The sequence below is a fragment of the Macrobrachium rosenbergii genome, chromosome 11 (assembly GCF_040412425.1).
Source record: "Macrobrachium rosenbergii isolate ZJJX-2024 chromosome 11, ASM4041242v1, whole genome shotgun sequence".
Classification (NCBI taxonomy): Eukaryota; Metazoa; Arthropoda; class Malacostraca; order Decapoda; family Palaemonidae; genus Macrobrachium; species Macrobrachium rosenbergii.
In genome coordinates this window covers 28,279,077-28,351,165 of record NC_089751.1, presented here as the reverse complement: position 1 = coordinate 28,351,165, position 72,089 = coordinate 28,279,077, and the positions used below count along the sequence as shown (strand labels likewise).

At 41.2% G+C, this 72,089-nt stretch overlaps 3 protein-coding genes across 14 annotated transcripts in view; 2 read left to right on the top strand and 1 right to left on the bottom strand.

The window, feature by feature from the left end:
* The first annotated feature begins 1,554 nt into the window (after nucleotides 1–1,554).
* On the top strand, nucleotides 1,555–2,055 carry LOC136843502 (uncharacterized). The gene has a single exon (XM_067112038.1). The coding sequence runs from the start codon at nucleotides 1,555–1,557 to the stop codon at nucleotides 2,053–2,055; it is 501 nt and encodes a 166-aa protein (XP_066968139.1).
* Nucleotides 2,056–17,833: 15,778 nt separating this feature from the next.
* Nucleotides 17,834–60,879, bottom strand: LOC136843265 (V-type proton ATPase subunit D-like). The gene is made up of 5 exons (XM_067111392.1): nucleotides 60,751–60,879; nucleotides 48,087–48,204; nucleotides 36,506–36,653; nucleotides 20,727–20,942; nucleotides 17,834–18,630 (listed from the first exon to the last, which is right to left on the bottom strand). Exons 1-5 carry the CDS (start codon nucleotides 60,789–60,791, stop codon nucleotides 18,404–18,406), a joined length of 750 nt encoding a protein of 249 aa, XP_066967493.1. The 5' UTR covers nucleotides 60,792–60,879; the 3' UTR covers nucleotides 17,834–18,403.
* Nucleotides 60,880–67,418: 6,539 nt separating this feature from the next.
* The window catches only part of mmy (UDP-N-acetylglucosamine pyrophosphorylase mmy), a 148,140-nt gene continuing 143,469 nt past the window's right edge, over nucleotides 67,419–72,089 (top strand). For 5 of the 12 annotated variants that reach the window (XM_067111401.1, XM_067111413.1, XM_067111402.1 and 2 more), the window contains exon 1: nucleotides 67,611–67,749. The gene's annotated coding sequence lies outside the window, so the exon portion shown is untranslated. Of the gene's footprint in view, nucleotides 67,886–72,089 lie in introns of all 12 variants that reach the window. The other 7 variants (XM_067111407.1, XM_067111409.1, XM_067111411.1 and 4 more) reach the window with 5 other exon arrangements.

Genomic DNA, 72,089 nt, shown 5'->3' with positions numbered 1-72,089 from the left:
TCCGATGGTTCATGGAGGTCCTGCGGGAACTATCAGCGGCTGGATTTGGTAACAACACCAGATCACTACCCCCTCCCTAACATGCAAGACCTGACAGGCGCCCTCCACGGGGCCAAATTTTCTCCAAGATGGATCTACTGAAGTCGTACTTCCAAGTCCCTGTGCATGCCGACAACGTCCCAAAGAACGCCATCATCACGCCCTTCAGGAGGTACACATTTTCTTATTCCACTTTCGGTCTTAGGAACGCAGGCGCCACCTTCCAGCGCCTGATAGATACCATCTTGGGAAATCTGCCCTTCTGCATCTGCTATGTCGACGACATCCTCATTTTTTCCAGGTCCCCAGAGAAACACCTTCGCCACGTCCACGCCGTCGTGAAACGCCTGTAGGACAGCGGATTAGTTGTCAGGTTCGACAAGTGCCTCTTTGGGAAAGAAAAAGTAGACTTCCTGGGCCACAAGATTTCCCCAGCAGGAGTGCGCCCCATGGCCTCTAAAGTAAAAGATATAGAAAATTTCCCGGAACCCCAAACCATCAAGGCCCTTCAGGAGTTCCTTGGGATAATAAATTACTACTGGCGCTTCATCCCAGATGTTGCCCACATCATGTACCCCCTGACGTCAATCCTGAAGGGGAAACTGAAAACACTAACGTGGGCAGCTCCACAGCAGCAGGCATTCATCCAAACGAAAAGGGCCCTCTCCAGTGCCACCACCTTATTCACCACAACCCTGCCGCTGCCCTCAGGTTGACAACGGACACCAGCAACATCGCCGGTGGTGCAGCACTAGAGCAACTGGTGAACGGCCCTTGGCCTTCTTCAGCCTCAAGTTTTTATAGCGCCTTTGACAGAGAGCTGCTGGCTATCTACCAGGCCGTGAGGCACTTCAAGTGCCTGCTGGAGGGAACCGAATTCACAATCCTAACAGACCACAAACCCTTGGTTCACGCATTTGCAAAACAGGGGGATACCTGGTCTGCAAGGCAGCAGCAGCACCTAACCGCCATCTCCAAGTTTGGTTGCACCATCAACTACGTCCCTGGCAAGAAAAACCCAGTGGCTGATGCTCTGTCAAGAATAGAGACCAATTCCCTTCACCTCGGCATCAACTACAAAGACCTCGCAAGGGAACAAGGAGCAGATCTGGAGACAGCAGACTACAGGACAGCAGTGACAGCTCTCAAATGGGAAGACGTGCCCTTAGCAAACTCGGACACAACTCTCCTCTGCGACACCAGCACAGGCTGCCCACGCCCCTGGTACCCGCATCGAGGAGGAAACAAGTGTTCCACATCGTCCACGGCCTCTCCCATCCATCGTCTGGCACGGCATCAACAAGGACGTCTGCCAGTGGGCAAGGAGCTGCATCCCGTGCCAGATGAGCAAAACATCCCGGCACACTGAATCCGGGATCAGCGATTTTCTTCAGCCTCGTCGGCGATTCGGCCACATCCATATCGACGTCATCGGGCCCCCTTCCGTAGTCGGGGGGAGCCAGATACCTCCTGACGATCATAGACTGCTCCACCCGCTGGCTGGAAGCAACCCCCATGGATGAGGCATCAACGACATCATGCGCAGAGGCTCTCCTCTCCAGTTGGATAAGCCGCTTCGGAGTGCCAGACAGCATCACTACGGACAGGGGACCTGCCTTCCTGTCAGAGCTCTGGGTCTCCTTGGCATGCCTGATGGGTATAACTCTACACAGCACAACAGCATACAACCCAGCAGCAAACAGCATGGTCGAGAGGGCACACCGCTCTCTGAAAGCAGCTCTCATGGCACTCTGCACCGATGAGAAGTGGAAGGAACAGCTGCCCTGGGTCCTGCTGAGTCTCCGCACCGCACCAAAAGCAAATGGTGATGCTTCCCATGCTGAGAAAGTCTACAGGGAAACACTGGCCGTACCTGGAGAGTTCTTCCCGCCGTCGGCTGACTGCGCTGACACCCCCCTCCTGAGGTTGAGGGAACTCCCACAAAGGTTCATGCCGTGCCACAAGACCTTCACAGACAGAACCGTCACCTACAGCCCACCCGCCTTACACTCCTGAGCCTACGTCTTTGTCAGGGTGGATACTCACCACCCGCCCTTAACCAGGTCCTACAGGGGGCCCCACCAAGTCATCAGGCGGGCTAGCAAAGCATTCCTCCTCGACATCCACGGGAGGAAGGACCGGATCACCATCGACAGACTGAAACCAGCATTCCTGTTAGACTGAAACTTGCGAAGAAGTAGGCAGGCGCCCCAGAGTTCCCCCGCAATACCGGCCTGAAGGCTCACCCGCTTCCCCACCAAAGCGGGGTCCGGGACAGCCCAGAAGTCAGAACACGCATCCTGCCGTCTCCAGGTGTCAGCTCCACCCGGCGCCCACATTTCTCCAGAAACAGGGGCCCGCTCCGACTGCCTCAGCGCCTCTATGATTAATGTTGATTCATCCAGTAATTGCTCCTCTAATTATTGTCTTGGAGGGGGGGGGACAAATTGCACCTCTCTTTCCTTGTGTTTTTCCTTTCAGATGTACATTAATCACGTCATGTATTTTACCTGTCTTTATTTCAGATTCCTTGTGTACCCCATCTTATGCATCATTGTATGGACTTTCTCCCGATATGTATATCTACCTCGTATATGCCATGTAACAAATGTTGTACGTATTTATATGCTTGCTAAAAAACACAAAGCGTGTATGGACGCAGCGGGGGGCCTCGGGTCACCCGCTACCTTTCCGTCCGCTTTTTGATTTACGAATAAAATCCAACAAATGATATATCATATATAAAGCTGAGAACTTTACACTTACAACAATGCCTTAATATAAAAAATCTCTTTATAAATAAGAAAGTTATTGAGGGTGCTGTGAGTTCCGGGTTTCCGAGATAAATTTCCGGGGAATAAACATGGCCGAATTGGGTTGGTGTCACATTTGGCATCCTATCCAGTCCAGTACTCCAGATTGTACTAGCACTTATTGTCAGGATAACAGAAATTCTCCAGATAAGAGGAAGATATCATTCTTTACTACAGAAATCATTGTAAACTTAAACAATGCCATTTAGTAAGAAAAAAATCTTGGCACAATTTATCAGAAGTTTACGAAGCTTGTATTGAGTTGCGTTGTCATGTATGTCGCAGCAAATACATTAGTTTTTGGCACCATTCAGATACCATTTAATGGTCCTCAAAAAGGTCTCTCAGTATACACAATTAGCTAACTTCATTATTCAGTCAATGTGTGGCTTTTTTGGCCACAAAGTGGTGAGCCACTTCTATTACCATATTTTATTCTCATAGCTATGCAAATTGCATTGAAAGCAAAAGCCTGCAATTCTCAAACCGGGGGTTACTTGGGGAAAGAGTTATTTTTTCCAGTAATCATATCACACCATTCACAGTTAGAGATGGCCGTCATTAAATCTCCAGAGCTCAATATTAGAATTTCATCCTCTTTGGATAGCAGACAAGTATAAATATACACTCATCTTTTCTATGTATAGAAAAATGTACATAACCCCAAAATGTCATAAATGACATGAAATGGAACATATAAGGGTCAGTACACTTTAATTTATGCTGCTGGGTTCGGATTTTCTGGATTTAAATTTGATGTCATATTTTCCAATAAAAAAGTGTTCATTTTACTTACTATTCCTCAGTTTTCATAGCAGAAATGTTTGCAATATTTCTGGTGGCGAAAATTATAAAACATCTGCTGCCACTGGGTTAATTGCTGAAGCCATAAAGAATCATTATTCTAAACAAAATTCATGTCCTGGGGTAACAAATTTATACTCACACTATACATTACTGTGTGTGAACCTGGGACATATGTTGAAATATATGTTCGATCCTTGTTCATGTAGGTATTGAAAGAAATGGTGACTCATGGGCCAACCCAATGATATTTGAGAATTTTAACTTGGAGATTTAAAAAAAGTTCTGAATAGTAAAGGTTACGTACGTTATTAATAATGTTGACTATTTCTGGCTGATTGTCTCATGTACAGTAATGTGCTTGTTTTCTGTTCTTGCATTATGTCATCTACAACACGCAGAGGTGAAAATATTCGGCTGTATAGGAAAGAGGTTGTGAAAACCGAATGTTCTGGTTGTGCATGATGGCCGTGGCTAGCCTAGTTGCTGAGGCACAAGTGTGGTTTTCTTGAAGGTAATCAAGAGGGATCGGTATTTCTAAGGGTAGAACTAAGTAATAGCTCCGCACGGGAATACGAGAGACATTAGGGACCCATATGTTCACAAAGGGATTGGCTATCATACAAGATTACAAGGAACTGTGCGGGTAGGACGTGTTTGTGAAGTGCTCTGTGTAAAAGTGCCTGACGTGTTTGTGAAGTGCTCTGTGTAAAAGTGCCTGACTTGCACGATGTTCAATGTGAATACGAAGAAGAGGAAGGAAAAGGAGAAAATAAATACTGTGAAATTACATCAAGTAAAGGGAAGATCAAACTATCATACGAACACTATCTCATGACTATCGAAGCAGCAAGTAAAGATGGAACTCCAAAGAAAATACTGGAGAAGGATGAGTCAACCTAAACAGAGAGAGAGAGAAAGAGTCAGCAACCTGCCGACATTGCTCTGAATGATGAAGGAACTTGCTGTGAAATGTGTGACACATCGTTTCATTATATGTACTAGGGCATAGAGGTCAGATACACACCCATACTTCGTGGTGATAACATATTGTACATCTCCAATAATTGCAAGAGACCTTAACAAAGAGCACACAATAAACTCATTGAAGATGAACTTGAAGAAATAAAAGAGAACACAGAGATATTAACGAAGTTGATTAAGGGTTCGGCTCAGAAAACTAGTGACGTAATGATCAGCATAGATGAAATCCAAAACAAAGTTGACAATGTCGATAAAGTTGTAAAGACCATGACAAACATGGACAAAACTTTATGCTGAATCACTAAAGACAAAAAAAAGTGCTTCTGATCAAATCTACAAACGAAGAGAGCACAGCAGCAAATGAAAAGTGACAAATTATGAGTAAAATAACGGAGCCAGTTGAACAGGTTAAAACAACAAGAGATGGACACTTCTTTGTAAGATTTTCAGACAGGAAAAACTTAATAAAGGCAAAAATGGAGATTCAGAATATCAACCAACAATATATCAGTAAATGAGAAAGGTAAACTTAAACCAAAAATAAAAGTAGCATATGTCCTGAAGGATGAAGATGACTTTGTTGATAACATTGTAAAGAAAAATCCATGGATAGATAGCCTCATTTCTGAAAATGACGACCTGAAAGCTGTAAAGGAAATGATAGCCCAAGATGACAAATATAAACACTATATCATCAAATGCACACCAAAAATACGAAAGACTACCTATGATAAAGGTGACAAATTGTTTACACTGTATAGCCGTTGCAAAGTATTCGACTGTTACATGCCCTATCAATGCTATAAATGTCAAGAATTTGGTCATAGCGCAACAAATTGTAGAAATGACCAAGCTTGCCCTAGATGTGGTGAAAATCATATCCAAATGAATGTGCTTGGTGGCATCCTGGTTATTCTTGACCTAAGTGCAGCATTTGGCACAGCTGACCACAATCTACTGCTTGAAGACCTAAGAACAGTAGGCATTGAAGATGACGTACACAATTGGTAGAAAAGCTAATTAGAAAATAGGAAGGTTACAGTGTTTATATCAAATGTGAAATAGAAAAAGAAAAGCCTAACAAAAGGAGTGCCTCCGGCAACGTTCTGGGTCCACTGCTATTTAGCATTTACACAATTGAATTATCTAGAATTCTAAATAAGCACAAGGTTAAGTATAAACTGTATGCTGATGATACCCAGATCTATTTTCCTGTCGAAACGGTAGAAGACACCATTAGTAAAATTGATGTGATAATGACAGATATAAAAAAATCGATGTCGGCGAAGAAATTGAAACTTAATGAAGACAAAACTAAGTGTATGCTATTTGGATATGACAGTGCACTACGAAAATATGAACACTTCAAAAGAATAATTATTGGTTCGTCAACAATAAATATTGTAGTAGCAGTGAGGAACTTAGGAGTGTTTATTGATAATAAATTGTCGATGAAGAACCATATATTGCATATTACAAAAACCGGTAACCATCATATTATAAACATTGCATTTATTTGAAAATACGTAAACGAAGATACTCTGAAAACAGCAAATTGCAACCAAATACTTTTGAGGCTTGACTACTGCAACGTTATATACTACGGTCTCACAAAGGAGTGCAAAATAGAGCCGCCAGGTTAATAAAAAGGTCTACGTTTCCATGACAGAATAACCCCAGCACTAATTGAGTTACATTGGCTCCCAGTAAAAGCTAGAATATATTATAAAATACTACTTACAGTCTTTAAAACAATAAAATATGATGAACCAGCATATCTGAGAAACTACTTAAGCTTCTTTAGACCCAGAATGAATATTGTAATCAGACATGCAAGTGAAGCATATATGCAATTTGAACCTAGAACAAATTGTAAGTCAGGCGAGAGAGCATTTGTACACTGCGCACCAAAACTATACAACAAAATACCGCCTGAGGTGAGGAGCACACAAGAAGGTAAATTTAAAAAGGAACTAAAGACTCTCCTATTCTGCAGGAGCTACGATACTGAAGAAAAAACACTGAAAGACAATTACAAAATATAAGAAGCACCTTATTTTGAAAACGTACAAGGGCCCGCCAGAGAGGGAATTATCCCTGTGGAGGGCTGTACATAAAACCAAACAAAGTGAAACCTAACCTAACTTAGTAGGCCGTGGCCGTGTTACTTGGGCGGGGCCGGACCCCGGTGAAGGAAACTCCACTTTTTACCAAAAGTACCCCTACCCAGTAACACTGTGCACGCACAGTAGCAAAAATAGGTAAGTTCTAAGGTTAATTACAGTCGAGTGACAAAAAATAACGGTAAATTCTTGATAAGCAACCAAAATACTATGGAAAAAGTCAGTTTCCAAGGTAATACCCGACACGGAGATAATACTAGTTCTACCGAGGGGGGTGTGATGAGAGGGTGAAATTTTTGTCTAGTATCGGAGGATGCTAGAGGCGGACAGATTATGTAGGCAGCTCATTAGGGCACACCATAGGTGAACTCAATCTTTTCCCTTTTGTCTTCCGGTGTTGCTTCTCCTCCCCATTCATCCTACCTGGGAGCCTAGGTTAATTCCTCTCTCACTCCTACTTTCAAAGTTAAGTATATCTTAGTTTAACCAGACCACACTGAGCTGATTAACAGCTCTCCTAGGGATGGCCCGAAGGATTAGACTTATTTTACGTGGCTAAGAACCAATTAGTTACCTAGCAACGGGACCTACAGCTTATTGTAGAATCCGAACCACATTATAGCGAGAAATTAATTTCTATCACCAGAAATAAATTTCTCTTATTCTTCATTGGTCGGTCGGAGATTCGAACTTCTCACTCCTACTGCTCCGCCTTCTTTTCCTCCCTGTGTGTTTCAACAGAAATATAATAGAAAGTTTCAAGGGTTATGTTCGTCTCCGGTCCGAACATCCCTGCTCGATTTTTTATTTCTTTCGAATCTTCCCAAAAAATGAAGAAAAATTTCTGTATACATAATTCTCGCAAACTAACATTTATCACAATAAAAATAAAATTTATGTAAATAATTGAGGATTTTTTCGAAGTTTCAATTTCATCATACCCATGACTTCAAGAGTTCCCGTGAGTGCCTTTGTACATAAGGCTAAGCAGCCGCCAACCATGCGCGTGCCCATACATTTCACCCACTTATCTATCATTAAGTCATTGATTTGATGTGATTGGCGAACGTCATTTGCATGGGCATTCTGGAAACTCGGTATTTGAAATTATTGACACGGCTCATCAGATCAACCAAGTCGAAACGTTAATTCCTTGTAACTAGGCCTCCTCTTTTTGAATACGATTGAAATCACCCAATCATAAACCGGTTTTCATTCGGATCTTATTTCAGAACCAATGAAAACGAGTCATTTATTTCACTAGACTAATAATTTTCCGTTGATTATTTCAAATTTCACCCACGACTGATAAGCGGCAAAATGTTTGCAATTCTTATCATTAGCACAATGGGCGCCGCGTGTAAAGGGTGTGAATTTACACAGTAGTAGTTCATCAGGAAATTTTTCGAATAATATGACGAAGCCTTTTCTTTTTATTAAGAAGTCACGGAGTTCTTCCTTCTTAAAAAAGAAAAGGCTTCCAGTTCTGTTAATTGGCCGCAGCCCGAAGTGTTCCAAGCCCTGTACTTTAAGATCGGGTAAGAATTTAGGGCGCTACATTAGTAGGCTAGTGTTTCTCTCCCAAATTCGAAAAAAACGAAAGATTTGTGTCTATACTGTTAGTGACTTTAAGGGAACTTATCGTGGTAATTCTAAGTATTTTAGCTCCGCGCCTGTTTTTACCTTGGAAACTGGTTTTTCTACATTTTTAGGGTTTCTGATACTGGCGGTGGGTTTTTTTGTTGTCGGCCAAATGGAATATCCCTTCGCCGTGTTTAGTACTGGCCCAGGGTGGGGGGGGGGTTTACCGGGATATGAACCGTTCAAAACAGACGTACCCTTGCTCTGTCTTGTGAAGATCGCGTATGGAAACCCTATGTTGGACAGACTTCAGGGGTTAATTACATTCGTCGAACAAAAATTGAAGGTAAATCCATAATTAGCATCCAAAAAAACTAGAAAAGGTCAAGTTAGAAGGTAGTCGCCACCGCGGAGCTACTACTTAGTTCTACCCTTATCGTGAAAGAATTAAGTTTCCTCCACGGAAGTTAGTTTTAGGGTAAACGCTCAGAGCGTGAGACACCGACATTCGTCCGCTGTTTGGACACTTCCAGAAAATGCATTCGAACGGGCCCCCATTACGCTTCAGCAATCATTGAGACTGTCCCCTCTACACAACAGACAAGACCTCTACGATCCTATCAAAGTAACAGTTTTCTCCTAAATTACGAAATGAATGGCATATTTCCGATTAAAAAGAGGTTTGTTCAGATTTGGCCGTGCTCGGTGCTAACTTACCGGCCATGACACTCTCGAAACTTTTACTTAAAACACTTTAAAAGTAGACGAGTGACGTCATCTGGATATTTGCCGAGTCACTTGTGTAAACAAACTGCCCATTTTCTGTGTTAAATATGCAAAATATTTGTACCCATAGACGCTGACACCGTTTCCTTGACATCAAGGGCCTTGGACGGGGAACTCTCGCGAATTTTCGGGACGCCAGAGCGCTAGATAATATTTAAATAACTAAATAGCTAAACACCAAAATAAGCTTATAAATTGAGTAAATGTATTACATGTTCATTATAAATCATTTGAAAATATTTGTTGTTGGAGCCAACCAGATTCCTGAGACAAATTTCAACGCTATTGCTGTGAACATTACAAAGTAGCAATTTTTCGCGTTTTCCTATTTTTTTATTTATTAATATATATTACATACACAGTGTAAGTTTTGTCAAATACAGTGGTCTTTTAAGTAATAATTTTGGTTTTAAAACCTTTGTTCCAGTCCTGTATTTTAACGTCATGGCATTGTGACTCTCGTACCAGTTCTAGATAAATTGTCATACTCAACTTTCTTTCATTTTTGCCAAATGGTAACACTCATATGTACACATTACATGTCTCAGAAGTATACATAGTAATATGGACTTAAATAAATGAAAAGTCTTAACAACAAAATACTACATTTCTATCGTAAACAGTTCACTAATCGTCGTCCGCTCTCGGATGTTTGTGGCAGCCAGATGTACAAAAAGGCTGGAAAATTGTTCCCGTCACAGTTTAGCTTCTTCGATGAAGTTAAGTGCCGTAAACAAACGTTCTCGCGTATTTTAAGTGGTATTGTGAGTGAATTAAGAACAAAATGTGTATAATTACAATCAAATAAGCACAGTGGAGCTTCAGCTGTGATGCCAGTAAGGATAATACCACGTATTAAAGGTAAAAATGCATTTCAGTTCAACCACATGACAGACGGGAATTCCACATTACATATATACGCTATTAGTGTCAGTACATCGTTAAATGAGCGCTGCTAAAGACGTTTTCAATATCCAGTGAATTTTGTCTCAGCATTTAGGAAGACGCCATATTGGATTCCAAATTACATTCAGCACCTATTTTACGAAGGCTTCACATTCTTATTTTAGCTCTTATGGCAATTTCCTATAGTTCATTTTGTTAATGAAGCTTCAGTCTTTTGAAAGGTTTTCTTAAAGGTTTAATTTTTTTCTCCAATTAAATATCGAGTGAAAACTCTGCCACCCTTGTGTTTCAACCCCGATCACTAAATGTTAGTGGCTCTCAAAAACGTAATGTACACGATATGAAATTGTAACCTATAGTTTTGAAAAGAGCTGATCAAATTACGACTTAAAGGTACGGCAATAACCCCCTCCCCCTCCATAGTTAACACGGCAAAATTGTAACCAGTCAAAAACCCCTAGGTTAGATGGCATTATTTTTTATTGGCAACTTGTAAAATTTTACCGGCTATTGGATGTTCTGCAAGTGACGTAAGCCTACGTGGTAGCCTACTTCGATCTGTGCAAACGTATTTTTGCTATGTTTTCTTTGCATTTCCAATTAATCCATTCCAGATTTCAGCCAGAATTAGTTCGTTTTCTGTACCTTTCATACACCGTCAATTACTCTGTACGTGAGATGTGAGAGGTTTGGAAACTTGACAACGAATGATCTCCGGTTGAAATCTTGAATGGAACGATTGAAAGCACCAAGAAAAGACCTGATAAAATATGTATGTCATGTGGAATTGGACTTTGGACCGGAAGCGAACTTTTACCATTTCAAGTTCTTGGACCAGGGAAGTGAAGACTCCTTTAATTGGTTAGGTACTTTGGCCAAAATGTGAGGCGGAATTGCCTTTGAATTCGGTATTTCGTCCATTGCACAACAGCTCGGTTACTGCAAGAGTAATATAGTAAAACTATAGAACAGCTTCGCACGGACTATTACCTTGCTTGGAAATTGATTTTTCCTATACTTTTAGTGTTGCTGATGAGGGAGGTGGTGTTGTTTATTGATGGTGAATTGTTATTAACCTCATAACTATCCAGCATGGATGGGGACCCTCTGGGAACGCAGGGTTTTAGGCACGGGAAATCGCTGGGAGAAAGACCAGCCTGTCATATCATGGAAAGGGTCCATGCATGGGCAGGTCAATAGGGAGCCATATGTTTAAGAAGGGTTTGGCTAAGAAAACCTATCATAAAAGGCACTATACTAACATAACGTACCCAACCTAACCTTAACTAACCTAGTACTGTAGGCCGTGTTACTTAGTCGGGGCTCCTCCCACCCCCACCCCCAGGTGAAGGAAACCACTTTTACCAAAAGTTCCACTATAACACTGCATGTGTGATAGAATTCCAGTATGTCCAGCATACAGTAACATATCAGTTGTGAGGTTAATTACAGAATAATTACAGTTGCCTGCCAAAAAATAATGGCAAATTCTTGATAAGCAACCAAAATATAGAAAAAGTCAATTTCCAAGGTAGTACCACATGCAGAGCTGTGCTATAGTCTACCAATAATTATAATTATATATATATATATATATATATATATATATATATATATATATATATATATATATATATATATATATATATATGTGTGTGTGTACACAGTATGTACATACACATACTACCTGACCAACCCAGCACTGCCTGGGAAATCTCTGAATGACAACCGATAAGCTCACTCTCTCTCTCTCGTTCCTGTTAAGATGGTTGCTTCAGTTACATTGCAAAGCATTTTTGACATTCTATATTTCACCACTTCTCACCCCTCATTCCTATCAGGGCTGAACTGGGACTTGAAGGGCATCAGGAGTGTCTATTCAACCCAGCAATCTCAAAACTGTGGATTAGACTCTAATATCTGTCATTTTTGACATTTTATTTTTCACCCCTTCTCACACCCCCTCCTGTATGGCCTGAACTTGGACTTGAAGGGCATCGGGAGTTTCACTGTTCATCTCAGCAACCTCGAAAACTATGGATTAGACACTAATATCTGTAGTTTTTGGTTATTTTCACATGTCACCACCTTCCCACTGCTATTTGGACTGACCTTGGACTTAAAGGGCATCAGCTGTGTCACTATTCTTCTCAGCGACCTCAAAAACTGCAGATTAGACACTAATATCCATTGTTTTCAGTTATTTTTACATGTCGCCCCCTTCCTATCAGGGTTGAACTTGGACTTGTAGGGCACCGGGAGTGTTACTATTCATCTCAGTGTCCTCGAAAACTGTGGATTAGACACTTATATGTCATTTTCGATTATTTTTACATATCACCCCCTTTTCACTTTCCCCATTGGGGCTGAAGTTGGACTTGAAGGGCATCAGGAGTGTCACTATTCATCTCAGCGACCTCGAAAACTATGGATTAGACACTTAATATCTGTCGTTTTCTGTAATTTTTACATTTCACCCCCCTTCCCACACTCCCCCCCCCCTTTGGTGCCAGTGATGCCTTACCCTCACAGTGTTCTTTCCCAGATGGTAAGTCATATATACAGTATACCAAATTTGGTTGAGATTGCTCAGTGCATTTCAGTGTATGTATGTGCGTGGAACATACATACATACATCCATTTCTATGTATACAGTAGTATAGATATACATATATTTATGCATATATACACATATACTTATATATATATATATATATATATATATATATATATATATATATATATATATATATATATATATATATATATATATATATATATATATATATATATATATATATATATGTATAAAACCTGCGAATACTGAGAACCCTTCTTAAAAACACTTAGAACTGTCTGTTTTGATAGTTCAAACACACACAAAACAAAGTAAAAATGCTTATACAGGTATTATCCTACTTATGATGGGGTTAGGTTCCAAAAAAAACCATCGTTTGTTGGTAAAAATGTAAGAAATACCAAAACACACCTCGAACATAGCCTAGCCTACACTAGGGCATTCGGTACCATATATACATATACGGTAGCCTAGCCTACACTGTAAAGTATACTCTATACATACAAGGTATAGTAATTATTAATATTGGCTAATTCTGGAGGTTCATGTAAAGTGACCTATGATAATTCAGTACAACGAGAAATTGAATAACAAACAAGAATTAGCTTAGCCTACACTATGGTATGTTGTATACATATACGATAGCGTAGCCTACATTATACTGTACTCTATGTTCACATACCGTATTATACAAACGTCAACATAACGAATATGCATCTTTTCCATGGATCTTTCAAAATGTTATGCCTTAATACACTATCCAATATAATATTGTATATATCTTATATTGCTTTCGTATTATAAATTGTGATCATAGCAATCAATGTTTTGGTTGGAAATTGTTTATGCAGTGTTTATTTCGCCGTATTTAATTTAGTTCAGAGCGCTTTTCTTGCTTCTAGTTAGCGTATATGAATCTCAAGATACTTTATTCATATAGGGCAACGTTATTTTTCATTATACCAAGTGTTTTTAAGTCGAAACATAACTAAAATACGTCTCGTTGTGAAATTAATTTATCAATTTTCGTTAATAGATGACGATGGGCGTTTGTTTTGTGTGAAAAAATTCAAGATTCCATTCGTTATCTTCACTTGATTTCATCATAATAGGAGCTTTACGTATTTATCATTTATCAATGTAAAAATAGCAGTAATGTGTTCTTTCATGCCCAGTAGTTTTGATTAAAATACTTTCTGTCCAATTTTAATTATGGTCAACAGGGTTGCCAAATACCTTGATAGTCAAACCGTGGTACAAAGCCTTAGAAACCGCGGCAGTAGCCTGAAAAGTAGCCCAATTTTTTATCCGATGGCAAGCAATGCACACTGAAAGTTTCAAAGCCGTAGCTTTTTGGTTGATGTCAGTCTGCTTGGTTTGCTGAGATGAAGTACTGGCCAAAAACCTCGTAACATTGCTTTCTCTTGCTTTTACTTATGATTTATGGGTCCCAGTATTAGCATGTTTCAGTAAATCTGAATGGTGAGCTCTTATGACAGCATTGCAAAAATGACATCGTGCTTTTGTTTCATCTCCAGGAACACTTTTAACCCAATCTTTCAAAGCAATTCACTAGGGCTTCAGTGCTTCTTGACCCTATTTCACAATAAGACTGGTAGTCCACTCAAGACAATAACACAGCCATAACGCACATATGAAAGCGAGGCGGCACTCACTTACGTAATTTCTCTCTGCCAGACGGCAAGAGACCTTTTACTGTGGACAGGTCAAATCTAATGAGTCTAGTCACTTGATTTATTCAGGGCAAACTAAATACTGTATTCTGGCGGACGAACTGAGCCGTCGAAAAGTAGATCCTTCACCTTGGATCCCCTGGTCTATTGGAATCTGCGATACTATGGGGCAGGCTGACATTGGACCTCTTTGCCATATCCAGGAACCATCGCCTTCCTCTCTTTTGTTCTCGGGCCCAGGATCTAGCATCGTTTTGTCCCATGAAAGAATGGTTCCAGGACCTGCTACATTGTGGGTGGACTTTCCGAGACTCCTTCCCCTAAAAATCTGTGTCTACTCAGACAGCCTCACTTTAAGAGATACCAAAGGGTTGTCCGTTCTTTCCCAAACAGGCTTCAGACTGTCTGGAAGCTTGTCAGAGTGTAAGGGTTTTCAAGACACGCTGCAGAGGCTATTGCAAGATGCAGGCTTCGTTTTCCTAGCTGCATCTTTGAGGCTAAGTGGGTGATTTTCCGAAGCTGGTGCCTCAGACTCAATGTCTCTTCTTCTGAGACATCTGTGACCCTGTCATGGGTAGATGCAATAATGATGAAATATATTAAAAAAGAAATATCTCTTTTCCAAGACGTGACTGCTTCCTGTGTTTGCTCACCAGTCAGTTACTGTTGTCAGTGCGTCATAGACAACTAGTGATTCGAGAAAAACCCTTTCTTGTGAAAACAACACCACGTGGTATCTCACGCCATGCCTTTGTAACATGGCGCAATATTCGATCCACATTGCATCAGAAAATTTAATCTGGAATCTTTTGTGGCGTGACCAGAAAGGGGCGGTTACTAGGAACCAATCATTGTGCAGAAAATCAAAAACTCCTTGTATGGGAATGATTGTCTGTCATCATTAGCTCTGCCCATACAGCGGTATATAAGCTTCCAGAAGAAACTTCCCAAGACAGAGATATAGACAGACAGAGACAGAGAGGGCACTCAGAGGTGGTTCTGATGGCAGTATCCCCTTCAGACGATCCTTACACTTCTCCATAAAATCTTGTCCTGCCCGAAACGAAGAGAAGCAGCCAGCCCTTCCTGCTTGTGATGAGAAGTCCCTAAGCCCTCCATGTTCAAGACGAGGTGAAGCAGCGAGCCTACGTACCAGTGATGAAGAAAAGTAGTCGGCTCTTCCTACTTGTGTGGAGGAGTAGTCACTGAGCCCTTCCTGCCTGTAGCGAGGATGAGTCTCCAGCCCTTCCTGCCCTCCATTTGCACAATCTCCGGATTCTTGGAGAAACAGCATTTGCTGCCTCACCTTAAAGACATCCCTTTTTGTGACGTCTACGAGCCTGTGGTCATCGTGCCAGCAACATCTCTGCCAGTTCCCAGCTGCCCTTCTGTGACGTCTTCAAGCCCAAGGTCATCGTGCCAGCATCATCTCTTCAGCTGAAACCTCAGCAACGAAAGGATAACTCGCCAACTCACCATTTAAGTATTAAGATTGCTGTACCGTGCAACCTGTTCCCCTATCTATAACTGCTTAGATTTAGTTTGTTTAGTGTTATGTTGAATGAGAGCAAAGGGGAAACATTTAATTTTCTTTGTGAATAAGGTGGTGAATAAATGTGTTGTAGTGTTGTGAGAGTTTCTTTTTATATTCATTTCCCATATTTCAATTGCTGGTGTTGAAACATTATTGTTTAGTTTGAAAGAGCCTGGAACGATTCTTGGATCGTGACAGACCCAAATTGCGGATTTCCTTCTTTATCCGAGGAGATCTAGGAATCTCTTGTCCTCCACCATTAAGGGGTGTCGAGCTGTGTAGCTCAGTGTTTAAACACAGGGGTCCCGAATCTTGCGTCAATCCCAGATCTTAACGACCTCATCAAGTCCTTTGATACGTCTGGCAAAGACAGGAAGATCCGGTCTTTTGGAACCTGGATGTAGTGTCGAGATGGCTGACAGGTCCCTCTTTTGAACCCCTTTGTTCCTCTTGGAGAAACCTTACTCGGAAGATTCTTCCTCGTGGCCTTGGCTGCTGCTAACATATTAATGAGATCCAAGCCACCGATAAAGGGTAGGTTTTTTCACAAGGAGACGCAGTTTGCTACTTTACCCTTGGATTTTTAGTCAAGAACAAGAACCCTTCCAAGCCCTGGCCCTGTTCTTTCTCCATTAAGACCTTAATCGATACCTTGGCTCTGAGAAAAAGGAGAGTGTTCTTTGTCCTGATAGGGCTTTAAGGTACAGTATTACCTGAGGAGGACCAATAAGATCAGAGGACCATCCAGTAACCTCTGGTGCTCTGTTGAGAACTTGTCTTGCCCTCTGACTAAAAACGCATTGTCCTTCTTTGGCAAAAACTTAATTTCTGAGGCACACTCTCAGGCTCAGAAAGACATTTTGCCTACTTTTAAAGTGAAAGCTCATGATGTCAGGGCAGTCTCTACCTTATTAGCTTTCAGGCCCAATATATCCCTCACTTCCATTCTGGGTAGGCTTACTGGAAGTGTGAACCAATCTTCGCATCTCGCTATTTGAAAGAAGTTGTAAAAGTGTTTGAAAATTGCATTACCTTGGGGCCATTTTCAGTGGCTGGCATGGTATTGGGGAAGGAAGCATAGGAATCTCTCTTTTTCTCCTAATGTCTCATTGCCTTGAAGTAGGATGTTCAATTTTTGGGAGCCAAGGGGTACAGTGTACCTGGAGTACCCACCATTCTCAGTGGATGGGTTGTGGTGTTTTTCAATGTAGGTTAGTGTCTGGTTGTTTTTTATGTTGGTACTGCGCCCAGGGCAAGGGCACTTATATGTGCTTTGCTAGCCATCGGTCCTATCCTTCACTGCAAAGCTCCCATGTAAGTAGAGGTGCCCCATGGCTTTACCGCCACACCACTACAGGTTAAGGCGAGCACCAACCAGGGGCAGTATTCACCTGCAGTAGCTCTCGTACCATGTAAGGAAACGACAAGCATTGTTTCAATACTCGCAATTTTTTCTACTTCAAAGTCATTACCATGCCTTAATGTTTTGAAATAGAATATGTCCATGTCTCCCACCCCCATTCACTGTGGGATTCAGAAATAGAATATGTCCATGTATCCCACCCCCATTCAGTGTGGGATTCAGAAATAGAATATGTCCATGTATCCCACCCCCATTCAGTGTGGGATTCAGCTATGTAATTAATTGGCAAGTTACTTATTTATAAGAAAATTATATTTTTTTTATTAAGTTTCATATATACTTACCAATTAATTACAGAATCAGAGCCCACCCTCCTCCCCTCCCATGGACTTAAGGGCACAAATAGAATTAGGTTTTCTGCTAAGTCGTTTCCAGCAGCAGCAGCTCAACAACACAACCCCCCTCCATAGAATACCTGTATTAAAACTTCTAAGACATTGAAGCAAACATAACAGAGGCCTTAAAAAGAAAGTTAATGAATGCATAATCAAAGGTGAAAAGTAGTTGGATACAGTTCCATCTTAGGAACTGTTCTGGTGTCAAACACTGACTGTAAATGAATTCCTGCTTGTATATATTACACTTTATTTCCATGGAACATAATACATTATATACAATATTATAAACAACAAAAAACATGCTCTTTTCAGATTTTCATATAAACAATACGTTTCTCTAGTACTATACATTATAATAAAGATTACCATACAAAAAGACACACATGTATACACAAATAGTAGTTTTCCAAAAGGCTGTCTGTACTTGATACACACACAAACTTGACAAACACTGCAGTATGCCAATTTCAATCATGATTACTAGATATTTATTTAAAAAAAAAAACTCCTAAGGTAACAATGGGAATGTTGCATAACCAAACTAAAATGTCCACCTTAATGAAAACAATGCCTATCTACTGAAAAAAAATCTAAATCTGTTTTTGGATATTGTGCACATATATTTATAGAACTTAGAACTTAACTTCCTATTCCATGGTAACCTTTCATTGATGCAAGTACTAAATATGAAATCATTCATTTAGCACCCTTTCAACCAAAAGTTAATACTTGGTAGCTCATCACAAAAAATGGGGATTTAAATTTACACATTCCAAAATATATCTCATAATTGAAAGATCTTAAAAGAGGAGGTCCTCATCATGACTATCAGTTATCATATTTCGTGCATCTGCTTCTTCTTGGAGTCTTCCAGCCTCTTTCAAAGCTTGCTTTGCTTTTTCAGCTCTATCTCTGGCCTGCTTCTTCTTTTCTTGGATCTTCTTCAAACGGTAAAATTCCTCACGTTCCAACTCGTCAAGTTCTGACAAAATGTACTGGAGAGTGCGCTCATACCTTGGAATAATAACTGAGAAGAGATTATGTTTATTAGCAAGATGATGTGACTAGGATTTGGAAATAAGTAAACCTTTTCAAAATATCTGTAAATATTTGTACTATATATCACACACCATAGGTAGTATTTTACTTCTAACCAATGAGGTTTAAGATAAAGTAGTTACACATTACTAGATATTAAATACTGTAGGTTGCTAAGTAATAGGCATCTATTTAACTAATACAAAGATTTATATAAATTTTAAACTAATAAATAAGATGATACAAAAAGATAAAATCAATTTTTTCATGTTTAATCAAACCATTTTCATGTTTTACCTCTTAACAACTTCGGATGCTAAATCAACTACAAAATTTATATGTCCATTTTGATGTTTACATAAAAATGCAAACCACTGTGCTTGTAAATGAAAAAATATTAAACTATTATTATTGTTCACCATGAGCACACATTCATACAGAGCAAGCCAGATACATCATGCTTACTAGACAAGCTTTCTGAGAATTAACTGTCCATCTGTGAGTAGATCAAATATAGTGGCATCTCAAGTTACTGGGCAGTCAGGGGGGTCTGCTCCCCGAGGAGAATCGAAATCCAATGATACATGAAGAATGGGATATAGCCCACATGATACAGTACCCTGGTGCCAACTTACAGCTTATAGTGAACAGCAATTCCATATAAAGTAATTAATGGTCTATCCTAACTGGTTATCATTCAATTTAAAACATTCAAGTTACTTATTCAGTTTCAGAGAAGTATCTACAAAATGAATTGCTTCTAAACATATACTGTATATAAAATTAGCAAATTTTTAAGTAATTTGTATTTTTCCTAACATACAAACCTGAAGGTCTTTACATAAGATGTAGGTCGCATCCACAAGCTAAATCCTATGTAAAGACCGAAGGTTTGCATTTGTGTAGGAACAATCATTATACAGCACTGTAAAGTTTAGCCTAACAAAAACCTAGGCGAATGCTGTAGTTGTACCTAATTGCAAGGAATGCTTGCAAGATATGTAAAGTACACTGCACTCATAAAAAAAGACCATAAACATCTTTATATTTAACAAACATTACAAAATGCTTTGCACTTATTGTGCCCTCCCCCCTTCTCTCTCTCTGGTACAGATACAACACTTATGTTGAAATGTAATGCAATAGTTGTGTACTTAATACAGCAATGTTGAGTTTCATTTTTTCAGTGAGTATGTGTGTATGTACATATAGTTCATGCAAATATTGCATTAAGAAAAACTATGCATTAACCCAGAGACAGAGGGGGGGAATGCAAAATTCTTTATAAGAAAAATTATTTGGAGAGTGAGAAAGAGAACAAATGCACAGTAAGTGCATGTGTACATATACACATACAGGAAAAAAAAATATACGTATTTATGTAACAACATTACAATATCAAGTACAGTACTGTACTGCAATAAATGTCAATAAAAATACTGTATGAGAAGGAGAGAGAAAAGGGGAGGGGGCAGAGTACATGAGCAGTTTACATTAATCCAATGAATGTGTACATATACATGTTATGTACATGTATGTATACACACAATATGTGTGCAGTTTCATAACATGACACTAGATTACGTATAAAAAGTTGGGCTATGGGGACTAAGGAAATTTATGTCAAGTCGGATTCACTGATTTCAATTTTTATATGGTAAACAGTAAAGTTTTCAACTCATGGGGTGTGGAGGTGGTAGACTGAAGCAACTGCACTTTTTTAACTTTAACCACAACTATTAGAATTTCAGAGCTCCTGCTCATACAATGAAACAAGAAACATGGTACAATTGCTAAAAAATAAATATTTCAAATAAGGAACTGTTTTTAAGCTAGTGATTAAAAATACTTTCCTATTCTTAAGTACACATACACGTAGTGCAATTACACTTCTTTTATGATAACATCATGAGTTACATATTATTTGCAGATGATCATTTGCTAACTGCATTTTTCAAAAAAAAAAAAAAAAAAAAACTACTCATTCCTTTGATTAAATTTATTAAGCTTTGGAAACAATAAAAAATGATAAAATATTGTTCCATGCAAATCAAACTTCTTACCAGTATCATGCTTTTGACTTACCATGTTCAATGGCGTTGACTCGACGATTTGTTATCTTGACAACATTGTCAAGAGTTACAAAAGAGGCCTGAAGTGAAGCCAATTCAATCAAAAGTTCAATGGCTCTCTTGTAGTTAATCTTCAGTTTGGCCATCTGTTGGCCACCTCGTGATAATCCAGTCAATTCATAGGTGTCGACACCATCTTCAACAGACTCAAATACAGGAAGGTTTGTACCTGATGAAAAAGAATAAAGAAAACAATTGTAAATACAACTTGAAAAATCTGAATTATGCAAGCCCCTCCATTATATAAAAATAAAAAGTTCAAACTACACCATGTTGTACTTCCTTCTTTTTTAAAAAAAATAGTCAAATTTATGAGTCTCACTTCATAGTTATAGGTAATCTACCCTATTTATATAACTTGGGAATATAAAATTTATGCCAAAGGCGAAATGCTGAGACCTATGAGGTCATTCAGCACTGAAAGGGAAATTGAGAGTAAAAAAACTTTTATAAGTGGAACAAGAGGAAACCTTGCAGTTGCACTATAAAACAACTGTTAACAGAGGGTGAAAGTAAGATAGAAGGAAGAGAATATGAACAAAGGTACAGCTATGCTCAAATATGAGGCAACATGATTCTTTTTGTATTGTCCAAAATCTCAGACTTGACATAACATTGCCAAGTAGTGTTAAACTTTTTTTTTTTTTTTTTCTCTCTCCAATGTCATTCATGTCGACAAGCTTGCAAATTCACAGCTAGCACTATTTTCCTTATGGTTATATAAATATGATCCCTTTTATGCATTGGCATAATTTGTAACCTGTGTGATTTGAATTTATGCATTGGCATAATTTGTAACCTGTGTGATTTGAACTGTTTTTTTTTTTTCTCAAAGCACAGTGTGATAAGGTTAGTGGTGCTGTCTTGACAGCACACTTAACATGCTCCTTGGGCTGGTCAACGTAACTACCTCTGCAGCATTATAACAGTAGACCTAATAAGCTCACACTCATAACATTTTCAAAATAGGAATATGAATTACTACAGGTTTTCTTTGAATGTTGAAGTTTTAGGCTGTTCTCAAGCTGCCTGTATGTTGCAAAATGATTTATAGGTCTAAAAAAATAATCCAAGCCTTCTGAGATGTAATCTCTATTACTAAAAATTTATTTGTAGAGCTTACCTGTTCTTTGAGGAATAAAAAATGATGATGATGTTAATTATGGAAAAGATGGCTATTAACTGAAATATATATTAGTATTAATGTCAAGGCCTATGGAACACTTGTTTTTTAGCTGGCCTAAAATATTATTTTCTTAAAAGTCTTTCTGTTTGCTTTTGGTGTTTAATTTATTCATTCATAAGGTAATTTAAAGTGCAAGAATGTGTAGATAACTTGATATGCTTTCTGGCTAGAAATTTTTAATATAGAGATGTGAATGCTAAGTGTAATGTATTCATAGTAAGTAAAGAATCTAACACACCTAGGCCGAGGAAAAAAATCTTGGCTTCAACAAAATAACTGCATGGGAGAATATTTGCTATAAGATATAATTTTTGTTTTGAAGTGGTTAAGACATATAACTTAAATATTTTTATTTTTATGAAAATCCAAATATTCCTACAACAAAATATAAAATAAATGTTTTCAAGATAATTTCAATGTCGCTACTGATTGCAGACCTATGTCAATGTCGCTACTGATTGCAGACCTATGTTCAAGGTGGTTGCGCCGTCACTCTAATGGTTGCTTCACACATGCTCCGTTCACCCATTGACATCAGTGGATGCATTCGACTTATGTTTTTACTTATTTACATTTTTTCAGCGTTGAGGCATAAAAACAATCAAATAGGACCATTTCAAATGGTTGCATTGGAAGCAATATTAATGTTATGACAAATTTTTTCGTTTTTTTATTTAACATTTGAACTGAGGTTTGAGGATTACTTTTTTTTTTTTTCTCCAAATGCATCGACAATGAGTGAACGAAAGTTTTGAAAATGTTTTGTATCTGTTTTTCTAAAATTTGGCTACATGTGATATTTTCTTACAGCTTTGAAATATGACAGATTTCACTCTTATGAAACATATTATGGCCTTACTGTATGCAATAACTGTTTTTGTGCTGAAATAAGAGATAAATATGGAGCATGTTAGGTTGCCAGTGTGTGGATTTTGAACTAAATCCTATGCAATCATGTTGCATCACTTAAGAGCATAGCTGTACAATAAAAGGAATGAAAGGGATTGTAGCTAGGAGCCGAAGGGACGCTGCCATGAACTTTAAAGTAATGCCTACAGTGCACCGCATGAGGTGCACTTCCGACGGCACTAGCCAATATGGTGATTTATTTAGCATGGTTATTTCTATTATCTTTCATTTCTGTTTCTCTTCCATAGTTAATTCTTCTCCATTTCCTTTGCTATACTAGGCTGTTTTCCCTATTGAGGCCCTTGGACTCGGCATTCTGCTTTTCCAACTAGGAGTTGTATCTTGGTTTTATAACAATAAAAATAATAATCTTTTATAATAATACTTAGCATATGACACCAAGTCATCAACAGGAGCAGTCTCTCATGAACTCTGAAGCCCTGCTCCAATTAGAAAAAAAATGTAAAGCAAATACTTACTAAGTAAATGAAATTATTACTATACATGGATATTTTGGGAACTGGGCATCCTGGTATAATTGTCTGGAACAGGGAAAATCAATTTACCTAACTACAGCAATGTTGATATTGTTACTGCAAAGTAGTGCAGCCTGTGCTAATGCAAATCGGATCCGATTTAATTCCAAATCAAAATCTAAATGTCAGGACATTTTCCTCAGTAGTTACTGTCTTTGATGGGATCTAGGACCCCTTCTTGTCAAAAATGACATTTTTATGATAAAATGATGTTTCATTATACTTACCAAAACACTGTAAAAGCTTTTATCTCTTTAAAATCGACACGTCCGAGATATAAATTTTCAAACTTTGTTTGGAACGCTGATACAATTGGCGGGAGACCCAACCCCACCGGATGCCGGTGGGGGTAGCGTGGCAGGAGACATACCCATAAACCCAGGTCAGTTTCATTCTCGGTATACACAAATAGTGAAAACCTGAGATAACGTCTCCCCCTGCGGGGAGGAGGAGGAGGCCTTTACGTTACAGTGTTTTGGTAAGTATAATGAAACATCATTTTAGCATAAAAATGTCATTTTCATTATAATGACTTACCAAAACACTGTAAAAGCTGATTCCACATTTAAGGTGGAAGGGCAGGGGATGAGATACCAGTTATTGAAAGGTTACACACACACAAAAAAAAAAAGACAAGGAACAAACTCTAACCATGGGTATCTTAAGGATCCATACCAACAAAAGGGCAGGAGTCACCTTACCTGGTAGATGGGCTTTTGCAGGGAGGTACTGCTGCTGGTTGAAGCTCCATTACCTGCAGAGGCCTTGGGCGTAAGCACTGCTAGCCACTCTGCTCCATAACAACCCAAGCAGTCAGGGAAGTACACCGCTGACTGAGACAAGGGGTGACTTCCTTTTGCTCTTGCCCTGAGCAATTGGAAAGCAACCAGACTGAAAAAACGGGTCTCACCGCCTAACCTAAAAATAGTTAAATATATCCCCCTTCCCTATACCCTCGGCAGCTCAACTAGAATGGAGGGTACTCCAGGTGAACTGAGCACCCCCGGCTTCCCATTAACTCAGCGACCATAAAACCACAGGGGGAAGGAAAGATAAGGAACCTACCCCCCTAGTGTGTTCCCCCTAAAACCAAGCCTGCTACCGATACTGGGACTTAACATACCAAACAGGTCCTGATACGCAACTTCAACCTCCCTAAGGTAGTGAGACGCAAACATCGACTTCGACCACCAGAAGGTGCTCTGTGTGATCTAGTAAAGTGACTTATTATGACGGAAAAGGCCACTGAAGTTGCTATTGAGCGCACTTCGTGAATGTGAGACTTGACTAGGCGTGCGTCCTCTTCGTTGATGTGCCTGTGCGCCTCTAAGATGAGCTCCTTGACGAAGAAAGCCAGGGCATTCTTGGATAAAGGTCTGGTTGGATCTTTCACTGAACACCACAGGTTAGAGGAACGTCCTCTGATGCTGGCTGTTCTGGCCAAGTAAGTTTTGATAGCTCTAACGGGCACAAAGAAGCCTCCAATTCTTGAGGGCCAGCCACTTCGGAGAGGTTCTGAATGTTAAAGGACCGAGGCCACGGGTTGGAAGGAGACTCGTTCTTGGCTAGAAAATTCAAGGTGAACGAGCAAACAGCACTACCTTGTGAAAAACCCACTTCCTTGTCAATGGCTTGTATTTCACTAACCCTCTTTGCCGTTGCTAAAGTAACCAGAAAAAGGGATTTCTTAGTGAGGTCCCTAAGAGAAAGACCTTCTAAAGGTTCGTACCTTGGAGACATTAACCACCTCAAAACTACATCTAAATTCCAGGCAAGGGCAGGTTTTGGGGCCTTAGCTGTGTCTAAGGACTTGAGGAGGTCTGACAAGTCTCGGTTATTTGATAGGTCTAACCCCCTATGGTAGAAGACGGAGGACAGCATAGCTCTGTAGCCCTTGATGGTTGATGGCATCAATTTTCTTGAATCCCTCAAGTAAATGAAAAAATCGGCAAGTTGAGTTACAGACGTCGAAGAAGAGGAGATACTATTTTTCTACACCAGTTCCTGAAGACTGTCCACTTGGATTGGTATAACTTGCTCGAGGAGTCCCTTCTGCACCTAATAATAGCCTCTGCAGCCTTTCTTGAAAAACCTCGCGCTCTGATGAGCTTCCTGACAGTCTGAAGCCTGTCAGAGCGAGTGGACAATCCCTGGTGGAACTTCATTAGGTGGGGTTGTCTGAGAAGCGACTTCTTTTGAGGGAGAAGCCTCGGGAAGTCTATCAGGAGATCTAGCAGGTCCGGGAACCACTCCTTCCTTGGCCAGAACGGGCAACGAGGATCAGCTCGACCTGCTGATGGAATTTCACTTTGTTTATCACCTGCCTGATGAGCCCAAAGGAGGGAAGGCATAGGCAAACAGGTTCGCCCAGTCTAGGAGCATGGCGTCCACCAAGTGAGTCAGTGGGTCTGGAACTGGTGAGCAGAACACTGGGAGACGATGGTTCTTGGAGGTAGCGAAGAGATCTATTATGGGAGTGCCCCACAGATTCCACAGATCTAGGCACACTTGTGGGTGCAGGGTCCACTCCGTAGGGAGAGTCTGGTTCCGACGGCTGAGTTGGTCCGCCAGGACGTTCAGTTTTCCCTGTACAAACCGAGGAACAGGGCCACCCTGTTGCTGTCCGCCCACAGAAGAAGGTCCTCGCAGCTTTGAACAGGGCGAAGGGAATGGGTACCTCCCTGTTTCCGGATGTAGGCTAGAGCCGTCGAGTTGTCGGCGTGAACAGCTACTGCTTGGCCTGAGACGTGGGTCGAAAATTCCTGGAGAGCGAGGTGAATGGCCAACAGTTCCTTGACATTGATGTGGAGCTTCTTCTGTTCTTCCGACCAAACTCCTGACGTCCTGAGGTTGGCTAGATGTGCTCCCCACCCAACATTGGACGCGTCTGAAAACATCTGCAGGGATGGTTGTCTTGGGAGGAGATCCAGGAAAAAGCCTTTCTGGCGACCTCCACCAGAGAAGATACCCCTTGACGGCGTGGGGAATGTTGAAGACCGTGGAGTCCGTTTGGGTCCTTCTGTCCCAAGAGTCCCTGAGGAAAAACTGTAAGGGTCTCATGTGCAGACGGCCTAACCTTACAAATTGCTCCGCTGACGACAGAGTTCCCAGGAGAGCCATCCACTGACGGGCGGAGCAACTGTCCAGGAGAAGAAACTTCTCCACTGCCTGAAGGCAGGAGGAGACCCTTTTGGGAGACAGAAAAGCCCGAAAAGCTAGACTGTCCAGAGTCATCCCCAAATAAAGAATCCTCTGTGAAGGAACTAAGCTCGACTTTTCCGTGTTTATCAGAATCCCTAAGTCCCGAGCTAACCTTAGGGTTCTGTGAAGGTCCTCCATGCAGCGGTCCCTTGATGATGAACGGAGTAGCCAGTCGTCTAGGTACAAGGAGATCCGAACTCCCTCCAGGTGGAGCCAATGACCTATCGGGGCGAGAATCCTGGTGAACACTTGCGGGGCTGTCGACAGGCCAAAGAGGGCCCGGAACTGGTAAACTCTGTCCTTGAAAACAAAGCGAAGATACCTCCTGGAGTCCTGATGTACTGGAATGTGGAAGTAGGCGTCTTCCATGTCGAGGGTCACCATCCAATCCCCCCGAGCTAGTGCCTGAAGAACTGAGCGGTTCGTTTCCATGGAGAACTTGGTTTTCACTAAGTACATATTGAGAGCACTTACGTCGAGAACTGGCCTCCAACCCCCTGATGACTTGGGGACTACAAACAGGCGGTTGTAGAACCCTGGGGTTGACACGTCCTGCACTACTTCGATGACCGCTTTCCCTAAGAGAGACCGGACTTCTGTCTCTAGGGCCGAAAACTTGACTGAGCCTCTTGAGTATGCTGTCAAGGAAATGGGAGAATTGGAGAGAGGAGGAGGTTGGGCGAACGGCAGACGGTAGCCTAGCTGGAGCACTTGCACCACCCACTGATCTGCACCTCTGTCTCTCCATTCCTCCCAAAAGAGGCTGAGTCTGGCCCCCACCGGCGCATGGAGGACAGGGATCCTACTTACTGGTATGACGACCTTGTGGCTTTGAGGAGAACTTGTGACCCCTGGAGTTGTAGCGGGACCTTGAGTAAGGTTTGGACCTGGAGTTACGAAACGGATGCCTGTTAAGAGGAGATACCGTCTTGGTCAAAGGAGCGGGAGCAGGCCTCGGTCTTGTGGAAGACATAGATAGGATGTGTGACGACGCCTTCTTATCCATGGCTGACAGGACGTCTTTCACTACTGCTTCTGGGAAGAGGCCCTCCTTGTCAAAGGGTGCGAACATCAAAGCCGTTCTCTGCGAAGAAGTCACAGCCTTAGACAGGAACGAGCACCAAGTTTCCCTCTTCTTCAGAGTGGTCATGGCGAAGAGGGAGGAAATTTCGCCTGCCGCATCATGGATAGCGATATCGGTGCAGGACAGGAACCCCGTGATTTTTTCCAAGACGTCTTCTGTGAGATTGGCCTGCTCCACCTGTTTGAAAACAGCTCCCACTGACCAATTGATAAAGCTGACAAACTCTAGGAGCTTGAAGAGGTTCCTGGAAAAATGTTCTACGTCTAGGGCAGAAAAGAAGGTCTTGGCTGCCTCGAATGAAATGCGTCTTGAGGGGTCCACCAGGGAGCCGAAGTCCCCCTGTGCTGAAATTGCGGATCCCAGTGAAGGAGAAGCTCCTGTGCTGTAATAATTTTGCCTCCTTTTCGACAGCTTTGAAGGAGGGTACACAAACGACGACGACTTACCCGAGGACCTCTTAGCTTCCAACCACGCCTCTACCTCTTTTAATGCTTTCTTGGAGGCGGTGGAGAGTACCAACTTGGGAAGTGAAGTGGCAGGACCTTGTTTTCCCAGTTTAACGTAGAAGTCGGAGAAGAGGGGGCTGTCGGCTGAAAATGTGGTACGACTGCAGCAGGAAGCTGAGTAGAGAAGTGTAATGTGAAGAAGGCCCCAATTCACCTGGGCCTTTCTCTTCACCAGAAAGAATCGGTTCCGTGCCAAGACCGTCCAGGAGTTGAGGAGGGACTTCTCTATCCTCGGGAATACCAAGGACTTTGCGGACTACCTTTTCTATCTTCCCTTCCAACAGAATAGACTGCTGGGAGGGCGAGGATGTAGCCAAAGGTGCAGACACTTCGTGTGCAGGAGGAGGAGTAAGAGGGCCGGGCCCTTGCAGCGGAACTTCCTGGAGAGGGCTAGGCCTCTTGACTGCACTAGGGGACCTGGGAGGAAGCGTCTGAAATGTATCTTCTTGATCGGATCCCCACGCTGAGCAACCAGGTATAGGGCTGGTTGTCCTTTTCTTGAAGAGTTTAGTAACCCTAGGGCAGGAATTATCCGAAGAATGCCTCTTTAAGGGCCGAGAGGTCTGATCCCACTTGCGATGACGAGGAGGGGGGGGATCCGAAGAGCTGGAATATGAAGAGACTGAAGATGAACTGCTGCTACTCTCACCTGAAGAGCTTAACCTTAGGTAGTGCTGCTTCGACTGCGACCGCCTTGATGAAGTTTCTGGGGACACCATCCTGCGATGTCGGCGATGGCGAGAAGATCGACGCGTCGATGGATCACTTTCACGCCTCCCTGAAGCTTTTTCGACGCTCAAGGCGAGTCAAACTTACTACTTCCGCCACCAGGACTAAGGCTTTCCTGTGCCTTAGAGGACGAGCCTGCTCGTGGGCAATAATTTCTGACCTTTTCGCCAGCGCGGACTGTCTTCTAGCCTCAGAAGGCGAGCGGGACAGTTGCCTTTGCTCAAAAGACTCAGAAAACGAGCAGACTCGCCTGAAACGCGCGATCGCGAACAACCACATTGTTATCACCAACACCAACACTGACGTCATCACCGACACTAACGCCCGGACTACGGTGCGAACGCACTAAACTTAAGACCGACTCCATGAAACCGTTCATTTGCGCTTCCATTTGATTTCTGAAAAGAACGAATTCTGATTTATCAGCCTCGAGGCTGGGCTTGGCTTTAGGGAAAACATACTGGGAAGCTGGTGAAGAAGAGGGGGGAATATGAGAGGGGGAAAGAGCAGCGGTAGAGGAGGGGGTAGGAGAGGAGGAAGGAACAGCCGGTAGAGGAGGTGACGCCAATGCCACCACCGAAGAAGATGATAACCTAGCTTCCTTACGCTTAAAGGCTTTCCTATCCCTATCCCTAACCAGCTTAATCTGATGGGAACTGTATGTTTGCCAAAACTCCTGACTCCATTCCATACATTCACTGCATGTGTTCTCCTGGGAACACTCTTGACCCCTACATGCTGTACACAAAGAATGGCGATCGTATTTAAGTTTAACTAGTTTAGTGGAGCACAAATTCCTACACAAACTCTGATCCCGAGAAGCTTGAATCCGACATAGCTACGAAATCCCAGAGCTAGGCTAGCTAGATAAATAAACAGGCAATTGAGTACTTCACCAAGGAGAGACGCCACAACCAAGTGCAAGCAGACAAAGGAACCCAAACAGTTTGAGGCAGACGGACGCGCGAGATGCGTTCCCAATACGCCCGAGAATGAAACTGACCTGGGTTTATGGGTATGTCTCCTGCCACGCTACCCCCACCGGCATCCGGTGGGGTTGGGTCTCCCGCCAATTGTATCAGCGTTCCAAACAAAGTTTGAAAATTTATATCTCGGACGTGTCGATTTTAAAGAGATAAAAGCTTTTACAGTGTTTTGGTAAGTCATTATAATGAAAACTATCAAAATAGACATTTTTATAAGAGTTTATTTTTTAAATACTTCTCTATTTTAACAGCCATAAAGTCCTGCGCCAGCAGAGGATGAAAGGATGTAAAAAATTCTTACTTAAATCATGTAGTTACACCAACTAATGACCCCTCCCTTTCAGGGTGAACCTTTGTTCATGCATCTGTTGTTCCCAGTTTTCTGTCCACATAAGTGGGGAAGGGGGGGGAAATCATAATAATAAATAGGCAAGTATTTTAAAAATAAATTTTATAAAAATTGTTATTTTTGAAACTTACCTCTATTGTGACAGCTGATTCCCTAATTGAAAATGGAGGTGGGTAAGTGCATGAGTACCCAAAAATTAAACCCACAAGAGAACAAAATAAATTCTATCTGGAATCAGTTACGACTTAACTAATGATAAAAATCCATCTGCTTGCACTTCCACCAGTTGAGGACCAATTCATTGGGCCACAAGGACCTTTGAAATTGGGAGAGTCTCTTTGCAAGGGAAACCCTTAGTTTGGTGACAGTGAGACAGATGCCCTATGCCTGGGCCTACAGAGCAACCGTAGTAAAACTAGGCACAGGGTATCAGGAGAAACCAGGTAGTGGTTGCACCCAAGTGCTCGGCAAAGGGAGCAGCAGTACTTGCGCCAATGAGAGACCCGTTAGCCCTCTCTGCTGAAGAGGGCTGGCTGCTGGAAACTCTGAGACTTCCCATGGGAGGGCAAGACGACCTCCTTCCTCTGCTTGCTAGCTTTGGAAGGCGACTCCCTTCCTGATGAGGAGCCTCCAAGCAGACAGCTCCAAGCACCCCAAGATGGTTTTTACCTCATCATCCAAGAAGGTGATGAAAGAAATCAAAGACTGGCTCGCTGCTAAGAGAGAGCAAGGCCATGCTACCTTCGCCCATCCTCCCCCCATCTGGTCAAGAGGAGATACCTGTTGTACACCACCAGGGAAGCTCCCTCGGGAGTCGCTGCCTCCTTCCAAGGGGACTTCTCTGGCTTCAACTCTTCTCGTCATTCGGCTTTCACTTCGGTGATGATGTTCTCTTCACTGAGCTGGACCACCTGGTTAAGAACCTCTTCAAGGTTTTTGAGGTGTTCAGCTTTCTAGACTGGACGGTGGGAGCCCTTGCAAAGAAGACGGAAGACTTCAAGGACTTGAACGAGCACTTTGCAGCAGACTTGTTAGGTGTGCTGTTGTGCACGGACAAAGCCATCAGAGATGGCTTTTCAGAACTTGCGATCCTTTTCTCTCTCAGGGTTCTGAAGGATTGTGCCCTTCACCACCAGGGGTCACACAGTCTCAGAGGTCGGCACTGTTATATTCGCCCCTGGATCCGCTTCACCTTTTCTCTCAGTTGTGCGTTGAAGAGATCGCTTCGGACCTGCAGAAGAATCCACTCAAGACCTCCCAGCTCAGTCTTCTAAGCGCCCCAAGATTTCTTCGTCGTCGTCATTTGCACCTAAGATGGTCTCTCCACTGCAACAGCATCCCTTTCGAGGAAACAAGCTTAAGTTGCAATCTAGACCTTGCTCCAACATCCAGTTCCCATCTAGAACCATCAAGAGGAGCTATTCCAAAAAATTGCCCAAGAAGTGAACAAGAAGTAATTCATGCCCCAGTAGGAGCCAGACTTCTCCATTTTTGAGAGAAGTGGGATCACAGAGGGGCAGATCAGTGGATTGTCAAGATTCTGAAGGAGGGCTACTGCATCCCTTTCATGAAGAACCCTCCTTTGGTCACCTCCCTCATCGTCTTGACGGCATACTCAGCAGGCTCAGAGAAGCATTTGGCCCTTTTGAAGGAAGTATCTTCTCTCCTTCTGAAGAGAGCCATAGAAGAAGTCAAGGACATCCGCACAGAGGGCTTCTACAATCATCTGTTTGTAGTCCCTAAAACGTCAGGGGGCTGGAGACCAGTCCTAGACGTAAACGCCCTCAATCACTTCGTAAGGAAGATGAAGTTCAAGATGGGAACGAACCTGTCAGTCATGGCATCCATTCACCCGGGCAACTGGATAATGACGCTGGACATGCAAGATACATACTTCCATATCCCCATATATCCAGACTCCAGGAAGTATCTCAGGTTCATGTTCCAGGGCAAAGTCTTCCAGTTTCGGTCCCTCTGCTTTGGCCTCTCCACGGCACCTCAAGTGTTCGCTCGAGTCCCCTCCCCTCTTGTAAAATGGCTTCACCTGATCGGCATCAGCATCAGCCTTTACCTGGATGACTGGCTTCTTTGATCCCCTTTGAAGGAAAAGTGCACGACAGACCATTCTTCGCCTTACTCAGGAACTAGGAATTCTTTTAAACCTTCAAAAGTCCCAGTTAGCCCCGAGACACAGGAGATTCTCTATTTGGGGAAGACTCTCAACTCTCAGACTTTTTGGGTTTTTCCGTCCCCAAAGAGAATCACCAACTGCCTCCAGATGACCCGCAGTTTTCTCGACCTCTCGTGTTCAGCCCATCAATGGATGAGCCTACTAGGGGCTGTTTTGTCCATCGAGACCTTCTTCAATTTAAGCAGATTGCACATTAGAGTCCTCCTATTCTACCTAAAAGCCAACTGGGACAGGAAAACCCAGCCGGACTGTTGTGTTTCCCATCACTTGGGAAATTTAAGCAGACCTCCAGTGGTGGCTATCTAAGGGAAGACTTTCGCAGGGAAAGTCTTTTCATCCTGAGAGCCCCCACCTAGACTTCTACTCAGACACCTCGGATCTAGGCTGGGGAGCCCTCATGGGGAATCAGGAAGTTTCCAGGATGTGGTCCCCAAAAGAACATAAACTTCATATCAACGTCAGGTAGTTAAAGGCGATTCACCTAGGTCTTCAATACTTCTCAACCATGACTTACAACAAGACAGTGGTAGTCCAAGCGGACAACACCACCGCACTGTCGTATATCCAAAAACGGGGCACTCGTTCCTTTTCCCTCTGCCAGGCAGCAAAGGATCTTCTTTGGGCACACCAAAATCAAGTGACGCTACCCACTCGGTTTATTCAAGGAAAACTAAACATTCTGGAGGACAAGCTGAGCCATTGGAAGCAGGTCCTTCCTACCGAATGGACCCTGGAGCACCTGGTCTGTCTTGACCTTTGGAGACTGTGGGGCACACTGACTCTAGATTGCCACCTCAAGAAATAATCGCCTTCCTCTCTTCTGCTCTCCAGCCCTGGATCCCCCGGCATGGGCGACAGATGCCATACTCCAAAACTGGTCGGGCCTGGATCTGAATGCATTCCTGCCCTTCAACATGGTGAGGAAAGTGCTGAACAAGTTCTTATCATACCACTACGTCTCAATGACCCTTGTAGCTCCGTTCTGGCCCATGAAGGAATGGTTCCCAGACCTAAGTCTGTTGGTAGACTTTCCGAGGCTGCTTCCCCAAAGGAAGTGGCTGCTCAAACAACCTCACTTCAAGAGATACCACCAAAGGTTGTCCACTCTTGCTCTGACAGGCCTCAGACTGTCAGGAAACTAGTCAGAGCGAAAGGTTTAAGAGCAGCTGCGGAAGCTATTGCCAAGTGCAGACAACAATCTTCATGCGACATCTACCAACCAAAGTAGACAGTTTTTCATTGATGGTGCCTCAGACATAACATCTCATCTTCTGAGTCATCTTTGACCCAATTAGCGGACTTCCTCCTCTATTGGAGGACCTCTAGAGGTCTGTCCTCTTCCACCATTAAAGGATACCGAGTGATGCTTACCTTGGTTTTTAAGCACAAAGGTATGGGCCTGTCATCACATCAGGATCGTAATGATCTTGTCAAGTCATTCGACACTTCTAAGCAGAAGTCCGATCTGGTTTCTTGGAACCTAGATGTCATGCTAAAGTGGCTTATACGCCCTCCTTTCGAACCCCTCAGTTCTGCTTCCCTTAAGAACCTCTCTTGGAAGACGCTCTTCCTCGTAGCTTTAGTGACTACCAAGCGTGTTAGTGAACTGCAAGCTGTTGACAAGAGGGTAGGCTTCTCCCATGGAGATGCAGTGTGCTTATTCACCCTAGGTTTCCTAGCCAAGAACAAGGATCCTTCCAAGCCCTGGCCTCGTTCCTTCCATATTAAGAGTTTAATGGAAATACTGGGCTTGGAGGAAGGGGAAAGGGTTCTTTGCCCAGTCAGAGCCCTAAGATATTATCTGCAAAGGACCGAGAAGATCAGAGGACCCTCTAGCAACCTCTGGTGTTCTATCAAGAATCCTTCTCGCCCTCTTTCAAAGAACGCTCTGCCGTTCTTCCTAAGGGACCTGATCGCCGAGGCACTTTCTCGGATTCAAGAAGATGCTTTACCTGCGATCAAAGTGAGAGCCCATGAAGTCCGATCAGTCTCTACCTCTCTTGCCTTCAAGCCCAATTTATCCCTTTCATCCATTCTCCAGTCAACCTTTTGGAGATGCAAATCGACCTTCATGTCTCATAACTTAAAAGAAGTTGAAACTGTTTGAAAATTGCAGTACCCTCAAGCCATTATCAGTGGCTGGCATGGTATTAGGGGGAAGAAGCATAGGAGAGATCCTTTCTCTCCTGTGTCTCTTCGCCTTGACGTAGGGTGTTGAGTTTTTGGGAAGCCTGGGGGTACTTTGTACCTGGAGTGCCCACCAGTCTTTATGGATGGATAGTGATTTTTTTTTGTCAGTGTAGGTAACAGCGTTGTCTGGTTATTTGATTTCTTGGTACTGCGCCCAGGGCAAGGGCACTTTTTATGCACGTTTTTCAGCGATCAAGCCTATCTTCCACTGCAAGACTCGCACTGACATAGAGGCGACCCTCAACTCAACCGCTACGCTGCTACAGGTTAAGATGAGCACCAGCCAGCGGCAGTGTTCACCTGCAGTAGCTCTTTTACCAGGTAAGGAATCGACAAGCTTTATTTTCAATGCTAGCCATCCTTTCTATTTCAAAGTCATTATCACACCTTAATGTTTTGGAGAAGAATATCTCCATTTATCCCACCCCCCTATCAATGTGGGATTCAGCTAAGTAATTACTTGGGAATTTACTTATAAGAAAATGATATTTTTATAATAAAAAAAAGTTTCATACATACTTACCAAGCGTTTACAAAATCAAAGCCCTCCCTACTCCCCTCTCTTGAATATAAGGGCACAAGCAGAATGACACTACCAACAGAAGTTGTTACCCACACACCCGTGCAGTGGGCAGGACTTGTCACCTACTCTATGCAATTGAAGCGCTGCCGCGATTTTTGAATTTAGGATTGCCATGCAAGGTAAAAGCTATAAGTAATTACTTGGTAAGTATATATGAAACAATTTTATTATAAAAATATTTCAGACAAAAAAAAAAAAATAGGACAGAAAGCAGATGGCAGTTAGGCATAGAAGCGCAGAGAAGTCTTCACACTACGGTGGCCGAAAGTAAAGTGGAATGCAGACTGATGAGTGGGTGGGGCTTGCCCCCTACTGTTGGGCGTTAACAACCTTGTCTGAAAGTTAAATGGCTGTTCCAGTTCACGTTTACAAGCTAAATCCTATGTAAAGAACAAAGGTTTGTATTTGCGAAGTAAAAAATGCCAGTTCCTCTATATGTTAATTCTACAATACTGTATATAATAGATATGACACTGATATGTCTTAAATACGTTCAACATATAAATAATTCAGTGGTTGATGAAAAAAAGTAAAATACCGTAGAAATAAAGTTATACATATATGCTGGTGAATTCAAGCTAGACCCAATTTAAACAAGTTAAAAAATGCACCTTAGTTTCTTCGGTGCAATTGAGTTTTCTGTACATTGTATAATCAAGGCCACTGGAAATGGTATAATCAAGGCCACTGGAAATAGATCTATCTTTCAGTAGTCTTGGTATAATGCTGTAGACCTGCAGCCCATGAAACTTTAACCATGGCCTGGTGGTGGCCTATCCCATATTGTTGCCAGATGCATGATTATGGCTAACTCTAAGTAAAACAAAAACTACTGAGGCTACAGGGCTGCAATTTGGTATGTTTGATGATTGGAGGGTGGATGATCAACATACCAATTTGCAGCCCTCTAGCCTCAGTAGTTTTTAAGATCTGAGGGCGGACAGAAAAGCGTGGATGGACAGACAAAGCCGGCACAATAGTTTTCTTTTTAGAAAACTAAAAGCCATGGGGTTCAATAAACAGACCTTTTCTTTTGAAAAGGTACTCTAATATAGTTTTTCTAATATGTTAAATACATTCAGTACTATAGCTGGTATCATAAAATACTGGATATAAAAATGAAAATTTTAGGGGTGAAAAGAAAATTCATGTCGCCATAAAAGTAAATCAACACGTACAAATTAAGAGAATTAAGGCAAAAGAACAATTTAAATTACACAAATCTTCACACTAACATGTAACAGTACCATACACTAAAAATAAATTATGACATCCCACTTACCAGCAACATTGTCCATCTTGCTCCTCAACTTTATGCGAGCTTTAGTAACGTTCTGAATAACACTCTGATTAAAGTCTCCAGATGCAAATTTGGCTTCAGCCAATGAAAAAGCAGCATCTTTCATAACATCACCCATTAATGTTTTTGTCTGTAAAAGAAAATAAGAGGTATGAAATTTTGACCTTTAAACATTACGTAGGAATTTAAGTGGTTATCTACAATTTTTTAATGAATCAATAACTTGGCTACAAACTAATTACCTTTAATTTGGCTTAATCTGCTCTAGTAGCCACCTCCTAGAAGCTCCCAAAAGAGGAAGAGCAGCCTATTTATACCTATCTAAGCATGAATCTAGATCAAATGTGCTTATGCTTTTGGTGGTGAAAAACTGCAACTTTCTATGATAAATTGCATTGCTCCTAGATATATAAAATCTGAAGTCTTTCATAGGACACCATATAACTCTCACCACAAGCTGGTTTGGTCGAAGCTTGTTATAACAAGGTAATTAGACAGTGGCAGGTAGGCTTGGGTGGGTACCACCTACTCATCTGAATGTCCCAGTAAGCATGGACAAATGTGGGAATGGTTGGAAATGGGATTATAATAAAAGACTTCAGGTTTGTACATTTAAAAAGAAATGCAATTAACTTAAGTGGCAACTTATCCTATGAGAATGCAAACCTCTCTTTATTTATGGAGGCAAAAATTATAATTTGCTCCTAAGAGAATACAAACCTGTCTTTTATGAAGACTAATTCATCAGGTAGGAGGTTTTGTTGCATGAAACTTCACTAGCACTTTTTCCAAAGAAAACTAGAACATGAAGTTATGAACCTCTACCACGTTCTATGCTTTCTGTACCTAAACCAAGAAATTGACAAGACATTCCATCACCACCCAGCCATATGAATGAACAAGGGAAGGCTGACTCTTGTAACCTCCCATAAAGCCTGGTATAAATAATGCTTCACCACACAGCATACTCTAGGAAGGGTTCAGGAGTACCCTATTACTCCATCTAAAGTACAGGAAATCAAAGTTTGTAGGTATAGCCAGCTATCAATATCCAAGAATGGGATGAATGAAAAAGCTCAATGTGGTTCCCATCCCACCTTTTTAAAGAGAGCCAGTATGAACAGACATTGTCAATACATAGTCCTTGGCCATGTGCTTGGTTGTGTAGTTCACTTGCATCAGCCAGATCAGCATAAACGCGGGATGGTCTGTCAACAGCTGGGAAGGACACAAAGAAGGGAAAGAGACTAGTTATCCTAAGACCAACCATGAATCTTAGGCAAGGAATTTGGGAAGCTACAAAATGACTTTGTTAACCACTTTAAGGACCAAAGAAAACTAAGGATTCCCAGGACCTACAGTTATCCTTTAGGTATAAAGAGGAAAAAATCCATCTGTCAGACTGTTAACATCAAAACGTAAAACCAAGAGTTACATGCAATTGTCTGATGCCTACCCTCAACACCTGAAACCAAAACTTACAACTCATGACTCCATATGCTTAACAGGTGGGATAGTCTTCTTCCTCAGTAAAAGAAAAAGACAGGAGTGCCTGCCTTAAGAACACAAAAGTCTTGAGGGAAGGTGCCAAAACCACCTTCTAGTTGGCCAGTGATGGGGAGAGAAATTGGCACTCAAACACAACAAATGACAGAAACACTAGGGAGCTGCACAGAGGAGGCTCCAATAGCTCTAGGCTACTCCAGTTTACAATGGAAGATAGAGCAATCTCTTCACGGGTGGAAGAGAACTAAACCACACTCAAGTCTGACAACTAAAGAGACTCACAACTAAAGAGATGAGGTAGTAGCATAGTTGTAATGCCTGTAAATGACTATATGAAGTTGAGATAACACATCTGAGTGGATGGTGACAAAAGAACATCTTGTATGATAATCTAATAGATCCTTAAGGGCAAGATGCCTCTCTTCCTGGGGATATCCAGCTCCTCAAAAGAAGACGACTCAAAAGGAAAGATGAAGCTGCCAAGAAGGAACCTCTGTCGTGCAAGGTGGGGAGGAATAAGGAGGTGCTTGGTGGATAGGAGGAAGTGGTAGCTAACTCTTCAAGGGTAGCTCCTTTACTGAAAATTTCTTGACAGCAGTAAATCCTCCCCTGCAAGGGAGTATTAAATGGTGAGGATCTACCTAAATGGAGGGGATAAATGTTCACTATACTTGCTTATGTCCCTCACGCTTGTGAATGTGACACTTTCTTATGCTAATGAAACACTCAAAGCAAAGACACATTCAACTTAGCAGTCATAAAAATTGCAGGAAGATGCCCTCACTTGACTGAGGCCTGAGGAAAAAAGTTCTTGGAGATGGCAGGTGCATGAGGGGTATTCCTCACTAAACTTGTTACCATGTTCAATGACTGTTTCCAGCTTGCACAATGAGATACTCACATATAAAAGGCTCTAGTTTGTATTTCTATATAAACAAATTTGCGTACTGTATATGCATATGAATATATGTATGTACTATATGTAGATAAAGACATACATACATGCATAGAGAGAGAGAGACCATAATGGTGTAAGTATGATAATTTTCATGAAAAAACTAATTATTTGGATACTTGCCTACTGTTAAAGCTAGCTTATATATCTTTACGCCATTAGGTGCGATCAGCATACAAAATAAAAAAAAAAAAAACTTGCGCTAACCCACTAGGACTGTCTCTGCAATCACCTGTTTCCACCAGGTGGCGCTGGAATGTGTCAGAATTCTTCATGACCACCCACAAAGATGTGGGGAGGCTGGGTGGGTTTTCACTTTAACAGTAGGTAAGTATCCAAATAATTAATTTTATCATGAAAATTATCATTATTCAAAATTAATTGTACCTACTGTTAAAGTTAGCTGACCACCACATTGAATGAGGGTGGTGGGTTACTAAAGCCTGAGAAACAATGTTCTGCGAAGCAAACTAAAAGCTTTTTAATGAGGGGATGAGGGGGGGGGAAAAAGTTTCTCAACATTCCTGCCTGTTGTGTGATCCTTACTGGCATGTACTGTACTGTCACCAGACGTAGGAATCACAACAGGTGTAAGGCCCTTATAGTGAAAATGACAGGTATTAAGTGTCTAATCCATAGTTTTCGAGCTTGCTGAGATGAATAGTGACACTCCTGATGCCCTTAAGTCCAAGTTCAGCCCCAATAGGAAGTGGGGGTGAGGAGGGGTGGGAAGGTGGTGACATGTAAAAATAATTGAAAACGACAGGTATAAGTGTCCAATTCATACTTTTCAAACTCGCTGAGATGAACAGTGACAATCCCAATGCCCTTTAAGTCTAAGTTCAGCCCCAATAGGAAGGTTGGGGGGAGGTGGGAAGGTGTTGATGTAAAAATAACCAAAAACGACAGATATTAGTGTCTAATCCATAGTTTTAAAGATTGCTGAGACGAATAGTGACACTCACAATGCCCTTTGATTGCTGTGATGAATAGTGACACTCTCAATGCCCTTTAAGTCTAGGTTCACCCCCGACAGGGAGTGACGGTGAGGAGGCATGAAATAAAAAATGTCAAAAATGCTGGGCAATGTTGCTGAAGCAACTATCTTAACAGGAAAGAGAGCGAGCGAGAGAGAGAGAGAGAGAGAGTAGAAGGAGTGTTGGGGGGGAGGAGAGGAAGAAGAGAGAGTGTTTAGTTTATCGGTCATTCAGTTTTCCCGTTGCAGTGCCAGGTCGGTCAGCTAGTATATATATATATACAGTAAACCCCCATATTCAGGGGATGCATACCATTCCCCGTGAGTAGCTAAAACCGAGGGTACTTAAAACCCTTCTGAAAAAACTTGGAAAAAATGTATCTCAAATATAGCCTAGCTTACACTAGGGTATTCAGCACCATGTATACATATATGGTAGCCTAGCCTACACTATAAAGTATACTCTATACGTATACCGTATAGTAACTAGTAATATCAGCTAATTCTGGAGGTTCATGCAGATTATCGTATGAATAATTCAGTACAAAGAAGAATTGAATAACAAACAAGAATTAGCTTAGCCTACACTATGGTACAGTATATCGTATACATATACGGTAGCCTAGCCTCCATTATCCTGTTACTGTACTCTACATTCACATTAAGATCGTATTATGCAAAGATCAACATAACGAACATGCATCTTTTCCGTGGATCTTTTAAAATGTTATGCTTTACTTAACTGTATCCAATAATATTGTATTTATATTCTCATATTGCTTGTGTATTATAAATTGCGATCATAGTGATCAATGTTTTGGTTTGGAAATCGATTATGCGGTAAGTTTATTTCACCATATTTGAGTCAGTTCTGAGCGCTTTTCTTGCTTCTAGTTAGCATAAATGAATCTCTAGATACTTTATTTATTTGGACAAGATTATTTTTCATTATATGAAGTGTTTTTAAGTCAAAATATAACTTAAGTCTCTTTGTGAAATGAATTTAGCAATTTTTTTCCGTTAATAAATGACGTTGGCCATTGTGGGCATGTTTGTTTTGTGTAGAATAAATCAAGATTCCGTTTGCTATTTTCAGTTGATTTCATAATAACATGAGCTTTACGTATCTATCTTTTATCAGCGTGAAAACAGCAGTAATATGTGTTCTTTCATGCCCAGTAGTTATGATTAAAATACTCTCTCCAATTTTATTTATGGTCGAGTTTCACCCATGTTGCTGATGCACGATAATTTATAATCGTTAGCAGCTTGAACATTGTTTTCTCAGCTTCAGCTACAAGTTGCAGCTTAAAGTTAGCAGTATATTTCCTTGCCAATCTTTTATCCATAGCAAATAAAGGTATAAAGTAAAAATATATCAGTCCTGTTCTACTTAACGTCATTTGTAACAATTACGGTAAGTGTTTACTACCGTACAATGATTGAAATACAAGCAAAACGGATGTCGTTGTCCGATTCGGTTATTAGGAAAACCAGTTTCTAGTTTGGTTTATGGCTCTACGCATTTACCCAAGAGTATAACGTTACTAACAATACTTTTATCATTCTCTTTTACTTTTTTAACTAAAAGATGGGATAAAGAGGTGGAGGAAAAGAAGTTTATCTATTGTAATTTGGTCTCTCTCGCTGCCGGATTGTACGCTGCTGCTTGCACCCGCTCAAAATTTAAAAATATTTTATAAATATTGTCGTTAAGTATACCTTAGTTTAACCAGACCACTGAGCTGATTAACAGCTCTCCTATATTGTTGTATCAGTATTAATTGCTTACAACAACGCAAAATTGAATTATCGTAAGGGGAATTATCATAACTCGAGCACTACCTGGGTACATGAATATTTTAATAGTTTTATTGTTTTATCACAAAACATGCATTTAGTCATGAAAATATGAAAATACAGTAATTAGTGAATATTTCTCAGTGAAAAAAAACCGCGAATGGGCAAATTTTCCGCGAATAATGTGTATATATATTCCGTAAAGAAATCAGCAAATCGTGAGAAAGCAAATATGGGGGCTTACTGTTATAATATATATATATATATATATATATATATATATATATATATATATATATATATATATATATATATATATATATATATATATATACAGGTTGACCATCACTAATCCGGCATCATTGGGACCTGGAGGGTGCCGGATTAGCCATTTGTTAGGCTAGAATACATGAAACCCAGTAGCTAAGCACCTCATCTTAGAATTAAACTATCCCATAAATCAGTACAAGTGGGTTAATAAAGAAAAGACAATTATTATCAAATACAGGTAGTGCTCGAGTTACGATAATTCGACTTACGATATTTCGAGTTTACGATGGGGTTAGCAATAATTAATACCGATACGAAAATATTTAGGAAAAAATATTTTTAGATTTCACGCAGGCGCAGGCAGCGAGAGAGACCAACTTCTTTTCCTCCATCTCTTTATTCCATCTGCTAGTTAAAAAAGTAAAAGAGAATGATAAAAGTATTGTTAGTAACGTTATACTCTTGCATAAATGCATACAGCCATAAACAACCGAACAGGAAACTGTTGTTTTGCTAATAATCGTATCGGATTACAACTGTTGTGCTTGCATTTCAACCATCGTACGGTAATACACAATTACTGTAGTTATGTTACAAATGACGTTAAGTACTGTACAATAGGACTGATATATTTTTTACACTATACCCTTATTTGGAGAAAAGATCGGCAGGGAAATATACTGCTACAGTAACTTTAAGCTGCAAGTTGTAGCTGAAGCTGAGAAAACAATGTTAAAGCTGCCAATGACTATAAATTATCATGCATCGGCAACATGGATGAAACTCGACCGTAAATAAAACTGGAGAGAATGTATTTTAATCAAAACTACTGGGCATGAAAGAATACAAATTACTACTGTTTTCACACCGATAAAAGATAAATACGTAAAGCTCGTATTATGATGAAATCAAGAGAAAATAGCGAACGGAATCTTGATTTTTTTCACACAAAACAAACATTTCCCCAAAACGGCCAGCTGCGATTCCCGAGAACATCATATATTAACAAAAAAAATTGCTAAATTAGTTTCACAACGAGACATTTAAGTTATATCTCGACTTAAAAACACTTCGTATAACGAAAAATATCCTCGCCCCAAATAAATAAAGTATCCATATTTATTTACGCTAACTAGAAGCAAGAAAAGAGCTTTGAACTTAGTTAAATGCAGCGAAATAAACACCACGATACCGATTCCCAAAACAAAACATTGATCACAATTTGTAATACAATTGGAAACACTGTAGTAAAGCATAACTTTTTAAAAGATCCATGAAAAAGATGCACATCTGTTATGTTGATGTTTGTATAATACTGTTAATATGTGAATAGAGTTCAGTATAATGTAGGCTAGGCTACCAGTTTGTTGATGCCGCAAACTGCGCCACTTAAATCAAGCGGCGCAGCGAAAGTTAGCACAGCGACCCGGGAAATTTGAAAATTAATGCGGAAACATTGGAAATTACTCTAGCGAAATTTGTGCCGGATTACTGATTGTTCCGGACTACTGATTGCCGGATTAGTGATGGTCAACCTGTATATATATATATATATATATATATATATATATATATATATATATATATATATATATATATATATATATATATATATATATATATATATATATATATATATATATATATATATATATATATATATATGTATATATATATATATATATATATATATATATATATATATATATGTATATATATGTATATATATATATATATATATGTATATATATATATATATATATATATATATATATGTATATATATATATATATATATATATATATATATATATATATATATATATATATATATATATATATATATATATATATATATATATATATATATATATATATATATATATATATATATATATATATATATATATATATATATATATATATATATATATATATATATATATATATATATATATATATATATATATATATATATATATATATATATATATATATATATATATATATATATATATATATATATATATATATATATATATATATATATATATATATATATATATATATATATATATATATATATATATATATATATATATATATATATATATATATATATATATATATATATATATATATATATATATATATATATATATATATATATATATATATATGTATATATATATATATATATATATATATGTATATATATATATATATATATATATATATATATATATATATATATATATATATATATATATATATATGTATATATATATATATATATATATATATATATATATGTATATATATATATATATATATATATATATATATATATATATGTATATATATATATATATATATATATATATATATATATATATATATATATATATATATATATATATATATATATATATATATATATATATATATATATATATATATATATATATATATATATATATATATATATATATATATATATATATATATATATATATATATATATATATATATATATATATATATATATATATATATATATATATATATATATATATATATATATATATATATATATATATATATATATATATATATATATATATATATATATATATATATATATATATATATATACATGTATGTATATGTATATATATATATATATATATATATGTATATATATATATATATATATGTATATATATATATATATATATATATATATATATATGTATATATATATATATATATATATATATATATATATATGTATATATATATATATATATGTATATATATATATATATATATATGTATATATATATATATATATGTATATATATATATATATATGTATGTATATATATATATATATGTATATATATATATATATATGTATATATATATATATATGTATATATATATATATATATATATATATATATATATGTATATATATATATATATGTATATATATATATATATATATATATATATATATATATATATATATATATATATATATATATATGTATATATATATATATATATATATATATATATATATATATATATATATATATATATATATATATATATATATATATATATATATATATATATATATATATATATATGTATATATATATATATATATATATATATATATATATATATATATATATATATATATATATATATATATATATATGTGTGTGTGTATATATATATACATACATATATATATGTGTGTACATATACATACATACATACATATATATATATATATATTACTCTTGCAGTAATCAAGCTGTAGTGCTAAGAATGAAATACTGAGTTCAAACGTACTTCCGCCTCACAAGTAGGCCAAAGTACCTTACCGAAGAGTCTACGGCCTTGGTCCAAGAGCTTGAAACTCGAAAGCAGAACACAGGAAGGTGAAAAAACTTATATTGTATCTAAGTCCTAACCCAGCTCTAAGCAGCTTTAAAAACTAGAAATAGAACCAGCATTAAAGGATACACTTCCGAGATCGCCTCTGTTATTTACAGTAAACCAGCAGCATGCTGGCACACTGCCTAGGTTGGTTTGTTCCTAAGAGCTCACTCTACAAACACAGTTGCAAGTACAATACACTGTTCCTGTTAGGTGCAGAGCTATTCAACATTAAACAGTTTCTTACTCTACTTCCATGATAACACACCTTATAATCAGTGTTAACTTCTTACTCATTTAAACAGGGGCCAAGGTAGAAGCAAACTAAAGAGTGCCAGTCAATGGATTTATCTTCAGCAAAAGAAGAAAAATGGAACAAAGGAGAAACAACCAAACACTGGCTGGGTGGGGAAGGGAGAGGGTTCTTGCATAATGTCAACATGTAACCATGATGACTGCCAGAGCCATCTGAACAACGCTTAAGAGGCGATTGCTGAGAAGCAAGAGCTGTTCTATCATTAGGCTAACTCGCTCTAGATAAGTAAGCAGCAGAAGAGGAAGAGCCACTAATACGAAAAGGAACAACTGTCACAAGGTGATGAATATGAAGTGATAGAGGGGAAAATTGAGTAAGGCAGGGGAGGGTTATCGTCCTCTCAGAGGATGATACTGGGTGCGCAAATGATAACAGGAGAACTGATGAGCAGCTCAGAACTACTAGGGCAAACACAAAATATCTGTATCCTTAAATAACAATACCAGTTCGCACACACCATTATCACTCTCCTTAAACGGACGATGCGTGAGCTGGCGAACGTGAGCGCCAAACTACCTAACAACTCATCCAGAGAACGCGCCGAACCCGAACTGGAGAGACTGCTTATAGAGGTGGCGAAGGGCACAGACCTTGGTCCCAAGACATGCCATGGTTCCCTGTCCATGGAGAAGACCAATGGACCCAGGCCAGTCTAGAGGGCGGGCTACAGACAGACGCCAAGGCTCCGACACCTCTCTTGCAGGGGAAACCAAAAAAGATCGATCCAGGCCATCTTCACCCTAATATATACAGTAAAATTTCTAACCATAAAGAAAGAATATTTCTCAATTACCTATTATTTTTCTCCTAAACCACATAGGGAGCGAAAGAAGGTGGAGGAGTGAGAGAGGAATTAACCTAGGCTACCATGTAGGCTAATGGAGGGAGAGAAGCACACAGGAAGACAAAAGGAAAAGACTGAGTAGGGTTATGGTGTGCCCTAATGAATTGTATATTGTACGTAATTTATCAGCCTCCAACATCTTCTGATACTTCACAAAATTTTCACCCTCTCATCAGATCACTCCTTATTATCTTCACATCAAAACCACACTTGTGCCTCAACAGCTAGGCTAACATATAGGTTACGTGGCCATGCACACTCGAAACATTTGGTTTCCACAAACTCTTTCCAATATACAGTAGTCTAATGCATTTATCTCTGCTTGTTGTAGATGACATAATGCAAAAACAGAAAAGCACAATACCGTACAAGAGAAAATCAGCCAGAAATCGTCAAAATTTTTACTAAAGCCAGTTCACACTGTCTTGCATAAGGACATGGCATGAAGAATTCTAACAAGAACGTAAACATCCCTGTGCCACCTGGTGGGAAACAGGTGATTATAGAGACATTCCAAGCAGGTTAGCCAAGGTTTATTTTTTTTATTTTGTATGCCGACTGCCCCTAATGGCACAAAGATATATGCTAACTTTAATAGTAGGTAAGATTCATTCCAAATAATTATATTACAGTACTTTGGTGTAATAAAGTCTGTCTTTGCACCCATCATCATCAAACAATTGTTTGAATGCAGCATTTGTGTAGGAAAAATTACATACAAATTATTACCATGTCAAAATAAGAGAGCCATATGTAATAATAAGGATGAAATATGAGGAGTTATGAAGAAGGGTAAGAATAACAAAAAGACCATGCAACAAAAGGGGCAGTGACTGTTCCCAGATGCATACCAGGCTAAGAGATAGAGTTTTTGATGTTTTTCTGGAGTGTCTAAAGGAGCTGTGCCGGCCATAAGATAGACAAATTGTAAACAGAAGGGGTTGTGTCAAGTCAAACTACATATCTGCACTGATAAAAGATTAATTAGGATGATTAATATAAGATGGAATAAACCACAGCAAAGAAATATGACACATACAGAATTATAAAACACTGTTCATCACTTAAAGATAAACATGGAGTGAGGCAAAATAACTTAAAGGATAATAACCCTGAGAAAAAAGGAACACATTCATAATGATCATTAAAAGACTGATGTGCACACTTTCAGTAAGCATGTTATCTAGGGGTGAGGTTATGCTTCTTTGTCACTTACTCCAACTGAAATGGTCTACAATGTGGTAGTGCTAACAAAATAAACGACATTAAATATACTGCTTGCATTGTAATACAGATTAATGCATGCAGTTGTGATACTTCAGATTGACTATTAGTGTTTACTAGCAGATTAAAGCATACATGTAAGAGGTTAATATCTACAGGTGTAGGAAATCACTTTAAGTATTTCAGTAATGAATATATGAGACTTCACCAAACTCACCTCAATAATTTTGGACAGGATCTGACGGAACCGCATTTGCAAAGCCTCGGCTTTTTTCTTGAGTAGAGAATGTCCTTTCTGTGCTCCTGCTAGACGTGCCTTCATCAACGTCAAGGCCCTGTAAAACATAAAGATAATACAGTACTGCATGGTTTTACTTGATAACCCATTTTTTCTCCAAAATTTTTTCTCTGTATACAGACATAAGGAGAGATTACAAAATCCTAAGAATACCAATCCAAAATTACTAAACAATACAGGGTAAACAATAATTCCCATTTCCACAAAAATAATAACCCACTTTACCAACATAATACAGTGAACCCAAGGTATTCGCGGGGGATGCGTCCCACACCCCCCCGCGAATAGGTCAAATCCGCGAATGCTTAAAACCCCTCTAAAAACACTTAGAACTGCCCATTTTGATAGCTTAAACCAAGAAAAACCCTGTAAAAATGCTTATACCTGAGTATTTTAATAGTTTCATCAAAAAGTGCATTTATTCATGAAAATTATATGAAAATACAGTAATTAGTGAATATTTCTCAGTGAAAAATACCGCGAATGGGTGAATTTTCCGCAAATGATGGCTAGATATGTTCCACAGAGAAACCCGCGAATGCGTGAGTCCGCGAACCATGAGAACGCGAATACGGAGGGTTTACTGTACCTTGTCTCGTGTATTTACTGAGTTAACTGTATCTAAACAGCTTATGATCACAGTACGGTCAACCCCCGGTATTTGCAGGGGATGTGTACCATTACCCCCTGTGAATAGCTCAAATCCGCAGATACCCCTCTAAAAATGCTTATAACTGCCTACAGTATTTTGATAGTTCTAAACACCATAAAACCCTCTAAAAATGCTTATACCTGAAAATTTTAATCATTTTATCACAAAAATATTTTTATTATTAAAATAAGGTTTTATATATACTTACCAAGTAAATACATAGCTACTAGCTTTGTACATGGCAGTCTAACAAAATTCAAATTTTTGCAGTGGCGCTACCATCATTTGTGTAGGTGACAAGGCCCCGCCCACATTCAGGACTGATAGGTACAACTCAGCAGAGAGCTTCAATTCGTTTGAGGCCTGATGTCCATTTTTATATAAGTGATTTACCAAGTAATAACATAGCTGATTCTACTCCAAAACATTAATAAAAGTAATGACTTTGAAATAGAAAGGTTGCTAGCATTGGTACAATGCTTGTTGTTCCTTACCTGCTAAGAGAGCTACTGCAGGTGGGTACTGCCTCTAGTCGGTGCTCATTTTAACCTGTAGAGGGCGTGGCAGAATGGCCAAGAATCGCCCCACTTTAGTGGGTACTTTGCAGCCATGGAGGTTCACTGATGGTTGACAAAGATTAAAGAGAATGCCCTTGCCCTGGGCGAGACTAAAATTAAAAACAATGCTGTCACCCACACTGGAATAAAAACCACCAACCCAACCACTTTTGACTCAACCCCTGAAATCAAGGCGAGAGGAAAACAGAGGGACAGAAGGCCCCCTATGCTTCCTTTCTCAACACCATGCCAGCCACGGATAACGGACCACCCAAAGTACAACAATTTTCAGACACAGTTCTATGTCTTTAAGGTAATGCAAAACGAAAACTGACCTACACTTCCAAAATGTTGATTGCAGAATGTTCTCGAGAGACATTCTATGTCGATAAACCAGAGAAGTTGCGACGGCCCAAACCTCACGAGCTCTGACCTTAAGGGTAGGTAAGACGTCTTCTTAAACTGGAGAATGAGCTTCCGTAATCAAGCTTCTCAGGAAAAAGGAAAGAGCATTCTTTGACATGGGATGTGAAGGGTTCCTCACAGAGCACCGAAGATTGTCCAAAGGTCCTCTGATCTTTTCTGTCCTTTGAAGGTAGTACTTCAAGGCTCTCGCAGGACAAAGAAGTCTCTCTTGTTCCTCTGGACCAAGGATGTCAGTCAAATTCTTAATAATGAATGAGCGAGGTCATGGCTTGGAAATGTCCTCATTCTTGGTGAGGACACCAAGAGAGAGAGAGAGAGAGAGAGCATACTGCATTTCCATGCGAAAAGCCTACTCTCTTGTTGAAGACTTGCAACTCGCTAACGCATCTGGCGGTAGCCAATGCCACGAGAAAGAGTCTTCTTGGTGAGGTTCTTAAAAGAGGCCGAGCTGAAAGGTTTGAAAGTTGGACCAGAGAGCCACTTCAGAACAACGTCCAAATTCCAGGAGACTAATCCAGGCTTTTCTAGTTTGGAAGTTTCAAAGGATCTGATGAGGTCACTGAGATCCTGATTAGAGGACAGATCCAGGTCTCTATGTTTAAACACTGAAGAACTATTGACCTGCACCCCTTGATAGTGGAAGAAGACAACTTCCTGTCCGTCCTCAGGAAAAGAAAAAGTCAGCAGTCTGGTTTATAGAGGTCTCAGAAGAAGAGATGTTATTGCAGCTGCAACATCCTCTGAAAACTGCCCACTTGGATTGGTAAAGCTTCTAGAAGAAGATTGTCTGCACCTAGCAATAGCTTCTGCTGCCCGCCTTGAAAATCCTTTTGCTCTGACGAGGCTCCTGACAGTCTGAAGCCTGTCAGGGTCAGGGTGGACAATCCTTGATGGAACCTGAAGATGTGGGGCTGTCTGAGCAGCAACTCTTTTTGTGGAAGGAGTCTTGGAAAGTCCACTAACAGTCACAGCAGCCCCGGAAACCATTCCTTCCTGGGTCAGAACGGAGCGATCAGGGTCATAGAGACGTTCTGGTGAGAGGAGAACTTATTGATCACCTCCCTGATCAACCTGAAAGATGGAAATGCTTAGATGTCCAGGCCCGTCCAGTCCAATAGCATGGATCCGTCGCCCTTGCGAAGGGTCCGACCTGGGGAGCAAAAAGAGAGGCAGACAATGATTTCTCAACGTCGCAAAGAGGTCCACAGGTGATTTGCCCCGGAGCTTTCGGAGATCATCACATACGAGGGAGTCCAGGGTCCACTCTGTCTGGAGAGCTTGATTACAATGGCTCAACTCATCTGCGAGGATGTTCATTTTCCCCTGAATGAAGCGAGTGATAACCTTCACCTGTTCCCCTACGCCCAGAGAAGGAGGTCTTTCGCCGTCTCATATAGAGTGAAGGAATGGGTGCCCCTTGTTTGCGGACATATGACAGAGCTGTGGTGCTGTCCACGTAAACTGCTACTGTACTACTTTGCTGGAAACAAGTAGAGTAGAGAGAGAAGGCCTGGAGGCCCAGGTGAGTGGCCGTCAATTCCTTTACGTTGATGTGGTGAGCTCTCTGATCTACTGACCACATCCCTGAGATCTTCCGACTCCCTAAAAGGGCTCCCCAACTTGGATCTGAAGCATCGGAATAGAATTCTAGGTCGGGGTGCATATGTAGAAGAGACTTCCCTTCTCAAAGTCTTTCTCTGGACAACCATCATCGAAGGTCCGCTTTGATCTACAACATTCGGGTAGTCTACCCTAATGTACCTAAGGACACCTCTAGCCTATGCTACTGCTTACCTACATAAGAAACAGTACAGGGTGTACTCGATACTGACAGACTGATCCGCCACTCTACATACATACAGCTACATCATGCGTGTCCCGTTGTTCCAATCATGGGGACTAGAGATCAGTTCGGACACGTGCTTCGTCACTGGCTGTGACCTACCCAAACAAACCAAAACCTAACTGAACCTAGAGTATTGTGTCCTGACGTAACCTAACACAACCCAACCTATCCTGACTTAGGGCACCGTGCCCTGACCTGGTCGGGGGCTTCACCCCCCTGGACCCCTGCCGTTTAACCCAGTAACTTGAACATGTGGATAAGTTTGTCCTGTGGTTCCGATCAGCGCGACTAATGATCTGTTCGGACACCTGCTTTGGCACTGGCTATGACCTACCCACACAGACCAAAACCCAACCTAATCTAGAATATTGTGTCCTGACCTAACCAATCCCAACCCAACCTAACCTTACTTAGGGTGGCGTGCCCTGACCTGGCCAGGGGCCCCCTGGACCCGCGGCTGTTGTAACCAAGTAATAACTCGAATGCATGGAACCCCTTAACTAAAGTAGGTCCAAATCATCATCATTCATTAAGCAATGTTAACCACAAAGAAAGAGAACTGCACCGCTTACCTTACTCAATATCACTGCTGTCCGACCATGAGGGTACCAGCCTCGGATTCTTTGCAGTGATCGAGAGTTCACGTGAATCGGAAGTACTGGGTCTGGGTCCAGATCTTATTGTTTTCGGCTGGGAAAGTAAATCAGAGACGGGGGTGTTGGGAAGCTTTTGAGTGGATAGACATGTTTGATTAAATCCAGAAACGCCCAAAATGGATACAGAACAGATTTTAAATATCGCTCAGGAGTTAAATTCGTCAGTGGACACAATGTTAGGGAACACAATTTTATCGTGACACTACATCTCGGCGGCCAAAGACGAAAATAAAGGGTGACTGTGGGTCAGGGTGTAATTCTATGAATCATACTGATCAGACATCACAATTTTTAAAAGTAAATTGTATTTTTCCTAACTATACAAACCCGAGGTCCTTTACATTAGGAATTACTTTCAGCTGGAAACGGCTGTTGAACTTTCAAACAAGGTGGTTAAGCAGTTAACTACCATCCGGGAGGCGGGAGTACCACCTGCCCGGATGTAAACATTCCAATTTGCCTTTCAGGCCAGGTATCAGATTGAGGGGTGGCATGAGGTGGGCATGAAATGCAAAGGACCTCGGGTTTGTATAGTTAGGAAAAACACAATTTACTTTTAAAAATTGTGATTTGTTCCGACACAATATACAAACCCTCGGTCCTTTACATTAGGAAGACTCACTGGTTGGGAGGGAGGAATATGAGTGAGTCTCCTGAACTGACTGGAGTTCACCACACCTTGTCTCCCCTTCCTGGTCGAAAAAGCGAGGAAGGGAAAACTGCCTCTGACAAAGTGATCGGGTTGTAAGAAGCGCAGGATAAGTTGTCAGACTTCTGGGTCCCTTTGCATGAAAGAGGAATCGTCAGTTCATGCAAAGCAGGCTAGGAAGAACTTGGAGTCGGATGACATTAAGGTAATCACAGGCATTGGGTCTGTCTTATAGTCATGGTCTCCTTCCCCCCTTGCAAGGGTAAGGAGTGGGGTTGCTTCTATCAACCTGAACAGAAAATAGAATGGGAGCTCCCATTGGGTGCTCACCTGCATTAACCGCCAGATCCAGCATGTAACGGCATGTCCGCTCCCTGCCCGTGGGAAGAGCGCCAGGATGGGGAGAAAGAAGAGAGCCCAGTCACTCCACATGCATTCTTTCAATCACAACCGTACATCTTACGCAAGATGCAACCTGTCCTGTTAGAGGAGCTGGGTAAGCTACATAACTTGTTGAGCAGTCACCACAGGATCCAAGGAAAAGTGTCCAAGGACCTGTGAGCAACATCCCGGAGGTAGGAGGTGAAGGTGGTCTGTTGGGACCACACACCTGCCTTCAGCACCTGCAGAACCGACATGTTCCTCTGGAATGCGAGGGACGGACCAATGCTGCCGACTTCGTGAGCTCTCGGACGAAGCGTACCGGTGTCGTCTTCTCCTGCAGCAGAATACGCTCTCCTTATTGTCTCACGAAGCCAGAAAGAGATCATGTTCTTGGACATTTCTTTCTTGGTCGAGCCAGTACTAACGAAGATTCGTTAACACTCAGGCCAGAGACGTAGAGTCCTCTTCAGATAGCGTCACAGCACTCTAACAGGACACAGTAGCATCTCGTCTGGTTCATTACCTACAAAGTCCTCTAGGGAGGGGATTGTGAAGGACTCGAACCGTGTGTCAGGGCTGAAGGATTCTGAGTCTTCGCTACGAAATCCGGGACGAAATCGAGCGTAACTGATCCCCATCCCCTCAAGTGTTTAACACTGAAGGAAAGTCCATGTAGTTCGCCAACTCTCTTCTCTGATGCCAGGGCCAGCAGGAAGACGATATTGAGGGTCAGATCCCTGTCTGACGACTCTCATAAAGGCTCGTACGTACGGTGCACGAGACAGGCTCCTTAGAATGAGAGTCACATCCCACGCAGGGGGGCCTGAGATCCCTGGGTGGGCAAGACCTTTTGAAGCTTCTCATCAGTACGGATTTCTCGAAGGAGGAAGAGATGTCTACTCCTTTCAGCTGCAAGACTAGGCCTAGTGCGGCGCGGTAGCCTTCCACTGCTGAAACGGAGAGAAGCTTCTCTTGGCTAAGGAAGACAAGGAAGTCCGCGACCTGCTGAACAGTAGCTCCGACCGGAGAGATGCCCTGTCGACGACACCAATCACAGAAGACAGACCACTCCCTGGTATACCGCTGCGGAGGATCATCTGAGGTATCCGGCCATCTCTGTTGCTGCGCGACGTGAAAAGCCTCTTGCTTGCAGGAGGTGGTGGATAACCTCCAGCTGTGAAGACACAGGGACTGCACTGCCTGGTGATAATGCTCCACGTGGCATTGACACAGCAGGTTGGGCCAGGGGAGCATCTCTCTCGGAGCCTCGGAGAGGAGAGCTAGCAGGTCGGGATACCACCAGAATCATTCTGAGATTCGGAGTGATCTTCACTTGGTTGATCACTTGGCGAATCAGACAGAACGGGGGAAAGGCATCCTCCGCAGCAGCCCATGGGTCCGGCACGACCAAGTAGAAGACCTGGAGTTGTCTGTTGTGCCGGGTGGCGAACAGGTCGATGACTGGACGCCCCCACAGGTCAAATAGCCTTTCTGTCACTTCTGAGTGAAGGGACCATTCGGTCTCGATCACCTGATTCTGGCGGCTGAGCTTGTCTGCCACAACATTCCTCTTGCCTGGAATGTACCTGGCTGACAGCTCTACCGAGTGAGTCACGGCCCACTCGTGCACCTGCATCATCAACTGGTGGAGCAGGAGGGATATAAGACCTCCCTGATTATTGACGTATTCCACTACCATGGTATTGTCGCTCATCAGCACCACGGAGTGTCCCATCACTCGATCCCGGAACTCTTGGAGAGCCGGGAAGGCTGCCTTGAGTTCCAGGGGGTTGATGTGAAGGTGCTTGTCGTCTCGGTGCCACACTCCCAAAGTCAGCAACTCCTCCAGGTGTGTGCCCCATCCCTCGGTCGATGCGTCTGGGAACAGCATCATGTCCAGAGGGGGAGTATGCAGGGATACTCCTATCAAGAGGTTCCTGTCGTTCATCCACCAGCAAAGGTCCTCTCTCACCTCCTTGGAAAGAGGGATGAGAAAGGACTGGGACCAATACTCCTTTAGCCTCCATTGTAAAGACCGTAGGTGAAGACGCCCATGAGGTACCAGCTTCTACCAGCTTCTCCAGCGACGACAGGTGACCGATGACAACTTGCCATTGCTGGGCTGGCTTCTCCTGTCGTGACAGGAACAGCTGTGCTGCCTGCCTGAATATGAGAGTTTGAGGGAGAGATTTTCGCTGCTACCGTGTCTATCAGCATGCCCAGGTACTTTATCCTCTGCTTGGGGGTGAGATCTGACTTCTCGAGGTTCACCAAGATCACAAGATCGCGGCAAAACTCGAGGAGTCGATCCCTGTCCTGCAACAACTGCGAGCGGGAGCTTGCCAGGACGAGCCAGTTGTCGAAATACCTCAACAGACGTATCCCGTGTGAGTGGGCCCAAGCTGACACGAGAGAGAAGACTCGTGAACACTTGGGGAGCGGTCGAGAGCCCGAAGCAGAGTTCCCTGAATTGGAAGACCGTCTCCCCGAGGATAAAGCGGAGGTACTTGCGAGAGGACGGATGAATGGGTACTTGGAAATACACATCCTTCAAGTCCACCATAAGCATGAAGTCGTTCTCCCTGATGAAAGCAAGCACAGATCGCGCCGTTTCCATCATGAACTCAGTCTGGCGAACGAATCGGTTCAGGGGAGAAAGGTCTATGACTGGTCTCCATCCCCCTGTGGCTTTCTCTACGAGAAAGATGCAGCTGTAAAAGCCTGGAGACTGGTCCGATACGACTTCCACAGCACCCTTGCTCAGCATGGCTTGTACTTCCTGCTGTAGTGCGGAGTCCTTCGGAGTTCCTTGGACGTATGTGCGGAGATGGACCAGAGAGTAGGTGAGGGGAGGCTGAGACTCGAAGGGTAGCAGATATCCCTCCCGAAGGACATCCACTATCCAGGCCTCAGCTCAGTGCTGCTGTCATGTTGCCCAATGGCTCAACAGGCAACCCCCCACCTTCAGCAGCATTTGGGGGGAACGCCGCCCCTAGCGTTTCCCCTTCTTCTTCCCCTTGCCCCCTTTTCCGGGTTGGAAAGTGGGCTGAAAGGGGCGGAAGGACCCACCCTTTCTAGAGGAAGAAGAAGGCCAGGTGTTTCCACGGGACCCCTTCAAAGACTGGGACTTCTTAGGGGCCGAGGAAGTGCCAGCCTGACCCGAGGGCCTGGCTGCAGTGGAACGCGAAGACCCGGAGGTCTTTGCCACTGCCTGGTGGACAAGCCGGTCACTGTCATCGGCCCGGCGCTTGTCCACTGCAGCTTCCACCAACTCTCTAGGGAAGAGAGAGGCGGAACCCAGCAACGGTCCATTCCGCAGGATCGTTGTCGACTCGGGGCCCCACGGACCTGGAGAAGCGAGAGAGAACGGCATCCCTTCACTTCAGGACCAGGTTAGCCCACAGGTTTGCCATCTGGTGGGTGAGGTAGGAGACAGCCCTACCTCCAGACTGGCACAGTCTCCCAAAGGCAGAGTCCTCCCCGGGTACAACAGCACCCGAGGAAGAAGCCACCTTGGATACTGTGAAAGACCACATATCCAGCCAGGAGACTGCCTGGAAGGCTGCCATAGCGGTGGCTTCCAGGGTTGTGGCTTCTTGCTGAGGGAGGGAAATACTCTCTGCAGTAAGTTGCTGCAACATAAGACCCTGATCAAGACAAATCAGGTCCGGATCAACTTGTTTAGGCAGCAATGCCCTCTCCGACGGAGCAAAGAAGCGCTTCTGGCGAGGCAGAGGAGGGGGAAGAAGCTTATCCGAGCGGTTCGATCCGAGAAAATTGTCCTGCCCAGACACAAGACCTTCACTTGATCGAGGACCTCCTCGGCAAACGTGGACACAGCAGCCCCACCAAAGCCTTGGGTTCGTTCTTGGGTCCCCAGTAGGATTCGAGGCGTGAAGGACGGTCCACAGACGAGGCCGTGGTCCCTTCTCCGAGATCATTGTGCTGACGAATCAGCGCAATAACCTCAGCAAACATCCTCTGTATCTCAGGGGTGTCCGCATCCTGGGGAAGAGGACCCTTGAGTCCTTCCAGGGTGCGGTCCTCCCGATCTACTCTCCCTGCAGGAAGGAGAACCTCAGCAGACCCCCGTGATCCTTCCTGCACCACGCGGGCGTAAGACCTGGCCGAACCGAGGACCGAGCCAGGCATGTATGCCCCCGAGGTAGAACTCTGGGGAGACAACTTGCCAGAGTTCTTCCTGCCCGACTCGTGCCCCTTGGAAGGAGCCCAGGAGGTAGAGGGGACAGGCGAGGAGGATCGGGTGCTCCCACTGGCTTTGCTGGCAGAACCAACAGGGGCAGCGGGCCAGGAGCAGTCACCAACCTGCGGTGGTGACGGCAGCCTGGGTCGAGGAGAGTGCTTTCGCCTGGGCGTAGCAGTCTCCCGAGGAGAGCGGAGCGGCTGGGAGGAGTTGAGCGCGTGGCTGGCTGACGCAAACTTGCGCTGTCCTCTAGATGCGCCCCAGTCTTCTTTGAGGCCAAAACCTCTTGGGAAGACAGAGCAGGGGACCTCTTCTCTGCTTCTCCAGGTGTCCGGACTCGAGGGACTGGTGCACCTTCCTGGGAACCTGGCTTGGTACTCGTAGCAGTACCAGCAGGAAGAGTCGGGGCACCTGCATGCCCGGACTCTTTCTCTCACCCCACGCCCGAGTCTGTACGGAGAGAGGTTTCTCCCGTACCAGACTGGGGTACTCGGGTCTCCTTGGAAACCTGGGTGCTCGGAGCGATTATCGAACGAATGTCCGACATGGACCTGCTGGCCTTAGAAGCAGGGTTCTTCGGCGCAGCAGGGGGAGTGCGGACCTTGGTCTGCACGCCCTTCGCTCCCGATGTGACTGACCCGGGGGTCAGTGCAGCAGTTCCCCAATCCATGGATCTGGAAGAGCCAGCGAGAGATCCCACTGCCTTCCTTGTGGAAGGAGGCAGTCCCTTAGAGGTTTTGGTGCGAGACTTCTTTGGAGGGAGGGCAGGCTTCTTTTTCTTTGGCTGGTGAGCCTCAGAAGGAGAAGAGGAAGAAGCAGCAGACGAAGACAACGACGACACCTTTCGCGATCTCTTCTTTGGCTTCTTTGCTATCTTTCTCAGGATAGAGGTCAGGTTGCCAAACCATGCAGGAGCAGCCGAAGACATAGGAGCAACCAGGGGGGCCACAGCAGCAGGCGCAACCTGGGGAGTGGAGACGGTGCTCCGGCCAGCAGTTGCCGGGGCAGATACATCAGCGCGGCAGTCAGGAATGTCCAGGTGAGGAGCCAGGGTTGAAGGCACAGGTGGCACGTGAGCAGCCAGGCATGGGCTGAGCCAGGGTCGAAGGCACGGGTAGCGCGTCAGCAGCCAGGCCGGGCCGAGAGACTGGGAAGCGAGGAGCCGGGACCACTGTCAAATACGAGCCAGAGTCAGCTACTGGATCAGGCACTGTCACGTATGGCGCCGACGACATCACCATATAAGAAGGACCAGGGCGAGAAAGTGGGGCCAGGAACCCAGGGGGCAGCCAAAACCTGGGTGTCTAGATGCAAAGCCACCGTCACAGGCAGCTTCCTGAACACCGACATGGTGACAGTCGTGGTGGTGGAAGTGGTAACTGAGTGGGTTGTCACTGGAGTGCCAGACAAGTGGGACACCAGGCCTTCCAGTGATGGAACGCCAGGTACACCCAGGTGTAGCCAGGCAGAGGACAAGTCTGATACCTGGTCCATAGAAGGCGCTTCCACACCCAAACCTGAGGATACAGTCGGGTCAAAATGGGAAGCCTCCACTCGCTCCAGGGATAAAAATTTCGCCCCCAGAGAGGATGTCCTGAGCAACCGCTCCCCCACGCCCTTCCACACCTGATGAAACGAATGAAGAAGGGGAGGGGGAGTCTTCACCCAAGGGAGAGGGAGCAAGCAGGGGAAGTTCGCAGGGAGGGAGAAACGATCCTGACGGGTTAGCCACCACTGGAGTCGTCAGGGGTGTGTTACCCTCAGACGATTCCTTGGCGGGCTTCCGACGGTAGTGTTTCCTCCCTTCGAACCTCTTCCATTGCTCAGGAGACCAGGCACAACACTCACTACAAGGAGTGCCGCACGAACACACACATCCCCTGCAAGTTGGGCAGAAGGCGTGTGGGTCCATGTCGACACTAGATCGAAAAGTATTACATCTCTTGTCTCCTACCCCAGGACATACACACTGGGGATAGGAGGGCTTAGAAGGCTTATCAACATTCATTGTTACACATAAGCAAGGAAAAATCCCACTGAGAAAGCTGAAGGGCAGTCAGGCAGAGAGCGAGAACGTCCGCATTCTACGATGGCCGAAAGCAAATTGGAATGTTTACATCCGGGTAGGAGGTACTCCCGCCTTCCGGACGGTAGTTAACTGCCTAACCACCTTGTTCGAAAGTTCAACAGCCGTTTCCAGCCTACGCTGAAAATAATTCCTAATGAAAAGGACCGAGGGTTTGTACATTGTGTCGGAACAAATTCTGATTGGTTAGATGTATTTAATCCATGGCCTGAGGGAATGACCTGGGTCAACGGGGCATACAATTGGATAGCATTAAATTTCTCGCGATCACGTCAGGGCAACGTCCGACAGCAGCCTTAGGAACTACAGGGTGAGAGGAGCGCTGCACTACAGCAGTGTGGCATGGCACTGTTCACATCAACTGGGTACTTCAAAAAAGTTATGTTCCGCTGAAAAAATTGTCTGTCAGCAAGTTCACGCAAACTGGCCAGGTAAATTATTTTCTTGGTAGATTTTGGCACACTGAACAACTTCAATTCTATGCAATTTTGCATTTGGAGTCATTGTTAACGAGCTATAGGCGCATCCCAAGGATAGACAAACTACCCCTCTAATGTATATTGGTCACTTATAAGCTATTACCATATCCTACAAAATATAACAGCCCATTAGCTGATTATCCTAGCCTATCCTATGTGGATTAGCCTAGTTATGATCAATAAGTCTTGACTACCTGAGCCCACAAATTGAACCTGACTGCGTACAAGTGCACACTCGGAAGAATGCAGTGTTCTCTGGATGGCCAGAATTAAGACAGGCTCTTTAAATTAACCAAACTAATGAATTATCAGATGGGCTCTCTAGGGAAATGAGATTTTTGGTACCTCTAGCGATTATGCTGGACACGACCGTCGGTAATTTTGCCGTCAAGTCAGAATAAAATCTGCAGTCGATGCAAGCCCAAATTCGAAGTTACCCTACTCTCCGTTTAAAATAAAATAAACCGAGATGTCCTCTCATGTCAGTCGAGTCTCCTGATGAAGTAGATGGTTTAGCTTAGCCTGCTTCACCAGAAGACTCAGGAGGGATATGAAGATGTGACAGTTTACTCTTATTTCAGACCCAGAACTTTAATGGGAACATATCGAATCACCCAAGCAACTTCTGAATATGTAATACTTACCCCCGAGAGGGGAAAATGTTGATTTTGTCCTTTCCCGACATTTTGGCCTTTGCCGTTCTCCTGTCAACTCAACCCTCGGGATTCTGTTTACCAACTTTCTGAATCGTCGACTTGGAAATAGAGATCAATAGTATTTTTATTGAAGCGCAAATTTCAAATTTACTGCCAATATTTCAGTATTTAAGTACTTTTTTATTAATATTTAGTAATTATATATATTTTCCACATCTCTATAACCCTTTTATAGCTAGAACTACCTTAACAAGAGCCTCTATTTTACTGTAGTTATCGTTCATCTTCACATGGTGGTCGAGCTTATGATAAGTCAGCTGATGGAAGGTTGTTCGAATCTTATGGTAACATAGTTATAATATGTAATAAAAAAAGAAAACTCGTTTTTGCTTTATACGGCTAAATTTGACATTTTGGTACTTAATTTATGTAGCTTTTATTATGTTCGTACCCAAAATTGCATTTAATATGCAAGATAATCAACATTCTCAAATTCAGTAAAGAATCTGTATAGAAAACGAACATTTTCATGTTCCATGTAGAATCGAAGTATTTTCCAGACTGGATGTTCTGAATTTGTAAGCTGGGAAATTTTTTTTGCTATAAACATGATTAAAAACAAAAAATAATCCATTTAAAATCAAAATCAGTTAATCTAGACTAACTTAACGAAAATGATGGATGAGGGATCTTTGAGTACACAGCACCAGGATTTAACCAAATGTGAAGATTAGGAAATAACTTATTAAAAAAAACATTAAACTCATTCGAGAAATAGGATTGACTCGAAAGAAAAGGTATTTAGAGGCACTCTAAAATCTGACAACAAAAAGTGTTCCCTCCTGATAATTCAAATGAATGACGATAGGAAAGGTTTGGAAGATGAAGTTAATTTAAATGATAAATACTGTTGATGATTTTACTCCATCTTGGCAAGAGCATCAGGCAACTGAGTTATGGTACAGTGTTTTATTTTTTCTGTTAGTGATTGTAGTTATTTTCTGATACCACGTTTCTTAGCCTCTGTGCTGAAACATGATTTATGGTAAGGTTCCTTACCAACAATTCCTTGAATGTCAACAATAATTTTATTTTAACATTTTCTATCATTGGTAAATTTTTGTCTTATGTCTTCACATAATTAGTTCAATGATATGGCTGTAAATATAAATACAAATATGATAAATGGTAACTCGATACATGTTCCATATGAAATCTTACTATAAGGGTATACCCAGAGACTGCATGTATTGGCTTTGGTATACCAAATTAATTGCTGAAGGCCCAGTGGTCACAATAACAAAAAAGCCAAAATAGTTATGAATGTATCCCCATGGGATGTGATGGGCTTACGCCAGTTCTTGTTGAGATTCATCGGCTACCTATTAGAGCATGAAATATATGAAGATTAGAGCATGAAATGTATGAAGATTATGTATTTTGGCATGCATCGCGTAACCAATAAAATGGAAATATATAAAGACTCCTATAAAAATATTCCACCGAGAGTGAGATGCAACAGAGATATAGAAAGACGGACAGTTGAATACTATTCATTATGTTACCCCAAGTAACAAGATGTGAAAACCTAAGAAACATTTAAGACAACAAATTAAGATATATCTTTCTATTTAAATAATTGTTATGGCACAAAGAACTAGTAATGCAAAATAAATAAATTGATCAGCTTGAGGGACCAAAATAAACCGAAAGGAAGACATCAGAAACAAAAAAAAAAAAAAAAAGGAATAATGATGATGATAAAGAGAGAAAAAAACTTGCAGTGGTGCTTGTCTTAAACTGAATTTCTTACAAGTGTTCACTTGTGCCTAATTATCCTACATTATTTTTAGTTGTCTGCTTGTTTCCCACCCAGTGAGCATGTCATTTTCGCAATGAAACCATGGCATTACTCATACTGGAGTTTACAAAGTTACGCGTTTACTAAAATGCCAGAATAGTTTGATAAGTTTTGCCTGATAAAGAGCTGTTCTTTCGACGTTAACAGTGGCTCAGAAAAAAAAAACTTATACGACATTGTTATGCAGTACTTTTTTTTTATTATTAAACCTAAGTTAAGGGCCACGCTTCCCTTCTGGGTCGGCACAAGTCTCGAATTTTTCCCAAACGGCGGCTATTAATTAAAATTAAAAATTTGGGGTAATTTTGGTGTTTACGCCAATAATATAGGCCAATGCCATAAACTTATACACTGAAAGAAAAAAATTAAGTTTAAAGGGAAAGAATGAGCAATACAGAATTATGTGAGTCTAGACTTGAAATTCACACAGGAATAAAGAGTAGCTGATACGTGGTACTCGTCATTAGAAAATAAAAAGTTTTTGTTCTCTTGCTAAAATAGGTGATGAACTGAATATGCCTTTCACCCAGGTAGGTACCTGAAATGTAAAATGATAGAACTAAAATTGTTTAAATGTCCGAATACAGTCATTAACACTCCGTGTTTTGACAAATTCTGCGTTGAATTTCTCTTTCATTCTATAAAAGCTGCAGACTCTTGTCTTAGAAACCCTTGTTTGTCTTCAACCGTTTCTGATTTGGAAACCCTTGTTTGTCTTCAACCATTTCTGATTTGGAAACCCTTGTTTGTCTTCAACCGTTTCTGATTTGGAAACCCTTGTTTGTCTTCAACCGTTTCTGATCTTGAACCAATAATTGAAAATATTTGATCCCTTCTATAAGGCAACCTGATAATGCTGCATGAGGCTTTTCAGCTTGGTGAGCGAGAATGCCTTTGCTGGGTATACAATTCTTCTTGATGCAGTTACGCCTGAAAGCATCAACTTTTCCAGCTATGGAGTTATTAATACACATGAAATTTGTGAATGCCTTCGAATTCTCGTAGTTTGTAAGGTCTTCTGATATATTCCGGCTGTCACCAAGTTTGTCAAGCATGGGGATAAACTTTTGGGTTTCCAGAAGCCTCTCGAAGGGAACAAGTTTTATTTTGCAAGGAATGCACATCTTTTATCACCTACAATGAAACTGACATTTTTATTGGACAAAGTCCACTGCAGTTAATATAACATTGATTCTACTCTGGTGTTTAGGAAGCTTTTGTTAGGTCATCTCCTGGAAGAAAAAGCGAAAATCAGTAAAATCTACTGATTTCATCCATTCTTAGCCCTCACTAGAAATTCTGCAAAACATCCTTATAAACCAAAATATGACTTAGACGTAACAGGGACAAATTCACTAAAAAAAATTATCACTGATCAATAGATTGGCCTTGATAGAAATCAGTACTATTGTAAGGAAGGTATTGAGTGACATACTGGCTGGGTGTTGTCTGGTGGTTCCTTACTGAATGAATGTACATGTTGTTGTTTTAGATTTAGCTGGCCTTGTGCCAGCACGAGCTCTTGCTTCTCGAGCAGCCCGTAAATGAATGTGCAGAATCTTCGAAGTTGTTATATGCTGGTGTGAGCCGCAATGTAGTTTCTGCACACAGACAAGGCAAAACAGAGATTATGTTTCGGACTTCTGTGTTTGTCGACAGATAAACAGATGGCGATTGTGAGAGACATAATAAACGTGCAATGATAAAACATATATCAATGGAAAGGCCAGGAAATTCCTTATATGGACATTTGCATGAGATTCGAGACAGATTAATGAATACAATGCAGTAGCATAATGTATGTCAAATGGCGAGACGTTTGGCGTCTTCACAAACAGAAACATACATGCAGTTTGATACAGAAGATTCGGTGGAACATTATGAGTACATGATCGGAATGCTTGCATGGCAATTCAAGTAGTGGTGATTGTACATGAATCGAGACAACAGTGGTTAGAGAAAAATAGGCAGGAATATTGTATGGTAGAAGTTGCGTTCCTTTGAGCGACCGTCGCTGACGCACGGGAGGGAGAGAGAGAGAGAGCGGGATGCTTGTTGTCCTGTTTTGTCCGATGGCTGACTCACACACACGTGTGCCCGTAGTACCGACAGGGCGGTCCCTTACAATACTCCCCCACCCCCCCATCAAGCAAGGTCCTGATAGCGGAAATCGTATTGCTGACAGTTCGAATGGGCGCGAAGGGCTTGGGTTGTGGGCGGGCAGCTGGCTGAAGGGCGGCGCCGGCCAGCGGGAGGACGGCAGCGGGTTGAAGGATGACGTCGGCTGATCCTTCGGTAGCCAGCACGAGGGGGACAGCAGCAGGCTGAAGGATGACGTCAGCTGATCCTTCGGTAGCCAGCTCGAGGGGGACGGCAGCAGGCTGAAGGATGACGTCGGCTGGTCCTTCGTTGGTCAGCTCATCCGGTACGAGTTTGGGGGCGGCGTCAGGCTTCCTGGAGGAGGCGTCCAGAGCTCCGGTGGTTGGGCGGGTCATCTCGGAGGGTCGGACATCTATTGAAGACTCGGGAACGACGGGAGGCTGAGTCGAGGAGGCGGCGAAGGGTTCGTTGGCGCGTGGGTCGTCATCGTGGGTCAGACACCATCGGCTCCGGGTCACTCCGGGCTCACCAGTGTAAGGAAGGTATTGAGCGACATGCTGGCTGGGTGTTGTCTAGTTTATTGGTGGTTCCTTACTGAATGAATGTACAGTTGTTGTTGTTTCAAATTTAGCTGGCCTTGTGCAAGCTAAGTCTGAAACAACTGTACATTCGCAGTAAGGAACCACCAATAAACCAGTCAACACCCAGCCAGTATGTCGCTCAGTCCCGTCTTTACAGTGGAACAAAGGGTGAATTAATACCGAATCGACACCGGTACTGTGTACGGTGTGATTTCTAGACTGTTAAGAGATATTAAAAGCTTTTTTCATGATGAAAATCAAACTTGTTTAAGAATAAGTACATAAGAAACATGGTCTATCGTAAATGTGGCTTGTACAATAAACAACAACGTCTTACGTATCGCTGAATTGCCGTTGCTGAACAATTTCCATGAATCTGGCTTTGTTGTAAAAAAAAAAAAATGCAGAGTAAGTTAGCGAGAAAGAACCAGAATTGCTGATGAAACAGAAACTGTTGTCTTAGGTTTTCATGTGGAAGAGATAAAGGAAAACTTAAGCTGATATGGAAACAGTTTTTATTACCACGGTAAAGTGTACACAGTAGATCTCAACTAGCAGTCCGCAGAACTAGTGATATGCAACATTAAAGATTGCAACAAACGTAGTCGTGTTTATTTACCAAAGCTCTTCATGTTATCTTTCTAGTTCGTTTTATCATCGACTTACACGACCTAGTTTCTGATAAATATACAGTATGTGGGTGATTTTCCGAGTCCTCATATTTCATATATTTATTTTACAAATGCACACACACATATGTATATATATATATATATATATATATATATATATATATATATATTATTTATTATATTATTTATTATATATATTTTCAGTTTTTTATGAGTGAGAGGATTGTTTGAATACATGCCAAGAGGAGGAGACAGTTGTGTTTATGGCATCGTAAATCAGCCCAGCCAGGGTTAACGCCAAGGCCATAATGGAAATTCGACCGATTCCAAAATAGGATCTAATCAACACTGACAACTTTCAACGAGACTTAGCGAGACTGAGAATGAGCTCCAATTAGGGCTGAGAGGAGGGATGCAATTTGAAAACCTTAGAATCACCTGCTTATAAGTTTGGGGGACAAATGATGTCTGAATGTCAACGGTAACTTGGTGAAAATGTTAATGGATGGGATAAATCCGTAAGGGATATACTTTGGAAATCTGCGTATCGTCCGAAGTTGAGGATGAAATCTGTCAATTACCCCTCCCCAAAAAAAAAAAAAAAAAAACTTAGAGTACAAAGAGTTATAAGGCCAGTAAAATCGCACTACGGTAGTTTGGCTAAGAGATTTTTAATTAAGCTCGTGTATGGAATCTCACATGTCAGGATCAGCAGCTTGTCCTCACGAAAGATATTTAAAAAGGCATTAAAACGGGAAACACCAGAAACAGGCAGCATCTATATGGGAGTTCAGCACGTAAGGCTACAAGTTCATGCGATTCACCAGGAAGCGAACATTATCCTAAAAGACCTGGTTACTTAATCTTAAACAAGTTTTAATTTCAATATCAGCAAAGTTTTAATCACTACTAACAGACCAAAAATCCTACAATGAACAGTGAATTAGGCACCTGGGTGGTTAAAAAACATGGAGGGTCTTTGTAAATTATTTATATTTCTATGCATTTGTAGTAGAAAAAATCTTTTTAATTCAATAAGGTGTTCACAATCAAATATTTATGTAAAACTGTTCTTTGAAAATATAATGAATCTGTCGGATCATTGTTAGAGGATAAGAAGAAGACAAGAAGGGAATAAGCGGACAAAATTATTATTATATCTTATAATAGACTGACACGTGAGACAAGTGACTGAATAAAATCTTGAGGATCATCTGCAGACAGAGGAGACTAAGCTTTCAGAAAAGACCGAAAGCATAGAACATGCAAACAAATTTTCGTATTTTCTTATCTGAAAATGAGTGTGTGTGTGTGAGAGAGAGAGAGAGAAAAAATTTGACAGTTATAATGAAATCTTTACATGGTAATATTATACATATTATTTTCAAGACATTTTCGTAGTCTCTAGTCTCTAATATCCGTAATTATGCTTTTGCTTTCCATTTGAAAGCTTGTTTATTCTTCCTAGTTACGCAGAACTATAGACTGTCATTGGCTAGCGAGCCGAGTCGTACGTGTCAACAAAGATCTATAATGGGCTTGGTCGATGTTTGATCTGATTTACTTTCGCCGTACAGAAAAGTCTGTTACTGATATATTCTGATATTCAATATGTTCTTTAAATAAATAAAAGCTTAGAACTTTATTTTGCGGAGTGTAACGTTGGTTTCGAGAAATAGAGCCATTTTCCTCGATATGATATTTGTTGCCAATAGATGGCGCCAGTTACAATTTGACAACACAGCAGCAGACGAATTTTGTCTCCGATAGGAGCGGTCACCCATCCGGTACTGTCCCTACCGATATGGTTATTGTAAGTCATTTCACTTACTCTTCAAACAGTTATTCACGTTAAAGTTATTTAGTTTGATATGCTGTTATCAGCTGGAATTATAGAAAACTCTAATTGATAAAGGAGGCAACATATTCCTTTGTCACATAACGCTAAGGTAAAAAAAAACAAGGATGTTGACCTTATCTTATACAGTTTTAGGGTCGACAGATTTAGCCTACCATTTCACTTGATATTTTTGGCTTGTTTGACATATTTTGTCTTGTTGACTAAAGTGTGGTCCTAGTTTTGTTCGGCAATTTAGCGTTCGAGGCGTCGAGCATATCTGTCACCGAAAATAGGCCTAGGAATCAAGCATAGGTCTAGAGTACCCCAGGCATGTCAAATTGTGAGGATGAAACAAAGCATGAGCAGACAATCATTCACGGCTGATTGGAAGGAGGTTACATAGGTTATGTAACCTATTTGCTCTGGCTGTCAGTATCCACTCATAAACAAGTGGATGTTGTCAGGCCTAGGCTAGTGGGTTCTCACAGTTTACCAGGCCTAAGCTATGATGTATGGAGCAAGAATCTAGAGTTTGACATTATACGGTATTATTTTACTTCAATACCACGACTTGATGTTGGAGTTTTCATGCTTGCTCTTAAGTCTCCTTAGCCTAACATGCTTGATTGAAAAAAACGTACTAAAATCGCTTGCAAATTTACTGTTGAGATATTGACCATTTTATGTTAATATTTTAACATTTATTTCTACTGGGCTGATGCTAAACATGGTAGTCATGGGAGTGGTTGTGATATTAAAGTAAAAATTTACCGGTTGTATTATAATAAGATGTGGGATAGCTCTTTTGTTAAAATATGCATTGGAAAGTTTGATTATTTAAAGACAAATTCCACTTTAGGTCCATTTTTGGGAGCCTTTGAAATTTTTTTATTTATTAATACCTTCACCACCACTAACACTAGAAGTAGTATTGAAAACAGTAACTGATGCTATTAAATTACAAACCATTTAAAATCCAGTAATATGTATTGTTAAAACAAGACTAATGACTGAATAGGTCCAAATAAGAAACTGACATGACACTGCAAAATTGTTATTACTTATGTGCAAGATGACTAAATTACCACTTTTTTATTTGTATTTATTAAATTAACTTTTTATGGTTACATCACAAATATATTATAAGAAAAAAAGGATTATCATACAATGACAAATCTGGTCTTTCTACTTAGGCAATGCCCAAACACCTGCATGGGATGAGATTCAATGAACAAGTGAAACATTCGTTCAAAATGGGCAAGACCTCAATCACTATATGAATTCCTCTGTTTTGCTTGCTGTATGTCATTCCATAACAATGATTTCTGCTAACATCAGATTTTTCTGTGCAACAATTATCTTCGTTGCATTTGGAGTGATCTTCAGGCCTGTATTGTTCACTTTTTTTGTTTATTTTTTTTGTAGGAGGGATTCACATCCACTTCTATCATCAAAATACAGTGTGCTGGATTTTGGAATGATTCCTAAGTGATTATGTGAGTTGGTGCTCAGATGCAGTTTATAAGAATGTGAATTGTAATTTGTGATTTTTAAATTTTTATTCTGTTCCTACGCTCCACTAAAGGACTTTCCACCTCTACCATTAAAGGCTACAGAGCTATGCTTAGCTTGGTTTTCCGCCATAAGGGAATGGACTTATCGTCTAACCAGGATTTGTCCGACCTTATTAAGTCCTTTGATACCGCAAAGCTTAAAGAAAAACCTTTGCTGTCCTGGAACTTAGACGTGGTACTTAAGTGGCTGGCCAGTTCACGTTTTGAGCCCATGCAATCTATCTCTTTAAGGAATCTAACCAGGAAAACTCTTTTTCTGGTTGCCTTGGCCACTGCCAAAAGATCTAGTGAAATCCATGCTTTGGACAGAAATATCGGATTTTCTCAGGGGAATGCAGTTTGCTCCTTTTCCCTAGACTTTTAGCTAAGAACGAATCGCCATCAAATCCATGGCCTTGTTCTTTTACGATCAAGAGCTTGTCCGAGATGATAGGGCCGTCTGAAGAAGAAAGAACTCTCTGTCCAGTAAGGGCCCTTAAGGTTTATCTTCACAGAACAAAGGACATTTGTAGTACTTCAAGGAACCTTTGGTGTTTTGTGAAATATCCCTCTAGACCCTTGTCTAAGAATGCCCTGGCATTTTTTCTCAGGAACTTGATTTTGGAAGCACATTCCATGGCGAATGAACACCCCCTCTCCTCTTACAAGGTAAAACCCCATGAAATAAGAGCGGTCGCTACATCTTTGGCAGTTTAAGTGAAATTTATCCCTCGCATCAATTGTGCAAGTTGGTGTTTGCATTACATTGCTTAAGGGATATTGAGATGAATTACAATCAGTGCAATACCTTGGGTCCGTTTTACGTGGCTGGCGTGGTGTTGGGGGAGGAAATGTAGAAAGCAATGTCCTTTCTTTAATCTCTTTGCCTTGCTTAGGGTGTTGAGTTTTTTGGGGAGCCTTGGAGTACTATGTACTTGGAGTACCCTCCAGTCTTTTGGTTTTAATGGTTGGGTATTGGTGTTGTTAATTTGGTTTTCGGTGGTTATGGTGATTATTTACTCTGGTTATTTTGTGTGGTACTGCGCCATGGGCAGGGGCACCTTGTTGTACTTTGCTAGCCCTCGGAAATTAATCCATCGCTGCAAAGCACCCACTGTAGTAGGAGGACCTCAAGGCTTTACTGCCTCTCCTCTACTGGATAAGATGAGTGCCAATCAGAGGCTGTATCTATCTGTAGCAGCTCTCTTATCAGGTAAGGTTCAACAACATTGATTCAGTGTTAGCAAATTTCTATTCTCAAACTCATCACTATTAATAATGTTTTGGGATAGATATATCCAACATTCCCACCTCCATTCAATGTGGGAATCGGCTATGTAATTACTGGGTAAGTTACTTATATAAAAATGATATTTTTATAATAAAATAAAGTTTTATATATATACTTACCCAGTAATTACATGATCGGAGCCCACCCACCTCCCATCACTTGGGCATAAGGGCATAAACAAATTGAAGCCCTTTGCTATGTTGTACTGCTTCTTAAACCCAAAAGTGGGCAGGGCACGTTGCCATAACCAAAACAAACTAGTGTGACCTGCAATTTTAAAATTTTAAGCTACCGGTTAAAAAAAACTAATAGCCATGTAATTACTGGGTAAGTATATGTAAAACTTTATTTTATTATAAAAATGTCATGTTCAGTGATAACACAGTATATGTATACACTAATTTCTGAATGATTTCATCCATATCATTCATTGTTACTTGTTACATTTTATATCCCTCACAAACTTCAGCTCTTTACTGCAGCCCTGTTTGTTAATTTTCAGAGGTAAAACCTTTACTCTTCAACCAGCTTATGGGATAAAATAATGTGTTAGTATAATTTGATTCCCAGCTACTGAACAGTCACTTGAACTAATCCTGGTTTTTCAAGTTTATCAGAGAGGAACTCTAATATCTTCCTTAGTCCATTCTTCAACCATACGTGAAGGCAAGGTTTCTATCTAGATATGGGCAGTAGAATCTTAAACATTATTTTACCATTTCAAGGTACAGTATACAAACCTTTGCTTATTACTGAATGCCTTTTTCTTGACCCATGATTGATAAGAAGAATTTGAAGAAATTTACTTGTGCTGGTAAAGATTAATCTGTAAGTAACTATAATAATGGTTAACCATGAATAACTACGTCTGTTACACGAATGTTTTTCTTTGTGAACCACTGAAGTTTTCGAATTAATATTATTGATATTTTGTATTTCATTGTGCTTTAGTAACCTTGATTATACTGAACAGTATATGTTTCGTTTCCCTTCTTGCACATTACTGGTGTATATTGGGTGATGATTACAGAAATTTTGTTTTAGATTTAATATATATTAGTTTTGAAGGTTATGGTTTCATTGATGTCCATTGTCTCAGATTTTGTATACCAGATTTTTTAACAGAAACCAATTAAATATTCAAACCAACCTGAATTGTCATTGTCTAGTAAGGGCATATTTTGTAGGTGCGTGTTCAGTTACACCCTAGAAATTTTTTAGCCATATACAGTATGGTATATTATTAAAAGAAGTATATTACACAAACATTTTACCCGTACCTTGAACTGAATAGTTATATACATTTTAGGAACAAATTATATTTTTATTTCTCTTTTAGTGTTATATAGCAGTTAAAAGTACATATAATAAATTGTATAGGTTATGAAGCACTTATTTAGCATAGTATTACATTTTGTAAAAATATTAGAACTTTGTAGAATGACAATCAGGAAGTTTATCTGGGTGGC

Bases quoted from the DNA above. Each gene is read 5' to 3' on its own strand.
- LOC136843502 (XM_067112038.1), top strand. From the start codon at position 1,555: ATGGATGAGGCATCAACGACATCATGCGCAGAGGCTCTCCTCTCCAGT.
- LOC136843265 (XM_067111392.1), bottom strand. From the start codon at position 60,791: ATGTCGGGAAAGGACAAAATCAACATTTTCCCCTCTCGGGG. The intron at 20,943-36,505 runs GTAAGTGGGATG...CTTTTTCATCAG, and splicing joins CAAGATGGACAATGTTGCTG to GTACAAACCTTCCTGTATTT. The intron at 18,631-20,726 runs GTAAGTCAAAAG...ATCTCTTCTCAG, and splicing joins AGTCAACGCCATTGAACATG to TTATTATTCCAAGGTATGAG.